Genomic DNA, 68,612 nt, shown 5'->3' with positions numbered 1-68,612 from the left:
AAGGAGAAAGATTGTAATCAAAAGAAGGAGAAAGATTGAAATAGAGAGAGAGAGTGTGAAAGAGGACAAAGATTGGAACAGAGAGAGAGTGCGGTAAGGAGTGATAGAGAGGGAAAAGGTTGTAATAGAGAGAGCAAATGTGATAGAGAGAAAGTGTGTTAGAAAAAAGGAGAAAGATTCGAATACAGAGAGGCAAAGTACGATAGATAGCAGAAAGATTGCATTAGAAAGAAACAGTGTGATAGAAAGAAAGATTGTGATAGAGGAAGAGAAAGTGTGAAAGGGAGAAAGGTTGCAACAGATACAGAGCAATTGTGACAGAGAGAAGGAAAAGAGTTGCAAAAAAAAGGAAATGTGAGAGAGGAGGAAAATCGGGATACAGAAGGAGAAAGAGTGAAAGAGAGAAGGAAAACGATTGCAATAGAAAGTGTGACACAGAAGGAGAAAGATTGCAATAGAGAGAAAGTGTGATACAGAAAGAGAACGATTCTGATAGAGCAGAAAAATTGGATAAAGAAGAAATGAGAGAGAGGAGGAAAATTGGGCAACAGAAGGAGAGCGACAGAGAGAGAACGTGTGTTAAAAGGATTGGAATAGAGAGAGACAAAGTGCAATAGACGGGAGAAAGATTCTGATAGAAAAAGTGATAGAGAGGACAGAGATTAAAATAGAGTGAAAGTGTGATTGAAAAGAGAAAGATTGGAATAGAGGGAAAGTGTGAAAGAGAGAAGAAAGTTTGTGATAGAGAGGAGAAAGATTGCAATAGAGAGAGAGTGTGATCGGGAGAGAAAGTGTGTTAAAGAAGGAGAAAGATTGGAATCCAGAGAGAGAAAGTGTGAGAGAAGAGTAAGATTGCAATAGAGAGGAGAATGATTCTGACAGAAAGAGATAGAGAGGGAAAAGTTTGTAATAGAAAGTGTGACAGAGAGGAGAAATATTCTGATAGAGAGAAAGTGTGACAGAGTCGCAAAAGTTTGTAATAGAGAGGAGAAAGATTCTGATAGAAAGAGTCAGAGAGGAGAGACATTAAAATAGAGAGAAAGTGTGACAGAGACGAGAAAGTTTTGAATAGAGAGGGAAAGTGTGAACGAGAGAAGAAAGATTGTGATAGAGAGAAAGAGAGGAAAAAGATTGCAACAGCGAGTGTGCTAGAAAGGAGAAAGATTGTGATAGAGAGAGAGAAAGAAAGTACAATAGAGAAGCAGAAAAATTGCGATAAAGAAGAAATGTGAAAGAGAGGAGGAAAATTGGGCGACAGAAGGAGAGCGATAGAAAGAGTGTGTTAGAAGGTTTGAATAGAGAGAGACAAAGTGTGATAGAGAGAAGGAGAAAGATTCTGATAGAAAGAGTAATAGAGAGGGAAACGGTCATAACAGAGAGAGAACGTGTGACAGAAAAGAGAAAGTTTGGAATAGAGAGGGAAAGTGTGAAAGAGAAGAAAGACTGTGATAGAGAGAAAGTGTGACAGAGGAGAAAGATTGCAATAGAGAAAGATTGCAATAGAGAGAAATTTGATAAAGAGGAGAAAGATTATAATATGCAAAGGTACAATACGATAGGGTGAGAAAGTGTGAGAGGGAGAGAAAGTGTGTTAGAAAGGAGAAAGATTGGAATAGAGAGAGAGAAAGTGTGAAAGAAAGGGAAAAACTTGTAGTAGAGCAAGTGTGATAGAGAGAAAGTGTGTTAGAAAGAAGGAGAAACATTGCGATAGCGAAAAGGAGAATTATTGTGATACGCAGAAAGTGCGACAGAGATGGAAAAGGTTGTCATAGAGAGAAGGCGAAAGATTCTGATAGGAGTGAGAGAGAGGGCAACGTTTGTAATAGAGAGAGACAAAGTATGATGGAGAGAATGAGAAAGATTGTGATAGGGAGAGAGAGAAAGTGTAACAGAAGCAGAAAAATTGGATAAAGAAGAAATTTGAGAGAGGAGGAAAATTGCGCGAAAGGAGAGCAATAGAGAGAGTGTGTGTTAGAGAGGGAGAACGATTGCAATAGAAAGTGTGATAGAGAGGGAAAAGATTGTAATATACAGAGGTAAAGTACGATAGAGTGAGAAAGTGTGCTAGAAAGGAGAAAGATTGCAATACGGTGAGAGAGAGGAGAAAGATTGCGATAGAGAGAGTATGATACAGAAGAAGAAAGACGGCAATAGAGAGTGATAGAGAGGAGAAAGATTGCAATTGCGATAAAGAGAAAGATTGCGATAGAGAGAAGGTGTGACAGAGAGAAGGAGAAAGATTCTGATAGAAAGAGTGAGAGGGAAATGTTTGTAACAGAGAAAATGTGAGACAGAGACGGTTGTAATAGAGAGGAGAAAGATTCTGATAGAAAGAGTGATAGAGAGGGACAAGTCTGCAACAGAGAGAAAGTGTGACGGAGGAGAAATATTCTGATAGAAAGTGCGACAACAACAACAACAAGATTCCATTTATAAAGCGCCTTTCACGTCAGGAGGCGACAGAGATAGAAAAGGTTGTTACAGACAGAGAAAGATTCTGATAGAAAGAGTGATAGAGAGGGACAAGTCTGTAACAGAGTAAGTGTGACGAAGGAGAAATATTCTGATAGAAAGTGTGACATAGACGGAAAATGTTGTAACAGAGACAGAAAGTGTGAGAGAAAGTGTGATAGAAAGAAGGAGAAAGATTGTGATAGAGAGAGAGAAAGTATAATAGAGAGAAGCAGAAAAATTATGATAAAGAAGAAATGAGAGAGAGGAGGAAAATTGGGTGACAGAAGGAGAGCGATGGAGAGAGGGAGTGTTAGAAGGACTGGAATAGAGAGAGACAAAGTGTGATAGAGAATAATAATAACAATAATCCTTGCATTTGATATAGCGCTTTTCACGTCAGGAGGACGTCCCAAAGCGCTTCACAGAACACACTGTAAAGTGAATTGACTGTATATTTGTGGGCGAACGCGGCAGCCAATTGCGCACAGCAATGTCCCACAAACAGTCATGGATTGAAAATGACCAATTTATTATTGTTTTTGGTTTTGGAGGGATTATTATAAGGAGAAAGATTGCAATAGAGAGAAAGTGTGATAGAAGGAGAAAGTTTCTGATAGAAATAGTGATAGAGAGGAGAGAGATTAAAATAGAGAGAAAGTGCGATAGAGAAGGAGAAAGAATGCAATAGAGAGTGTGAAAGAGAGGAGAAAGATTGCAATAGTGAGAAAGAAAATGTGATAGAGAGGGAAAAGGTTGTAATAGAGAGGTGAAAGATTCTGATAGAAGTGAGAGAGAGGGCAACGTTTGTAATAGAGAGAGACAAAGTATGATGGAGAGAAGGTGAAACATTGCATTAGAGAGTGAAAGTGTGATAGAGAGGAGAAAGAATACGACAGAGAGAAAGTGTGTTAGAAAGATTGGAACAGAGAGAGAGTGGTAAGGAGAGATTCTGATAGAGAGAAGAAAGATTCTGATAGAAAGAGTGATAGAGGAGAGAGATGAAAATAGAGAACGTGTGAAAGAGAAGAAAGATTGTGATAGTGAGGAGAAAGATTGCAACAGAGAGTGTGATAGAGAGGAGAAAGATTGCAACAGTGATAAAGAGAAAGATTGCGATAGAGAGAATGTGTGATAAAGAGGAGAAAGACTGTAATATACAGAGGCAAAGAACGATAGAGTGAGAAAGTGTGAGGGAGAGAAAGTGTGTTAGAAAGAAGGAGGAAGATTGGAATAGAGAGAGAGAAAGTGTGAAAGAAGGAGAAAGATTCTGATAGCGAGAAAGTGTGATTGAGAGGGAAATGTTGTGATAGAGAGGTTCTGATAGAGAGAGAGAGGACAAACTTTGTAATAGAGAGACAAAGTATGATGGAGAGAAGGAGAAAGATTGCATTAGAGAGTAAAAGTGTGACAGAAGGGAGAATGATTGTGATAGAGAAGAGGAGAAATATTGCACAAGAGAGAAAGTGTAATAGAGAGAAGAAAAATTGTAAGAGAAAGTGTCAGAGACGGAAAAGCTTGTCATAGAGAAGAGAAATACTCTGATATAAAGAGTGATAGAGAGGGCAAAGATTGTAATGGAGAGAGAAAGTGTGTTAGAAAGAAGGAGAAATATTTTTATAGAGAGAGAGAGAGAAAGTACAATGGAGAGAAGCAGATAAATTGCGGTAAAGAAGAAATGTGAGGGAGGGGAGGAAATTTGGGCGACAGGAGAACGATAGAGCGAGAAAGTGTGTTAGAAGAATTGGAATAGAGAGGAGAAAGATTCTGATAGAAAGAGATTAAAATAGAGAGAAAGTGATAGAGAGAAAGTGATAAGAGAGGAGAAAGAGTGCGATAGAAAGTGTGTTAGAAAGATTGCAATAGAGAGAGTGTGATAGAGAGTAGAAAGATTGCAATAGAGAGAGACTGTATTAGAGAGAAGGAGAAAGATTGCAATAGAGAGAAAGATTGCAATAGAAAGAAAGTGTGATAGAGAGGGAAAAGGTTGTAATAGAGAGGAGAAAAACTCTGATAGACAGAGTGATAGAGAGGGCAAAGATTTAATAGAGAGAGAAAGTGTGATAGAGAGAAGGAGAAAGATTCTAATGGAGAGAGAAAGTGTATTAGAAAGAAGGATAAAGATTTTAATAGAGGCAACGTACGATGGAGAGGATAAAGATTGCAATAGAGAGAAAGTTTGACAGAGAGATGGAGAGAAATTCCGATAGGAGAAAGTGTGTTAGAAACAAGGAAAAAGATTGTCATAGAAAAAGACAAACTGTGAAAGAGGAGAAAGAATGCGATAAAGTGTGTTAGAAAGATTGGAATAGAGAGAAGGAGAAAGATGGTAATAGAGAGAGAGAGATAGAGAGGCGAAAGATTGCAATAGTGAGAAAGATTGCAATAGAGACAGTGAAAAGCAAAAAGATTCTGATAGAGGAAAAAGATTGCAACAGAGAGAGTGTGTGATAGAGGAGAAAGATTACAATAGTGATAAAGAGAAAGATTGTAATACACAGAGGCAAAGTACGATAGAGTGAGAAAGTGTGAGAGGGAGAGAACGTGTGTTAGAAAGAAGGAGAAAGAATGCGATAGAGAGAATGTGCGGTAGAGAGGGAAAAGATTGTAATAGAGGACAAAGATTCTGATAGAGAGGAGAATGATCACAATAGAGAGGAGAAAGATTGCGATAGAGAGAAAGAAAGATTGTAACAGAAAAAGTGTGGTAGAGGAGAAAGATTCTGATAGAGAGAAAGTGTGTTAGAAAGAAGGAGAAAGACTGGAATGCAGGGAGAGAAAGTGAAAGACAGAAGGAGAAAGATTGCGATAGAGAGCGAAAAGGTTGTAATAGAGAGAGCAAGTGTGATAGAGAGAAAGTGTGTTAGAAAGAAGGAGAAACATTGCGATGGCGAGAAGGAGAAATATTGTGATACACAGAAAGTGCGACAGAGACCGAAAAGGTTGTAATAGAGAGAAGGTGAAAGATTCTGATAGGAGTGAGAGAGAGGGCAACGTTTGTAATAGAGAGAGACGAAGTATGATGGAGAGAAGGAGAAAGAGTACATCAGACAGTGAAAGTGTGATAGAGAGAGAAAGCGAATTAGAAAGAAGGAGAAAGATTCTGATAGAAAGAGTAGAGAAGAAAGATTGCAATAGAGAGAAACTGATTGAGAGGAGAAAAATTGTGTTAGAGAGAAAGTGTGATAGAGAGACGAAGTATGATAGAGAGGAGAAAAATTGTGTTAGAAAGATTACAATAGAGAGAAGGAGAAAGAATGCGATCAAGTGTTAGAAAGATTGGGAGAATCCAATGATCCTTGCATTTGATATAGCGCTTTTCACGTCGGGAGGACATCCCAAAGCGCTTCACAGAACACACTGTAAAGTGAATTGACTGTATATTTGTGGGCGAACGCGGCAGCCAATTGCGCACAGCAATGTCCCACAAACAGTTGTAGATTGAAAATGACCAATTTATTATTGCTTTTAGTTTTGGAGGATTATTATTAGGCTCTGTGTGGAGTAAGGAAACTTGCCCAAGGTTTCGCCCTCTGCCTGGAATTGAACTCAGGTCTCTCACTTGCAAAGTGAATGCTCTAACCACTGAGCTACAGGACTTTCTCCTTTCTATCACACTTTCTCTCTATTGCAATCTTTCTCCTTCTCTCTCACACCTATTAGTGCTTGTGATCTGATTTGATGGTATGTTTGATAGTGTCTCTGAAGCATTCAATAGGAAATTCTAGGAAAGTGAATGCTGTAAAGTAATGAATGTAAACACTAGGGTTAATAATCCCTCCAAAACAATAATAAATTGGTGATTTTCAATCTACAACTGTTTGTGGGACATTGCTGTGCGCAATTGGCTGCCGCGTTTGCCCACAAATATACAGTCAAATTCACTTTATTGTGTATTCTGTGAAGTGCTTTGGGACTCCTCCCGACGTGAAAAGTGCAATATCAAACGCAAGAATTATTACTATTCAGGGGCCTCCGAGCTGCAGGTGTTAATAATCCCTCCAAAACAAACAATAATAAATTGGTCATTTTTAATCTCCGACTGTTTGTGGGACATAGCTGTGCACAATTGGCTGCCGCGTTCGCCCACAAATATACAGTTAATTCACTTTGCAGTGTGTTCTGTGAAGCGCTTTGGGACGTCCTCCCGATGTGAAAAGCGCTATATCAAAATGCAAGGATTATTATATTATGTAAATCAATCTGTATTATCTGCTTCAATTACTACTTACGGGAGTGAGTTCCGCATAGTGCTGCCCTCTGTCTGAAGAAGTTCCTTCTAAATTCTCATTTCATTCCTCCAGTCACTATCTTATACTCGTATTTCTATGTGAAGTCTCAGTGAGAAATAGGAATTACCAATTTGAGCTGTGACACCATGTTGTATTGGTGTCACTTGTGGCAATATAATCAGTCCTGCAGCTCAGGTGGGGAGTCCTGTAGCTCAGTGGTTAGAGCACTCGCTTTGCATGAGGGAGACCTGAGTTCAATTCCTGGCAGAGCGAAACCTTGGGCAAGTTTCCTGACCCCACACGCCTAATAATAATTTTTCCAAAAACAAAAATAAATTGGCCATTTTCAATCCACGACAGTTTGTGGGACATAGCTGTGCGTAATTGGCTGCCGCCTTCGTCCACAAATATACAGTTAATTCACTTTGCAGTGTGTTCTGTGAAGCGCTTTGGGACGTCCTCCCGATGTGAGAAGCGCTATATCAAAATGCAAGGATTATTATTATTATGTAAATCTATCTGTATTATCTGCTTCAATTACTACTTTGGGGAATGAGTTCCAAATAGTGCTGCCTTCTGTCTGAAGAAGTTCCTTCTAAATTCTCATTTCAATCCTCCAGTCACTATCTTATACTCGTATTTCTGTGAAGTCTCAGTCAGAAATAGGAACTACCAATTTGAGCTGTGACACCATGTTGTATTGGTGTCACTTGTGGCATTGTAATTAGTCCTGTAGCTCAGTGGATAGAGCACTCGCTTCGCAATTGGGAGACCTGAGTTCAATTTCAGGTAGAGGGCGAAACCTTGGGCAAGTTTCCTTACCCCACACGCCTAATAATATTTCCTCCAAAACCAAAAACAATAATAAAATGGTCATTTTTAATCTATGACTGTTTGTGGGACATTGCTGTGCGCAATTGGCTGCCGTGTTCGCCCACAAATATACAGTTAATTCACTTTGCAGTGTGTTCTGTGAAGCGCTTTGAGCCGTCCTCCCGATGTGAAAAGCGCTATATCAAAATGCAAGGATTATTATTATGTAAATCTATCTGTATTATCTGCTTCAATTACTACTTACGGGAGTGAGTTCCGCATAGTGCTGCCCTCTGTCTGAAGAAGTTCCTTCTAAATTCTCATTTCAATCCTCCAGTCACTATCTTATACTCGTATTTCTAAGTGAAGTCTCAGTGAGAAATAGGAACTACCAATTTGAGCTGTGACACCATGTTGTACTGGTGTCACTTGTGCCATTGTTATTGGTCCTGCAGCTCAGGTGGGTAGTACTGTAACTCAGTGGTTAGAGCACTCGCTTTCCAATTGGGAGACCTGAGTACAATTTTAGGCACGGCGAAACCTTGGGCAAGTTTCCTTACCCCACACGCCTAATAATAATTCCTCCAAAACCAAAAACAATAATAAATTGGTCATTTTCAATCCACGACTGTTTGTGGGACATTGCTGTGCGCAATTGGCTGCCGCGTTCGCCCACAAATACAGTTAATTCACTTTGCAGTGTGTTCTGTGAAGCGCTTTGGGACGTCCTCCCGATGTGAAAAGCGCTATATCAAAATGCAAGGATTATTATATTATGTAAATCTATCTGTATTATCTGCTTCAATTACTACTTACGGGAGTGAGTTCCGCATAGTGCTGCCCTCTGTCTGAAGAAGTTCCTTCTAAATTCTCATTTCAATCCTCCAGTCACTATCTTATACTCGTATTTCTATGTGAAGTCTCAGTCAGAAATAGGAACTACCTATTTGAGCTGTGACACCATGTTGTATTGGTGTCACTTGTGGCAATATAATCAGTCCTGCAGCTCAGGTGGGGAGTCCTGTAGCTCAGTGGTTAGAGCACTCGCTTTGCAAGAGGGAGACCTGAGTTCAATTCCTGGCAGAGCGAAACCTTGGGCAAGTTTCCTTACCCCACACGCCTAATAATAATTCCTCCAAAACCAAAAATAATAATAAATTGGTCATTTTCAATCCACGACTGTTTGTGGGACATTGCTGTGCGCAATTGGCTGCCGCGTTCGCCCACAAATAAAGTTAATTCACTTTGCAGTGTGTTCTGTGAAGCGCTTTGGGAGGTCCTCCCGATGTGAAAAGCGCTATATCAAAATGCAAGGATTATTATTATGTAAATCTATCTGTATTATCTGCTTCAATTACTACTTACGGGAGTGAGTTCCGCATAGTGCTGCCCTCTGTCTGAAGAAGTTCCTTCTAAATTCTCATTTCAATCCTCCAGTCACTATCTTATACTCGTATTTCTGTGTGAAGTCTCAGTCAGAAATAGGAACTACCAATTTGAGCTGTGACACCATGTTGTATTGGTGTCACTTGTGGCATTGTAATCAGTCCTGTAGCTCAGTGGTTAGAGCACTCGCTTTGCAATTGGGAGACCTGAGTACAATTTCAGGCAGGGCGAAACCTTGGGCAAGTTTCCTTACCCCACACGCCTAATAATAATTCCTCCAAAACCAAAAACAATAATAAATTGGTCATTTTCAATCCACGACTGTTTGTGGGACATTCTGTGCGCAATTGGCTGCCGCATTCGCCCACAAATACACAGTTAATTCACTTTGCAGTGTGTTCTGTGAAGCGCTTTGGGACGTCCTCCCGATGTGAAAAGCGCTATATCAAAATGCAAGGATTATTAATATTATGTAAATCTATCTGTATTATCTGCTTCAATTACTACTTACGGGAGTGAGTTCCGCATAGTGCTGCCCTCTGTCTGAAGAAGTTCCTTCTAAATTCTCATTTCAATCCTCCAGTCACTATCTTATACTCGTATTTCTATGTGAAGTCTCAGTCAGAAATAGGAACTACCAATTTGAGCTGTGACACCATGTTGTATTGGTGTCACTTGTGCCATTGTTATTAGTCCTGTAGCTCAGTGGTTAGAGCACTCGCTTTGCAAGTGGGAGACCTGAGTTCAATTCCTGGTAGGGCGAAATCTTGGGCAAGTTTCCTTACTCCAAATGCCTAATAATAATTCCTCCAAAACCAATAATAAATTGGTCATTTTTAATCTACGACTGTTTGTGGGACATTGCTGTGCGCAATTGGCTGCCGCGTTCGCCCACAAATACAGTTAATTCACTTTGCAGTGTGTTCTGTGAAGCGCTTTGGGACGTCCTCCCGATGTGAAAAGCGCTATATCAAAATGCAAGGATTATTATTATTATGTAAATCTATCTGTATTATCTGCTTCAATTACTACTTACGGGAGTGAGTTCCGCATAGTGCTGCCCTCTGTCTGAAGAAGTTCCTTCTAAATTCTCATTTCAATCCTCCAGTCACTATCTTATACTCGTATTTCTATGTGAAGTCTCAGTCAGAAATAGGAACTACCAATTTGAGCTGTGACACCATGTTGTATTGGTGTCACTTGTGGAAATGTAATCAGTCCTGTAGCTCAGTGGTTAGAGCACTCGCTTTGCATGAGGGAGACCTGAGTTCAATTCCAGGCAGAGGGCGAAACCTTGGGCAAGTTTCCTTACTCCACACTCCTAATAATAATTCCTCCAAAACCAAAAACAATAATAAATTGGTCATTTTTAATCTACGACTGTTTGTGGGACATTGCTGTGCGCAATTGGCTGCCGCGTTCGCCCACAAATATACAGTTAATTCACTTTGCAGTGTGTTCTGTGAAGCGCTTTGAGACGTCCTCCCGATGTGAAAAGCGCTATATCAAAATGCAAGGATTATTATTATGTAAATCTATCTGTATTATCTGCTTCAATTACTACTTACGGGAGTGAGTTCCGCATAGTACTGCCCTCTGTCTGAAGAAGTTCCTTCTAAATTCTCATTTCAATCCTCCAGTCACTATCTTATACTCGTATTTCTGTGTGAAGTCTCAGTCAGAAATAGGAACTACCAATTTGAGCTGTGACACCATGTTGTATTGGTGTCACTTGTGGCAATATAATCAGTCCTGCAGCTCAGGTGGGGAGTCCTGTAGCTCAGTGGTTCGAGCACTCGCTTTGCATGAGGGAGACCTGAGTTCAATTTCAGGCAGAGGGCGAAACCTTGGGCAAGTTTCCTTACCCCACACGCCCAATAATAATTTTTCCAAAACCAAAAACAAAAATAAATTGGCCATTTTCAATCTACGACTGTTTGTGGGACATTGCTGTGCGCAATTGGCTGCCGCGTTCGCCCACAAATATAGAGTTAATTCACTTTGCAATGTGTTCTGTGAAGCGCTTTGGGACGTCCTCCCGATGTGAAAAGCGCTATATCAAAATGCAAGGATTATTATTATTATGTAAATCTATCTGTATTATCTGCTTCAATTACTACTTACGGGAGTGAGTTCCGCATAGTGCTGCCCTCTGTCTGAAGAAGTTCCTTCTAAATTCTCATTTCATTCCTCCAGTCACTATCTTATACTCGTATTTCAATGTGAAGTCTCAGTCAGAAATAGGAACTACCAATTTGAGCTGTGACACCATGTTGTATTGGTGTCACTTGTGGCATTGTAATCAGTCCTGTAGCTCAGTGGTTAGAGCACTCGCTTTCCAATTGGGAGACCTGAGTACAATTTCAGGCAGAGGGCGAAACCTTGGGCAAGTTTCCTTACCCCACACGCCTAATAATAATTCCTCCAAAACCAAAAACAATAATAAATTGGTCATTTTCAATCCACGACTGTTTGTGGGACATTGCTGTGCGCAATTGGCTGCTGCATTCGCCCACAAATATACAGTTAATTCACTTTGCAGTGTGTTCAGTGAAGCGCTTTGGGACGTCCTCCCGATGTGAAAAGCGCTATATCAAAATGCACGGATTATTAAATATTATGTAAATCTATCTGTATTATCTGCTTCAATTACTACTTACGGGAATGAGTTCCGCATAGTGCTGCCCTCTGTCTGAAGAAGTTCCTTCTAAATTCTCATTTCAATCCTCCAGTCACTATCTTATACTCGTATTTCTGAGTGAAGTCTCAGTCAGAAATAGGAACTACCAATTTGAGGTGTGACACCATGTTGTATTGGTGTCACTTGTGGTAATGTAATCAGTCCTGTAGCTCAGTGGTTAGAGCACTCGCTTTGCATGAGGGAGACCTGAGTTCAATTTCAGGAAGGGCGACACCTTGGGCAAGTTTCCTTACTCCACACTCCTAATAATAATTCCTCCAAAACCAAAAACAATAATAAATTGGTCATTTTTAATCTATGACTGTTTGTGGGACATGGCTGCCGTGTTCGCCCACAAATATACAGTTAATTCACTTTGCAGTGTGTTCTGTGAAGCGCTTTGAGCCGTCCTCCCGATGTGAAAAGCGCTATATCAAAATGCAAGGATTATTATTATGTAAATCTATCTGTATTATCTGCTTCAATTACTACTTACGGGAATGAGTTCCGCATAGTACTGCCCTCTGTCTGAAGAAGTTCCTTCTAAATTCTCATTTCAATCCTCCAGTCACTATCTTATACTCGTATTTCTGAGTGAAGTCTCAGTCAGAAATAGGAACTACCAATTTGAGCTGTGACACCATGTTGTATTGGTGTCACTTGTGCCATTGTTATTGGTCCTGCAGCTCAGGTGGGTAGTACTGTAACTCAGTGGTTAGAGCACTCGCTTTGCAACTGGGAGACCCGAGTTCAATTCCTGGTAGGGCGAAGTCTTGGGCAAGTTTCCTTACTCCACATGCCTAATAATAATTCCTCCAAAACCAATAATAAATTGGTCATTTTTAATCTACGACTGTTTGTGGGACATTGCTGTGCGCAATTGGCTGCTGCATTCGCCCACAAATATACAGTCAATTCACTTTGCAGTATGTTGTGTGAAGCACTTTGGGACGTCCTCCCGATGTGAAAAGCGCTATATCAAAATGCAAGGATTATTATGTAAATCTATCTGTATTATCTGCTTCAATTACTACTTACGGGAGTGAGTTCCGCATAGTGCTGCCCTCTGTCTGAAGAAGTTCCTTCTAAATTCTCATTTCAATCCTCCAGTCACTATCTTATACTCGTATTTCTGTGTGAAGTCTCAGTCAGAAATAGGAACTACCTATTTGAGCTGTGACACCATGTTGTATTGGTGTCACTTGTGGCATTGCTCGTCTCTATTATACTTTCTCTCTCTCTCTTTCACAAAATTTCTCCTTCTTTCTCACACAATTTCTCCCCCTATCGGAATCTTTCTCTTTCTCTTTCACACCTTATATTGCAATTTTTCTCCTCTCTTTCGCACTTTCTCTCTCTATTCCAATCTTTCTCCTTCTTTCTAACACACTTCCTCTCCCTCACTTTCTCACTATCGTACTTTGCCTCTGTATATTACAATCTTTCTCCTCTTTGTCACACCCTCTCCCTCTATTCCAATCTTTCTAACACGCTTTCTCTCTATCGTATTCTTTCTCCTCTATTGCAATCTTTCTCCTCTCTATCACTTTCCCTCTCTATTCCAAACTTTCTCTTCCCTATCACACTTTCTCTCTATTTTAATCTCTCCTCTGTCACACTTTCTCTCTATCACACTTTTTATGTATTGCAATCTTTCTCCTCTCTATCACATTCTCTATCATACTTTCTCTCTCTATCATTGTCCTTCTCTCGCTCAATTTTCTCCTCTCACATTACTTCTTTATCACAATATTTCTCATTCTTTCTAACACACTTTCTCTTTCAGAATCGTTCTCTTTCTCTCTATCACACTTTCTCACTATTGCAATCTTTCTCATCTTTATCACACTTTCTATCAGAATCTTTCTCCTCTCTATTACAACCTTTTCCGTCTCTGTCACACTCTCTCAATCAGAATATTTCTCCTCTGTCACACTCTCTATCAGAATCTTTCTCCATCACACTTTGTCTCTGTTGCAATCTTTCTCCTCTCTATTCCAATCCTCCTAACACGCACTCTCGCCCAATTTTCTTCTTTAGCGCAATTTTTCTGCTTCTCTCTATTATACTATCACAATCTTTCTCCTTCTTTCTAACACACTCTTTCTCTATTGTAAACTTTCTCCTCTCTATCATACTTTGTCTCTTAATTCCAATCTTTCTAACACTCTATATCACACTTTCTATCCGAATATTTCTCCTTCTCTCTACCGCAATCTTTCGCCACTCTAACACAGTTTTTCTATCACAACCTTTAATAATAATAATGATCCTTGCATTTGATATAGCGCTTTTCACGTCGGGAGGACGTCCCAAAGCACTTTACAGAACACACTGTAAAGTGAATTGACTGTATATTTGTGGGCGAACGCGGCAGCCAATTGCACACAGCAATGTCCCACAAACAGTTGTAGATTGAAAATTACCAATTTATTATTGTTTTGGGAGGGATTCTTATTAGGCTCTGTGTGGAGTAAGGAAATTTGCCCAAGGTTTCACCCTGCCAGGAATTGAACTCAGGTCTCATTTGCAAAGTAGGTGCTCTAACCACTGAGCTACAGGACTCTAGTAACCAACCCTGACACCAACTGACTCGAACTACACTGAACCTGCCCTGACAAGTTAACTCAATCACCCTCTCAACAACTGGACTGAACTCACCCTGACAAATACAACTCTCAACCAATCATAGCATAAACTGACTCAACAACACTAAACCAGTCTGAACAGAACCTGACTCGTGGCAGCCACACTGACCCAGACCCGGCAGTGACTGACTCTCGGCAGCTACACATTGCCGGTCACTAGTGACCCAGCCGTGCAAACTGCTCCGACCCAGCCCTGGCAGCGAGTGACCCGAGGCAACTGCACTGAGCCAGGCCTGAAAGACTCTAAACCTCAACAACTGCACTTGACCGGCCTCGACACAGTCACTGAATCTACACCTGTCCTGAACCAACTTGCACACAAACTGATGCTCCACAACCAGCCCCGACACAAACCAATTCTCAGCCAGTAAACCCAACCAACCTTGACAGACACTGGCTCAATAAACTAAACTTCACACAAAGACTATATTACCCAAACGACACACAAATTCTCTGATCTCAGATCAAACTCTTGTAATAGAAGTTATCAAATCAAACCTTACACCAACTACAGTGTTGGACTTCAACCTCTGCGATTTATACAATCTGAACCAATTAATTCGACCCTCAACCCAAACTATCACCTCACCATGTTAACTCAGCAACATCTCCCCATCTTGTCCCTCTCAAACCCCAGTCTTTCATACTAACAACTTCTAGTCTCAACCTCCAGTGTGAACCAGAGTTTGGCTCATATGTGGTTGGATGTCAGACATCCTGCATGAAGTCCACATAATGTTACCAAACCTCTGGAGTGTGGAAGAGTGCAAGAGAGAAAGAGATACAATCTTTGCCATCATCACAGGGTTCCCACTAGCACAGACTTGCCTTACTTATTCTCCGAGTCTCAAGAAGCTAGAGAAAGAGAAATAGGGCATGAGCTTCAGTTGTCACCCTAAGCTTTCCAGGAATTTTCACTTTCCATAGAGTCCAATGTAGTGCAACACGTCTAAGTTAGACTCAGCTATAAACTAAAAGGCCCTTTACCTACATTGAACCAATCTCAACACTAACCAATTCATGATCTACACTGAACCTGCCCAGACACAAAACAACTCAACATTGAACCAATCTCAGGATAAAATGCATTAATAAACAATTCTGACATGGATCAACTCCACAACTGCCCTGAACCAACCTCAACAGACACTGACTCCACACCTTGTCACAGTATCTTATCTCGGTGAGAATTACACAATGTTTAAGTGCACTCTGAAAGAGCGATCCTTCTCTTCACAATTTTGCAGGTTGTGAGGCAGTAACCAATAGAGTAACATTATCCCAAACCTCTTACAAGTTCCTGAAATTTAGAGTTTGCATAATTAGTAATGTTAGAGTCAAGTGTCAGTGAAAACTCCAAACCTCAACAATTCTGGTTCATCTCCACCTCCTCCCTTTTATACCTCAAATGTGCCAAAGACACTTTTTTACCCAATCAATCCTGAGCACCTGGGACCCCTCTCTATGATCACAAACATTCACCTTATTTTGATTAGCCCTTTACTACCTCACAACCTGCACTGAACCAACTTGGACACAAACTAATGATCGACAAGTGCTCCAAACCATCTGTCGCATAAACTGATGCTCAACCAGTAAACTGAACCTACCTGGACAGACACTGGCTCTGGGCAAACAAAACCAACCTTCACACAGCTATTCGAGATTACCCAAAACCAAGCAAATTCACTGTCTAATCCGAAGATTAAACAGGTACCATCAAATCTGATTTTACACCATCAAACGAAAGTATGTATCTTCAATCTCTGATATTCCTACAATCTGTGTCGATGAATTAAACCCTCGACCCAAACTGTGAGCTCAACACATTAATCCAGCAAGATCTCCTCCATCCTGTCCCTCTCAAACCCCAGTCTCTTTTATTAACGACTTCTAATCTCAACCTCCAGTGCGAACCAGAGTTAAGACTCATATGTTTGGATGTCAGACATCCTGCATGAAGTCCACACAGTGTTGCCAAACCTCTGGAGTGTAGAATGGTGCAGGAAAGAACAATATACAACCTTTGCTGTCATTACAGGGTTCCCACTAGCACAGACTTAACTTACTTACCCTCCTTGAATCCCAAGGTGCTAGAGAGAGAAACAGGGCGTTGGTTTCAGTCGACAGTTTTTGGTTCTCATTAGTACAGACTTGGCTTCTGGTGACAATAATAATAACCTTGTATTTGATATAGCACTTGTCATGTCTGATGTCTCAAAGCACTTCACAGAACGGACCATAAAGCAAATGGACTATTTATTTGTGGGCGAAACGCAGCAGCCAATTGCACACAGCAGCATCCCACAATCAGTCGTGGATTGAAAATAACCAATTTATTATTGTTTTGTTTTTTGGAGCAATTATTATTAGGCTTGTGGAGTACGGAAACTTATCCAAGATTTCACCCTGCCTAGAATTGAACCCAGGTGTCTCACTTGCAAGGCGAGCGCTCTAACCAGTGAACTAGAGGATTCCACCGAGCAACTGAGCTCAGCCCATTAATCACTTACATCTCCCATGGTTTTCAGCTGCATCTCATCTCCAAACGATTCCTAGTTGGACATCTTTGACCAAAATCTAGATGATGATTTAAAGACTAACACTGCAAAATAATAATTCTACATAACAATTCTGTCATCGCCATCTCTGAGACGAGTTAGACAATAAAAAGAAAAGCCGGACTGTTCAAGAGTTGTTTACATTCTCCATTAAATAGATGGATGGCAACAAGGTCTTTAAAGTTCAAAGGTTAGAAAACAAAAAGTGATAAATAACTGAGTTTCTCCAGAAAGATAAACAGTTTAAGAAAATAAACAAAAATGTGAACAAAAACACCATTGGGCACATTGGCAAGTGAGGAGAGTTACCCCAATAAGTGTCTGTGACAAATACACATAGTATAAAAATAAAACAAGTTAAAAACACAAATTCAGCTTAAAGCATATGATGTAGTAGCCATTATAGAGACCTGGCTACAAGCCAGAAATTACTGGAAGCTAAATATTCCAGGCTGTAAGATCTTCAGAAAGGATAAGGAAATTGGGAAAAGCAATATGGATAATACTGAAGTACACTAGTAGATAGAAAAGACTTTAGTAAAGGTGATCAGGCTGTAGAAACACTATGGGTAGAATTAAAGAACAGCAAAGGAGGGAAGACTCTGATGGGAGTTGTCTACAGACTCTAGAGAGAAACATAACCAATTGTTTTTGAGACAAATTACACAATAAAAGGAGAAGCCAAACTGGCCAAGAGTTGCTTACAATTTATATGAAGAGCAGGTGGACAGTGCAAATGTCTCTGAAGCTCACAGGGCTGACAACGCCCAAGGTTTGGACAACTTCCCTTCACAAACATTACTGACAATTTACAGCCCACCAGAAAGTTCCCACAAATACAGACTTACTTGATATAGTCCATAGAAAGACCAGCCTGAGCCAAGCGCCACCACACAGAAACTGACCATTTCACTGCTCTGAACCACAAACCTCCAGCAACTCATCTGCTCTCTCTGAGTTGATGAGGTGACTCCTTCCTCCAATGGTTTGACTGAGCTCAGCCTTCGAGTTAAATACCCAAAGGTTCAGGTTTGACATGTGGCCAATGAGCGAATCACATTCCTCACGAGGTCCAGTTGAAGGTCCTCCCTTCACAGTTGGAAACAGTCAGTATCATCACATGGGCTATTGGCTATTGGATGGTTCAGAGAATTCACAGGTTTTATGTTCATTACTTTAGAGCATTTACCCTTTTCTAGAATTTCCTATTAAATGCTTCATCAAACACAACATTAAATCAGATTACGAACACTAAAAGGTGTGAGAAAGAAGGAGAACGATTGCAATAGAGAGAAGGTGTAATAGACAGAGGGTGTGATGGACAAAAGGAGAAAGGTTGTGATAGAGAGATAGTGTGTTAGAAAGATTGGAATAGAGAGAGAAAGTGTGAAAGAGAGAAGCAGAAACTTTGCGATAGAGAGAGAAAGTGTGTTAGAAAGATTGGATTAGAGAGAGACAAAGTATCATAGAGAGAAAGTGATAGAGAGAAGAACGATTCTGTTAGGAGAAAGTGTAATAGAGAGTAGAGAGAAAGTCTGATAGAGAAAATGTGATTGAGAAGGAGAAAGTTTGTGACAGAGAGAAAGTGTGATAGAGAGGAGAAAGATTGTAATCAAAAGGAGAAAAATTGAAATAGAGAGAAAGTGCGGTAAGGAGAAAGATTCTGATAGAGAGAAAGAGTGATAGACAGGGAAAAGGTTGTAATAGAGAGAGCAAGTGTGATAGAGAGAAAGCGTGTTAGAAAGAAGGAGAAAGATTCGAATAGAGAGAGACAAAGTACGATAGAGAGCAGAAAGATTGCATTAGACAGTGCGATAGAAAAAAAATAATTGTGATAGAGGGAGAGAAAGTGTGAAAGGGAAAATGAGAAAGGTTGCAACAGATACAGAGTAATTGTGACAGAGAGAAGGAAACAGTTTGCAAAAAAAGGAAATGTGAGAGAGGAGGAAAATCGGGATACAGAAGGAGAAAGATTTTGCGATAGAGAGAAAGTGTGAAAGAGGGAAGGAAAAAGATTGCAATAGAAAGTGTGACACAGAAGGAGAAAGATTGCAATAGAGAGAAAATGTGATAAGTAGAGAAAGTGTGTTACAAAGGAGAAACATTGCAATGCAGAGAGAGAACGTGTGAAAGAGGGGAGAAAGATCGCGATAGAGAGAAAGTGTGATAGAGAGGGAAAAGGTTGTAATAGAGAGGACAAAGATTCTGATAGAGAGGACAGTGATCGCAATAGAGAGGAGAAAGATTGCAATAGACAGGAACAGTGATAGAGGGGAGAAAGATTGTAATAGAGAGTGTGGTAAGGAGAAAGATTCTGATAGAGGGAAAAGGGTGTAATAGAGAGAGCAAGTGTGATAGAGAGAAAGCGTGTTAGAAAGAAGGAGAAATATTGCGATGGTGAGAATGAGAAATATTGTGATAGACAGAAAGTGAGACAGAGACGGAAAAGGTTGTAATAGAGAAGGTGAAAGACTCTGATAGGAGTGAGAGAGAGGACAACGTTTGTGATACAGAGAGACAAAGTATGATGGAGAGAAGGAGAAAGATTGCATTAGAGAGTGAAAGTGTGATAGAGAGGAGAAAGATTGCGATAGAGAGAAAGTGTAAAAGAGAGATTCTGATAGAAAGAGTGACAGAGGGAAAAGTTTGTAATAGAGAGAGAAAGTGTGACAGAGGAGAAATGTTCTAATAGAGAGAAAGTGTGACAGAGACGGAAAAGGTTGTAATAGAGGGGAGAAAGATTCTGATAGAAAGAATGATCGAGAGGAAAGAGATTATAATAGAGAGAAAATGTGATAGAGAAGAGAAAGTCTGGAATGGAGAGGGAAAGTGTGAAAGAGAGGAGAAAGAATACGATAGAGAGAAAGTGTGTTAGAAAGATTGGAATAGAGAGAGAGAAAGTGTGATAGAGAGGAGAAAGATTGCAATAGAGAGAGTGATAGAGAAGGAGAAAGATTGAATAGAGAGAGAGTGTGATAGGGAGAAGGAGAAAGATTGCAATAGATGGAGGGTATGATAGAGAAGGAGAAAGATTGCAATAGTGAAAAAAAGAAAGATTGCGATAGAGAGAAACTGATTGAGAGAAGGAGAAAAATTGCAATAGAGACTAAGTGTAACAAGAGGAGAAAGACTCTGATAGAAAGAGATAGAGAGGGAAAAGTTTGTAATAGAGAGAAAGTGTGACAGTCGCAAAATGTTCTAATAGAGAGGAGAAAGATTCTGATAAAAAGAGTGATAGAGAGGAGAGAGATTAAAATAGAGAGAAAGTGCGGTAGAGAAGAGAAAGTTTGGAATAGAGGGAAGTGCGAAAGAGAGAATGTGATAGAGAAAGTGTGATAGAGAGGAGAAAGATTGTGATAGAGAGAAAGTGTGAAAGAGGGAAGAAAGATTGCGATAGAGAGAAAGATACTGATAGAGAGAAAGTGTAACAGACGGAAAAGGCTGTAATAGAGAGGAGAATGATTAAAATAGAGAGAAAGTGTGACAGAGAAGAGAAGGTTTGGAATAGAGAGGGAAAGTGTGAAGAAAGATTGTGATAGAGAGAAAGTGATAGAGAGGAGAAAGATTGCAATAGAGAGGAGAAAGTGTGATCGAAAGTATTAGAAAGACTGGAATAGAGAGAGAGAAAGTGTGATACAGCGAAGGAGAAAAATTGCAATAGTGAGAAAGATTGCGATAGAGAGAAAGTGTGATAAAGAGGAGAAAGATTGTAATATACAGAGGCAAAGTACGATAAAGTGAGAAAGTGTGAGAGGGAGAGAAAGTGTGTTAGAAAGAAGGAGAAAGATTGCGATAGAGAGAAAGTGTGATAGACGGAAAAGGTTGTAATAGAGGGGAGAAAGATTCTGATAGAGAGAGTGATAGAGAGGGTAAAGATTTAATAGAGAGAGAAAGTGATAGAGAGAAGGAAAAAGATTCTAATGGAGAGAGAAAGTGTATTAGAAAGAAGGATAAAGATTTTAGTAGAGAGACAATGTACGATAGAGAGGATAAAGATTACAATAGAGAGAAAGTTTGATAGAGAGATGGAGAGAAATTCTGATAGAGAACGTGTGTTAGAAAGAAGGAAAAAGATTGTAATAGAAAAAGACAAACTGTGAAAGAGAGGAGAAAGATTGTGTTACAGAGAAAGTGTGATAGAGAGAAAAAGTATGATAGCGAGAAGGAGAAAGATTACAATAGAGAGAAAGTTTGATAGAGGAGGAAGATTGCGATAGAGACAGAGTGAAAAGCAGAAAGATTCTAATAGAGAGAAAGTGTGATAGAGGGAAGAGCTTGTAATAGAGAGAGAAAGTGTGATAGTGAGAAAGTGTGTTAGAAAGAAGGAGAAACATTGCGATGGCGAGAAGGAGAAATATAGTGATACACAGAAAGTGCGACAGAGATGGAAAAGGTTGTAATAGAGAGGTGAAAGATTCTGATAGGAGTGAGAGAGAGAGCAACGTTTGTAATAGAGAGAGACAAAGTATGATGGAGAGAAGGAGAAAGATTGCATTAGACAGTGAAAGTGTGATAGAGAGAAAGTGTGACAGAGACGGAAAAGGTTGTAATGGAGAGGAGAAAGATTCTGATAGAAAGAGTGATAGAGAGGGCAGAAATTGTAATAGAGAGAGAGAAAGTGTGATAGAGAGAAAGAGAACGATTCTGATAGAGAGAGAAAGTGTGTTAGAAAGAAGGAAAAAGATTGTAATAGAAAAAGACAAACTGTGAAAGAGAGAAGGAGAAAGATTGTGTTAGAGAGAGTGTGATAGAGAGAAGGAGAAAGAATGCAATAAAGTGTGAGAAAGATTGGAATAGAGAGAGAGAAAGTGCGATAGAGAGAAGTAGAAAGATTGGAATAGAGAGAAAGTGTGATAGAGAGGAGAAAGATTGCAATAGAGAGAGAGTGTGATGGAGAGAAGGAGAAAGATTGCAATAGTGAGAAAGATTGCGACAGAGAGAAAGTGTGATAAAGCAGAGAAAGATTGTAATACACAGAGGTAAAGTACGATAGAGTGAGAAAGTGTGAGAGAGAAAGAAAGCGTTAGAAAGAAGGAGAAAGATTGGAATGTAGAGAAAGTGTTAAAGAGAAGGAGAAAGATTGCGATAGAGAGAAAGTTTGATAGAGAGGAGAAAGATTGCAGTAGAGAGAGCGTGCGGTAAGGAGAAAAATTCTGATAATGTGATAGAGGGAAAAGCTTGTAATAGAGAGCAAGTGTGATAGAGAGAAAGTGTGTTAGAAAGAAGGAGAAACACTGCAATGGCGAGAAGGAGAAATATTGTGATACACAGAAAGTGCGACAGAGACAGAAAAGGTTGTAATAGAGAGAAGGTGAAAGATTCTGATAGGAGTGAGAGAGAGGACAACATTTGTAATAGAGAGATACAAAGTATGATGGAGAGGAGAAAGATTGCATTAATCAGTGAAAGTGTGATTGAGAACGATTCTGATAGAGAGAGAGAACGTATAAGAGAGAGAAGCAGAAAAATTGCGATAAAGAAGAAATGTGAGAGAGGAGGAAAATTGGGCGACAGGAGAGCGATAGAGAGAGTGTTAGAAGGACTGGAATAGAGAGAAAGTGTGATTGAGAGAAGGAGAAAGATTGCAATAGAGAGAAAGTGGGATTGAGAGGAGAAAGATTGCAATAGAGACAAACTGTAATAGAGAGGAGAAAGATTCTGATAGAAAGAGAGATAGAGAGGAGAGATATTAAAATAGAGAGCAAGTGTGACAGAGAAGAGAAAGTTTGGAATAGAGTGGGAAAAAGAGAAGAAAGATTGTGATGGAGAGAAAGTGTGATAGAGAGAAGAAAGAATGTGATAGAGCCAAAGTGTGTGAGAAAGATTGGAATAGAGAGAGAGAAAGTGAGAGAAAAGGAGAAACATTGCAATATACAGAGAGTGTGATGGAGAGAAGGAGAAATATTGCAATAGAGAGAAAGTGTGATTGAGAGAAGGAGAAACATTCTGATAGAAAGAGTGATAGAGAGGGAAAAGTTTGTAACAGAGAAAGTGCGACAGAGAGAAAGTTTGACAGAGGAGAAATATTCTGACAGAGAAAGTGTGACATAGACGGAAAAGGTTGTAACAGAGAGAGAAAGTGTGAGAGAGAAAGAGAACGATTCTGATAGAGAGAGAAAGTATTAGAAAGAAGGGGAAAGATTGTGATAGAGAGAGAGAATGTATAATAGAGAGAAGCAAAAAAAATTGTGATTAAGAAGAAATGAGAGAGGAGGAAAATTGGGCGACAGAAGGAGAGCGATAGAGAGAGAGTGTGTGTTAGAAGGATTGGAATAGAGAGAAGAAAGATTGCAATAGAGAGAAAGTGTGTGAGAAAGATTGGAATAGAGAGAGAGAAAGTGTGAGAGAGAAGGAGAAACATTGCAATATGCAGAGAGTGTGATGGAGAGAAGGAGAAAGATTGCAATAGAGAGAAAGTGTAATAGAGGAGAAAGATTCTGATAGAAAGATTGATAGAGGGAAAAGTTTGTAATAAATATTACAACATTTGTAATAGAGAGAGACAAAGTATGTTAGAGAGGAGAAAGATTACAATAGAGAATAAGTGTAATAGAGAGCAGAAATATTCTGATAGAAAGAGTCATAGAGAGGAGATAGATTAAAATAGAAAGAAAGTGTGACAGAGAAGAGAAAGAATGTGATAGAGAGAAAGTGTGACAGAGAGGAGAAAGATTCTGATAGAAAGAGATAGAGAGGGAAACGTTTGTAATAGAAAGTGTGACAGAGTCGCAAAAGTTTCTAATAGAGTGGAGAAAGATTCTGATAGAAAGAGTGATAGAGAGGAGAGAGATTAAAATAGAGAGAAAGTGCGGTAGAGAAGAGAAAGTTTGGAATAGAGGGAAGTGCGAAAGAGAGAATGTGATAGAGAGAGAGTGTGATAGAGAGAAGAAAGATTGTGATAGAGAGAAAGTGTGAAAGAGGGGAGAAAGATTGCGATAGAGAGAAAGATACTGATAGAGAGAAAGTGTAACAGAGACGGAAAAGGCTGTAATAGAGAGGAGAATGATTCTGATAGAAAGAGTGATAGAGAGGAGAGATATTAAAATATAGAGAAAGTGTGACAGAGAAGAGAAGGTTTGGAATAGAGAGGGAAAGTGTGAAGAAAGAATGTGATAGAGAGGAGAAAGATTGCAATAGAGGAGAAAGAGTGTGATAGAAAGTGTGTTAGAAAGATTGGAATAGAGAGAAAGTGTGATACAGAGAAGGAGAAAGATTGCAATAGTGAGAAAGATTACGATAGAGAGAAAGTGTGATAAAGAGGAGAAAGATTGTAATATACAGAGGCAAAGTACGATAGAGTGAGAAAGTGTGCGAGGGAGAGAAAGTGTGTTAGAAAGAAGGAGAAAGATTGCGATAGAGAGAAAGTTTGATAGAGAGATGGAGAGAAATTCTGATAGAGAGAACGTGTGTTAGAAAGAAGGAAAAAGATTGTAATAGAAAAAGACAAACTGTGAAAGAGGGAAGGAGAAAGATTGTGTTAGAGAGAAAGTGTGATAGAGAGAAAAAGTATGATAGCGAGAAGGAGAAAGATTACAATAGAGAGAAAGTTTGATAGGAGGAAGGTTGCGATAGAGAGAGAGTGAAAAGCAGAACGATTCTGATAGAAAGTGTGATAGAGGGAAGAGCTTGTAATAGAGAGCAAGTGTGATAGAGAGAAAGTGTGTTAGAAAGAAGGAGAAACATTGCGATGGCGAGAAGTAGAAATATTGTGATAAACAGAAAGTGCGACAGAGATGGAAAAGGTTGTAATAAAGAGAAGGTGAAAGATTCTGATAGGAGTGAGAGAGGACAATGTTTGTAATAGAGAGAGACGCAGTATGATGGAGAGAAGGAGAAAGATTGCATTAGACAGTGAAAGTGTGACAGAGGAGAAAGATTGTGATAGAGAGAAAGTGAATGATTCTGATAGAGAGAAAGTGTGTTAGAAAGAAGGAAACAGATTGTGATAGAGAAAGTATAATAGAGAGAAGCAGAAAAATTGCATTAGAGAGTAAAAGTGTGATAGAGAGGAGAAAGATTGTGATAGAGAAAAGGAGAAAGATTGCGATAGAGGGAAAGAAAGATTTTAACAAAGAATAAGTGTAATAAAAAGGAGAAAGATACCGATAGAGAGAAAGTGTGACAGAGACGGAAAAGGTTGTAATGGAGAGGAGAAAAATTCTGATACAAAGAGTGACAGAGAGGGCAAAGATTGTAATAGAGAGAGAAAGTGTGATAGAGAGAAAGAGAACGATTCTGATAGAGAGAGAAAGTGTGTTAGAAAGAAGGAGAAAGATTGTAATAGAAAAAGACAAACTGTAAAAGAGAGAAGAAATATTGTTAGAGAGAGTGTGATAGAGAGAGACAAAGTATGACAGAGAGAAGGAGAAAGAATGCGATAAAGTGTGTTAGAAAGATTGGAATAGAGAGAGAGAGAAAGGGCGATAGAGAAAAAGTGTGATAGAGAGGAGAAAGATTGCAATAGAGAGAAAGTGTGATAAAGAGGAGAAAGATTGTGATACACAGAGGTAAAGTATGATAGAGTGAGAAAGTGTGAGAGGGAGAGAAAGTGTTAGAAAGAAGGAGAAAGATTGGAATGTAGAAAAAGTGAAAGAGAGAAGGAGAAAGATTGCGATAGAGAGAAAGTTTGATAGGAGAAAGATTGCAACAACAACAACAAGATTCCATTTATTGAGCGCCTTTCACGTCGGGAGGACGTCCCAAGGCGCTGTACAGTTAGGTCAGGACCCGATCATTGGGGGGAAATGGTCAGGATGAGGGGAGGGAAGGGAGGGAGCGAGGAGGGGTTAGAGAGTTGAGCTGAAGGCTGAAGGTCAAAGAGAAAGTGTGAGAGAGAGGAGAAAGATTCTGATAGAGAGAATGATAGAGAGGAGAGAGATTAAAATAGAGAGAAAGTGTGATAGAGAAGAGACAGATTGCAATAGAGAGGAGAAAGAATGCGATAGAGAGAAAGTGTGATTGAGAGGAGAAAAATTGCAAAAGAGAGAAAGTGTGATAGAGAGGAGAAAGATTCCGATAGAAATAGAGAGAAAGTGAGACAGTGAAGAGAAACATTGGAATAGGGAGAGAAAGTGTGATAGAGAACGAATCTGATAGAGAGAGAAAGTGAGTTAAAAAGAAGGAGAAAGATTGTGATAGAGAGAGAGAGAGAAAGTATAATAGAGAAGCAGAAAAATTGCGATACAGAAGAAATGAGAGAGAGAGGAAGAAAATTGGGAACAGAAGGAGAGCGATAGAGAGACAAAGTGTGTCAGAAGGATTGGAATAGAGAGAGACAAAGTACGATAGAGAGGAGAAAGATTGCAATGGAGAGAAAGTGTAATAGAGAGGAGAAAGATTCTGATAGAAAGAGATAGAGAGGGAAAAGTTTGTAATAGAGAGAGAAAGTGTGATGGAGAGAAAGTATGACAGAGGAGAAATAGTCTAATAGAGAGAAAGTGTGACAGAGTCGCAAAAGTTTGTAATAGAGCAAGTGTGAGAGAGAGAGTGTGTTAGAAAGAAGGAGAAACATTGCGATGGCGAGAAGGAGAAATATTGTGATACACAGAAAGTGCGACAGAGACAGAAATGTTTGTAATAGAGAGAAGGTGAAAGATTCTGTTAGGAGTGAGAGGACAACTTTTGTAATACAGAGTGACAAAGTATGATGGAGAGAAGGAGAAAGATTGCATTAGAGTGAAAGTATGATAGAGAGGAGAAAGATTGCGCTAGAGAGAAAGTGATAGAGAGAAGATTGCGATAGAGAGTAAGTGTGTTGGAGAGCAGAAAGATTGCAATAGTGAAAGTGATAGAGAGGAGAAAGATTGCAAAAGAGGGAAAGAAAGACTGTAACAGAGAATAAGTGTAATAGAGAGGAGAAATGTACTGATAGAGAGAAAGTGTGACAGAGACGGAAAAGGTTGTAATAGAGAAAGACGAAAGATGCTGATAGGAGTGAGATAGAGGGCAACGCGATAATAGAGAGAAAAAATATGATGGAGAGAAGGAGAAAGATTGTGATAGAGAAAAGGAGAAAGGTTGCACAAGAGAATAAGTGTGATAGAGAAGATTGTGACAGAGAGAAAGTATCAAAGAGAGGAGAAAGATTGCGATAAAGAGAAATTGTGATGGAGAGGAGAAAGATTGTAAGAGAAAATGTGTGATAGTGACAGAGATGGAAAAGGTTGTAATAGAGAGGAGAAAGATTCTGATCGAAAGAGTGGTAGAGAGGGCAAAGATTATCATGGAGAGAGAACGATTCTGATAGAGAGAAAGTGTATTAGAAAGAAGGAGAAAGATTGCGAGAGAGAAACTGTGAGAGCAGAAAGATTGTAACAGAGACAAAGTGCGACAGAGAGAAGATTGCAATAGAGAGCAAGTGTAACAGAAAGGAGAAAGATTCTGATAGAAAGAGTGATAGAGGGAAAAGAATGTAATAGAGAGAGAAAATTTGAGAGAGACGGAAAAGGTAATAGAGAGGAGAAAGTTCCTGATGGAAACCGTGATAGAGAGAGAGATTAAAATAGAAAGTGTGATATAGAAGAGAGAGTTTGGAATAGAGAGGGAAATTGTGAAAGAGAGAAAGATTGTGATAGAGGAGCAAGATTGTAATAGAGAGGAGAAAGAATGTGATAGAGAGAAAGTGTTATAAAGATTGGAATAGAGAGAGTGTGATGGAGAGGAGAAAGATTGCAATAGTGAGAAAGGTTGCGATAGAGAGAAAGTGTAATAAAGAGAAAGATTGTAATATACAGAGGTAAAGTACGATAGAGTGAGAAAGTGTGATAAGGAGAGAAAGTGTGTTAGAAAGGAGAAAGAATGGAATGCAGAGAGAGAAAGTGTGAAAGAGAGGAGAAAGATTGCGACAGAGAGGACAAAGATTCTGACAGAGAGTGATCGCAATAGAGAGGAAGTGTGATAGAGGAGAAAGATTGCAATAGAGAGAGCAAGTGTGATAGAAAGAAGGAGAAATATTGTGATACACAGAAAGTGTGACAGACGGAAAAGGTTGTAATAGGAGTGAGGGAGAGGGCAATGTATGATGGAGAAAGATTGCATTAGAGAATGAAAGTGTGATAGAGGGGAGAATGATTGTGATAGAGAGAGAAAGTGTGATAGAAAGAGAACGAGTCTGAAAGAGAGAGAATAAGTAGGATTGTGATAGAAAGTATAATAGAGAGAAGCAGAAAAATTGAGATAATGAAGAAATGTGAGAGAGGAGGAAAATTGGGCGAGAGAAGGAGAGCGACAGAGTGAGAAAGTGTGTTAGAAGGATTGGAATAGAAAAAGACAAAGTATGATAGAGTGGAGAATGATTGCAATAGAGAGAAAGTGTGACAGAGGAGAAAGATTGCAATACAGAGAAACTGATTGAGTGGAGAAAGATTGCAATAGAGACAAAGTGTGACAGAGAAGATTGCAATAGAGAGTAAGTGTAACAGAAAGAAGGAGAAAGAGAAAAGTATGTAATAGAGAGAGAAAGTGTGACAGAGACGGAAAAGGTTGTAATAGAGAGGAGAGAGATTAAAATAAAAAGTGTGATAGAAGAGAAAGTTTGGAATAGAGAGGAAGTGTGAAAGAGAGAAGAAAGATTGTGCTAGAGACGAGAAAGATTGCAATAGAGAGAAAGTGTAATAGACAGGAGAAAGATTGCGATAGAGAGAAAGTGTGATAAAGAGGATAAAGATTGTAATATACCGAGGCAAAGTACGATAGTGTGAGAGGGGGAGAAAGTGTTAAAAGGGAAAAGACTATAATAGAGAGGACAAAGATTGCAATAGAGAGAGAGCAAGTGTGTTAGAAAGAAGCAGAAATACTGTGATACACAGAAAGTGCGACAGAGGCGGAAAAGGTTGTAATAGAGAGAAGGCGAACGATTCTGATAAGAGTGAGAGAGAGGACAAAGTATGATGGAGAGGAGAAAGATTGCATTAGAGAGTGAAAGTGTGATAGAGAGAAAGTTGACAGAGACGGTTGTAAGAGAGAGTGATAGAGAGGGCAAAGATTGTAATAGAGTGAAACTGATTGAGAGAAGGAGAAAGATTGCAATAGAGACAAAGTGTGAGAGAGAAGATTGCAATAGAGAGTAAGTGTGACAGAAAGGAGAAAGACTCTGATAGAAAGAGTGATAGAGAGGGAAAAGTATGTAATAGAGAGAGAAAGTGTGAGAGAGACGGAAAAGGTTGTAATAGAGAGGAGAAAGTTCCTGATGGAAACCGTGATAGAGAGGAGAGAGATTAAAATAGAAAGTGTGATATAGAAGAGAGAGTTTGGAATAGAGAGGGAAATTGTGATCGAGAGGAGCAGGATTGCAATAGAGAGAAAGTGCTATAAAGATTGGAATAGAGAGGAGAAAGATTGCAATAGAGAGAGAAAAACTGATAGAAAGAGAGAGAATGTGTGTTAAAAATAAGTAAAAGGATTGTGATAGAATGTATAGAGAAGCAGAAAAATTGCGATAAAGAAGAAATGTGAGAGAGGAGGAAAATTGGGCGAGAGAGTGAGAAAGTGTGTTAGAAGGATTGGAATAGAGACACAAAGTATGATAGAATGGAGAAAGATTGCAACACAGAAGATTGCAACAGAAAGGAGAAAGATTCTGGTAGAAAGGGAAAAGTATGTAATAGAGGGAGAAAGTGTGACAGAAACGGAAAAGGTTGTAATAGAGAGGAGAATGATTCTGATAGAAAGTGTGATAGAGAAGAGAAAGTTTGGAATAGAGGGAAAGTGTGAAAGAGAGAAGAAAGATTGCAATAGTGAGAAAGATTGCGATAGAGAGAAAGTGTGATAAAGAAGAGAAAGATTGTAATATACAGAGGTAAAGTACGAAAGAGTGAGAAAGTGTGATAGGGAGATTGGAATGTAGAGAGAGAAAGTGTGAAAGAGAGATTGTGATAGAGACAGAAAAGGTTGTAATAGAGAGAGAATGTGTGGTAGACAGAAAGAGAACGATTCTGATAGAGAGAGTATAGAGAAAAGCAGAAAAATTGCGATAAAGAAGAAATGTGAGGAGGAAAATTGGGTGACAGAAGGAAAGCGATAGAGAGAGAAAGTGTGTTAGAAGGATTGGAATAGAGAGAGAGTGTGGTAAGGAGAACGATTCTGATAGAGGGAAAAGCTTGTAATAGAGAGAGCAAGTGTGATATAGATGGAAAAGGTTGTAACAGAGAAAGATTCCGATAGAGAAAGATTGTGATGGATAGAGAGAAGCAGAAAAATTGCGATAAAGAAGAAATGTGAGAAGAGGAAAATTGGGCGAGAGACAGATTGGAATAGAGAGGAGGAAGATTGCAACGGAGACAAAGTGTGATAGAGAAAGATTCTGATAAAAAGAGTGATAGAGAGGGAAAATTTTGAAATAGAGAGAGAAAGTGTGACAGAGAGGAGAAACATTCTGATTGAGAGAAAGTATGACAGAGACGGAAAAGGTTGTAATAGAGAGGAGAAAGTTTGGAATAGAGGGAAAGTGTGAAAGAATGCAATAGAGAGAAAGTGTGATAGAGAAGGAGAAAGATTGCAATACAGAAAAAGTGTGATAGAGAAAGTCTGATAAAGAGGAGAAAGATTGTAATATACCGAGGCAAAGTACGATAGTGTGAGAAAGTGTGCTAGAAAGATTACGATAGAGAAGACTGTAATAGAGAGGAGAAAGATTGCAATAGAGAGAGCAAGTATGTTAGAAAGAAGGAAGTATTTGAAAGAAGTATAAAGATTTTAAGAGAGAGACAACGTACGATAGAGAGGACAAAGATTGCAATAGAGAGAAAGTGTATTAGAAAGAAGGAAAAAGATTGTCATAGAAAAAGACAAACTGAAAGAGAGGAGAAAGATTGTGTTAGAGAGTCAAAGTATGATAGAGAGAAGGAGAAAGAATGCAATAAAGTGTGTTAGAAAGATTGGAATAGAGAGAAGAAAGATTGCAATAGAAAGTGTGATAGAGAGAAGCAAAAAGATTGCAATAGAGAGGAGATAGATAGTGACAGAAAAGAGGAGAATGATTGTAATAGAGAGAGAGTGTGATAGGGAGAACCTTGGACCAGAATGGTCACAATCTACACCAAACAGATGGATGGGGACAAGGTCTCCAAAGTTCACTGACGTATGAAAATCCAGCTCTCATGTGGTATGAACGAACATTAGCCCAGCGTTCAAGATCAACACAAACCTGCACTGGTTCCAGGACAACAACAAAATTACATTTATTTTCACGTCGAGAGGACATCCATTCACAACCTCTGACTCAAGTGGAAACAGTAAACTAAAGACAGAAGAGCAAAGATTGGAAAACAAAAGTGACAAATAACTCAATTTCTCCAGAAAGAGAAATGGTGTTTAGGAAATAAACAAATGACAAAACACCATTGGGCCATATGGGCGCAGTTATCTTAGGTGTCTATCCACAAATATAGCATNAAAAATAAAGCCTGTTAGAAACATAAATTCAGCTTAAAGGGTCTGATGTAGTAGCCATTAGAGTCCTGGCTACAAGCCAGAAATTACTGGGAGCTAAATATTCCAGGCTGTAAGATCTTTAGGAAGGACAGGAGCAATATGGATAACACTCAAGTACAGCAGTAGATAGAAATAATAATTGTTGCATTTGATATAGCGCTTTTCATTTCAGGAGGACGTACCAAAGTGCTTCAGAATATACTGTAAAGTGAACTGACTGTATATTTGTGGGCAAACGCAGCAGCCAATTGCACACAGCAATGTCCCACAAACAGTCATAGATTGAAAATGACCAATTTATTATTTTTTGCTTTGGAGGGATTATTATTAGGCTCTGTGTGGAGTAAAAACTTGCCCAAGGTTTCGCCCTCTGCCTGGAATTGAACTCAGGTCTCTCGCTTACAAAGTGAGTGCTCTAACCACTGAGCTACAGCACTCCACGACTTTAGTAAAGGTGATCAGGCTGTGGAAACACTATGGGTAGAATTAAGGAACAGCAAAGGAGGCAAGACTCTGGTGGGAGTTGTCTACAGACTCCAGATAGGAACAACTTAATAGCAATTGTTTTTGAGACAAGTTATACAATAAAAGGAAAAGCCAAACTGGCCAACAGTTACTCACAATTTATATCAAGGACAGTGATAATGTCTCTGAAGTTCACAGGAGACAACACCCCAAGGTTTGGACACTTTCCCTTCACCACTTTTTAAGGAGAATCAACATTATAGGCAGTTTACAGTCCACCTGAAGGTTCTCACAAATACAGACTTACCTTATATAGTCCATAGAGAGACCGGCCCGAGCCACTCCACCACACGCAAACTGACCATTACACTGCTCTGAACCACAAGCCTCCAGCAACTCATCTGCCACCATAGCCCAGATTGTCTGGTGGCCAATCATGTCATTGATATTACCTGCTGAGTGCCTTATTTACAGGTTAACCCTTCCCTACACTAACAGGATGCTATACGGGGGTTGTGTGTATGGGCGGGGTGGGGGTGCTGATTGGCTCAGGTCAGCATCACCATTCAGGGATGCTCAATGAGTCGGTCCAGAACCTTGGCGTCTTGTTTAACCCACAACCGTCCTTTCTACCCCACATCCGTGCGACATGCCTCCAACCATAGCCTCCCCCCTAGACACAGGTCCCACCCAGACAGACATGTTCTGACTCCAAATTAATGAGTTTTATTTTGTTTAAACTGGTCTGGACAGAAGCAGACAGTCGGTTCGTATCCCACATCTCAATATAATTGATGTTTCACACAGTATTGACGAGCCGGGCTCAGCTGCAGCAGCTACAACCTGGAAAATAATAATAAACTTTGAAATGTAATGAGTAACAATAACCTGCATTTATATAGCACCCCTCACACAGGGCAGTCGCAGAGCGCTTGGTGGAACAAAATAAAGTGCAGCACCGCCCGCCATCACTGTGCAGTGGATTATTCACTGAGAAGTTGTTCATAGGATGTGGCGTGAATCAGCTGCTAAAAAACACAAATAACTGCACCCTAAGTTACAAAAAAGTTGTGTGGGGGTGCTCTGCTCTGCGTAACAACCAACTCCTATCTTTCTGCCTCAACCCCAGGACCACCGCTTTCCTGACAGAATGATTGTGCTCTGGGTCTCGCTGATCATTTCCTCATATGTGTGAGCTGCTGTCAGATGTGTTGCTATAGAAGATGACAATGAAGAATCCTTTGTGAGATTTATTAAGCAAAATGAAGAGTTCATGAGAGTAAAGCCACCAGTAGACAATTGGAAGCACGTTTGAGCAATAATTAGTGTGAGCTCTGGACCTGAGGTAAGTCTCACCACTTCAGTCTGATCCCATCACCAATTAAACATTTTCACTTTCATTACCACCAGGATTAAAGAGTCTCGGCAGAATTAGGAAGAGCTCCTAGAGAAAAAGTCCACATGGAGGAAAGAAATTTAATCACCTGGGTTTACTAACTAAAGTAGGCGGTGATGGTATCTGGTTCTGGCTGTTTCAGATGTAGTATGCAGTGTGAGTGATCCAGTTTTGCTCCTTTGAGCATTTTGCTGAGCTGTGGGAGGTGAAAATGGATTTGTAGGCCTCTGATTTCTGCCCGTGGTCGGCTCGTGAGCGTTTGCCATTGCTGGAGCTGAATGTGCTGGGAGTCCCAGAGCCCGAGGACACTGATCGGCCGTTTACTGTAAGAGAGTAAATGAAGATCACTAATAATAATAATCCTTGCATTTGATATAGCGCTTTTCACGTCGGGAGGACGTCCTAATGCGCTTCACAGAACACACTGTAAAGTGAAGTGACTGTATATTTGTGGGCGAACGCGGCAGCCAATTGCGCACAGCAATGTCCCACAAACAGTTGTAGATTGAAAATGACCAATTTATGTGTGGAGTAAGGAAACTTGCCCAAGGTTTCACCCTGTTTGGCTCCCCGGCACACTGATCCAGATAATTATCCCTAATACATTCTATAAACTCTTCCTCTATAATACTTTTCCCAATTTATGTGCAGATTAAAATCGCCCACAATTGATGTTTTTCCTTTACTACAGCTCTGCGAATTTCCTGATTTATACCTTGAGAGATACTGTGACTGCTGTTCGGGGGTCTACAAACTACTCCCACTCAAGGTTTCTGCCCCTTGTTATGTATCTCTACACATACTGACTACTTCCTGCTTTTCTGATTTAAAATCTTTCCTCTCTATTGTTTTTATCTACTGGGTTGGGGCTCTGTTTGTGGGTGGGAGTCTGTGTGTGTGGGGTCTGTCTGTGGAGTGTGGGCTGTGCATGTGAGTGGGGCGGTCTACACCCCACATGCCCCATACACCTTCGCTCCTGCCTTTAAGAGGGCGACGGCCTCGCTTTAATTCCCAAATACGGTCCACAGACTGAAATCCTGCCTCGTCACGAAACCCGCCCCTCACGTGATACCGTCCCCGCCCCTGTTTACCACTGATTGAGTTTAATAAACTATTGCACTTTAAACCCGTTTCACGGGTTTGGGGGCGGTGGCCCCGGAGAGCGGTTATGTTTTTAACACAAAGTCAATGCCAAACTTCATGGATATGACTGGGATTAATGTAGAATTAGGAACATTTTGCACTAGTTTTCAGGATCAATTTACAATGTTTCCTCTAATTTTTTTGACACAAATCAAAATTGTAAAAGAGTAGTAGTTTCCCACTGACACAAGAGGTGTTTATAACATCGAAAAATAATAAACAAAGGTGTTTTATTATGATGTGTTTTTTCTTACCGGAGGATGAGGCGTCACAGGGGAAGGCGCCGGGTCTCAAACCCCAGCCCCGAGTTTGGGTGGGGCCGGGGGGGAGCGTCTGCGCGCACACCTGAGGCTGTCTGTATAAAACCTTAGAACACAACGGGAAAAGTGCGCAAATCTCAAATTGCACAAAATCAGCATCAAACCAACAAATAAAAGCCCAGAATTTACTGTTGTTCGACTATAGAAGTTGTAGTACAATAATAATGAACATTAAACCAATGTCGAACGGAGAAAGTACTGACAGTCACCGGATAGAACACATCGGGTTTTCCTCTGTGTGTGAAAAAGGAACAAAGATGACTTTGGGAAAGGGCGGAGTTTTTCACCCAAAGAGTTGAGGAAATCTGGAACTCTCTCCCCCAAAAGGCGGTGAATGCTGGATCCAATCACATTTTCAAGATGGAGGTAGATATTTGTTAGGTCAGCGTATTAAGGGATATGGAGCAAAGGTGGGTAACTGGACTTAACGTATAGATCGGTCATGATCTTATAAAATGGTGGAACAGGCTCAAGGGGCTGAATAGCCTACTCCTGTTTCTATGTCTATCTGTCTATGTGTCTATGTATTCATGTATCAAAGAAGCAACTTGCTCATCCAATCAATTAGGTGTTCGAGTTGGATGGGATCAAATGGACTGAAGGGCCTTCTTCATCTGAACCTCCCCTGTCAATACGAGGTCTATTAAGTTGATGGTTGCGTTGTTAAAACTTATTTAGTTGTTTGTGCAGGAGCTAAGGTTCCCAAAGCTTTCCACTCTGTTATAGACTGATCCATACAACAAGAACAAATTACATTTGTACAACGTCTTTCACCTCAGGGGGAACATCCCAAGGCTCTGAACAGTCAGAGATCCGCACCTGAGCTAGTGGTTGGGATCAGGAGGGGTGGAGGGCAGGGAGGTGAAGGAACATGACCGAAGGTACCGTTGAAGAAGAGGGTCTTGAGATGGGTCTTGAAGGAGGCAAGGGTAGGAACGAGTCGAAGGGCTGTGGGATGAAGTTCCAGAGGGTGGAGGCCGAGAGGCCGAAGACCCGCCCGCCAATGATGGGGTGGACAAAGTGGGGGATGTGAAGCAGGTTCCCGGAGCCCACTGAGCAGAGAGTTTGGTGGGGGGTTAGGAGATTAGAGGTAGGGAGGCCATGGATGGCTTTGAAGGTGAGGACCAGGATCTTGAACTGTATCCTTTGTGGGATGGGAATGCCAATTACTGACCAGCTGCAACATATAAAATCTTGTACACATTTGCAAATGTGTTACCAAAGGAATGTGTGTTACAGAGAGAGCGAGAAACCAGTATCTATTAGTAAGATTTAGTACCAGTACCCAATTACAACAACAACTTGGATTTATAAGAACATAAAACATAAGAATTAGGAGCAGGAGTAGGCCATTCGGCCCCTCGAGCTGCCCCGCCATTCGATAAGATCATGGCTGATCTTCAGACCTAACTCTAATTACCTGCCCTTTCCCCAAATCCTCTAATCACTCTATTTTTAAAAAAAATTATCAGTCTCAGCCTTGAAGATGTTCAAGGATTGAGCATCTACAGCCTTATGGGGGAGTGAATTCTATAAATTCACTACCCTCTGAGTGAAGAAATGTTTCAACTCTGTTCTAAAAGGCTGACCCTTAATTTTAAGACTGTGACCCCTGGTTATAGATTCTCCTACCGGGGGAAACAGACCCTCAGTGTCTACTTTATCCAGCCCTTTAAGAATCTTATATGTTTCAATAAGTTATATAGCGCCCTCCACGCCGAACAGCATCAGTAAAAGTAAATTAGTAAAAGATTATCATTTTGTTTTGTTTCTTTTTTCTCGAAGGATTATTAACAGAAAGGAAACTGGCCCAAGGTCTCGCCCTGCGGGATTAGAATCCAGGTCACTCGCTTGCGAGGGAAGTGCTCTAATCACTGAGCTGCAGGACTTTACATTACATAGCCAAAATGGATAGTCAAAATGCTCATTCTTTGGTGTCTTCTTGGTACCAGGAACCTTGTGATTAAGGATATGAGATCATTCTGTTTTCAGGGTTCTGTAGTGGACAAAAATAGTAGATAACAAAGGAGCATTTCTAGCAATCGTTGGAAGCAAGAAATCAGAGAATCCTGAAGCTATCCTTTACAATTTGTATAGATTGATCAACTATACCGTTGTAACAAAACTTTGATTCCAATACTCTACATTTTGAAATACATCTGTTGTTTAACATTAAACTTGTAAGCCCTTTGGAGGGAAGCAGACAAGGTTGACATGGAGGCTGACAAGCAGAGAATTTGCGTAGTCGAGCCTGGATGTGATGAATGTGTGGAAGAGGATCCCGGCGGGCTACAGTGAGAGACATTGGCGAAGGCGGGTAAAGTTTGAGGTGGAGAAAATGCTGAGCATGTTATGGCATGGATGTGGGGGTTGAAGGATAGTTGAGGGTCGAACAGGACACTGAGATTCCGTATTGGCTCCATGAGGTGTAGAGTGCATCCATTAAGGGTGATGCTGCCGGTGTCTGAGGTATGGAGGTGCTGACGGGATCCAAGCAGGAGGGCCTCGACCGTGTTGACATTCAACTGCTGACAGTGAGCTTTCATCCAGGAGTTGATGTCTGACAGTCTGTGAGAACAGCAGTGGTCCTGGAGTCAAGGGTGGAGGCACAAAGGTAGAGTTGGGTGTCATCTGCATACAAGTTTATCTCATGTCTACGGTTGATGTCACCAAGAGGGAGCATGTAAATGTTGCAAAGGAGGGGACTGAGGACAGAGCCCAGAGGGACACCACACGTAACGGTGCAGGGGCTGGAGGAGAAGCCATTAGTGGAGACAAAGCGGAAATGGTGGGAGAGGTATGGTTTGAACCAGGCAAGGATGGGTCCATCAAGGTTGAGCTTGGGGGCAGCATGGAAACCCTATTAGAGGGGTTCACAGAGGGAATGGCATACAGTGGAGGAGGATAGAATGGCAGCAGAGAGATTGAGGAGGACAAGGAGGCAAAGAGAGCAGATGGACAGAATATCATTAGTGACTTTGACTTGGGCTATTTCCATGCTGTGGGCAAAACTATCTCTTGGGGCAGTATGGAAACCCTATTAGAGGGGTTCACAGAGGGAATGGCACACATAATTAATTGCTATCGATGTCTTCCATTATACGAGCATCCGACTATCAGCACAGTAGGTGAACTAGATGGACCTTGGTCTTTTTTCCATCTAGCAATTCTTATGTTCTCATGTTCCTCTGGGCATCGTAATTAATAAAATTGGCCAGGAAGTCCAGCTTGCCAGACCGGATCTCCCCTCTATTAATTCGGCTGTATATCAGAGCCAAAGTGCTGCAGATATAATCCGATTATGACCCAAATAATTCAGCTTCACTTCCATGACTCTCATACAAGCTCACACAAATACAATCTGAGACACTGTTTGGTGTCTGGCCACCAGCAACTGCATGGTTTTATGTTGGCAGCAGATGAGGTGTCAGGCTGGCTCAGTTGGTAACACACTATCATCCAGGTCAGAAGGTTGTGGATTCAGGCATCATTCTGGATGACACTTCAACGCAATACTTCATGCTGTCCTTCAGATGAGATGTTGAACCAAAATCATGTTTAGGTGGGTGTCCTGCAATCCTGCAACTGTGTTTTTGGAAAAGAAGGGAGTTTCTCCTGGATGTCACTGAAAATTAGTATGTTATTATTTATTTGACTTATTTGCTCATTTCAAACCATTTTAATTATCAATGCTTCGTGACAACCTTTGGTTTAAACACATCATTCATATTTGATTTTTGTCAACAATCTTTTCCAAATAGAGTTACGCATCATTTCCACAGTGTGGCGCTCTAAGTTTGAAAAATTAATTTGCAGGACACAAATCCTTCATTTACACAGCTGCTAGCCATGAGTCTTTTAGCATTTAACACCCCCCACTAAAGATTACATGGACAGACTAAAAGCTTTTGATGCACCACGCAAAATAAGACCTGTGTGGATTTGCAGTTTATCCAGCAGTGCTCTGTGTTTGCATTGCTTGTTTATCCTGCAATGTACCGGATCTATACAGCAGCGAGTTTCACACCTCCATGCAGGCAATCCTTTCCAATCAAGCTTCAATATATTGTATATAACACTGTATGGTCACTGTATCCACAACTATTTGTGGGGACACTCCTGTGCGCAATTGGCTGCCGTGTTTCGCCCACAAAATAAAGTCAATTAACTTTACAGTAAATCCTTTGAAGCGCTTTAAGAGTCTCGAAGATGTGATGTCACTATATGAAATGTAGGGATTATTATTGTTATTATAACTGTATATAACACAAACAATTGGTCTCTAGCCTCATTAAGGTAGTTAGTTCCAGCTGTTGCTCAATGTAAAGAAACACATCCGGGCATCCATTCTAAACTTGCCCTCCACAATGACTGACTTAGAATGTTTATTCTTCACTTCATCCAAACTCAATTAACATCTGTTAGTTCAAATAAATTGCATTAATTTTATAAAATTACTTTATTGAGTTTCAAACAATTTTTTACGCATGCATCATCACTGAAGCTTAAATTGCCGAAGAATGTTTGAATGACTTTTAAAGTTCACACGTACAAAATACAGTCACACTTCACAGTAAAATCCTGCAAACTGTTTTGAGATGTCCTCCCGATGTAAAAAGTATTATAACAAATGCAAGGATTAGTATTATTTCATAGCATCCACAAATATTTATTGTTCAAAGAAATGTGGCACTTTCCTCCCAGTTATCCTGTTTTAGATTCCCCTCTAAATCCAAAATTATCCCCTTCTTTGTGATGTCAATTTCTATTAAACTTTTGCACCACAATTCCATCTCTTAATTGGATATTTTGCACAGAGTAAAAAAAAATTTTAGAAACACATTTTGTGATGTGCTCTGTCTCACCTCTGCCACTCACCTCTGGTCTTTGCAGTAACAGATACCAGATGACAAAAATGGCACATTGACCTTCTGTAACCTTTCCTCCCATATACTGCGTCTGATTGGTAAGTAAAGCATCTTGTGCTTTGCACTGAACAGCATGTTGTGGTACTCACCAATCAGAAGACTGAATACTAATCCGGCACCAATTCCATTAAAGGAGGATTGGCTGTCATCTTCGGAGAGTTTATATAGCATCTTTTATATAGGGTAACAGGCTTCAAAGTTAATAATAAACAATAATAATAATCCTTGCATTTGATGTAGCAACTTACCATTTCTTCCGAGACGTCTCAAAGCACTTCTGTATACTGCAAAGCGAATTGACTGTATATTTTGTGGGCAAAAGTTAACTGATTTAAACAATTTTGCCAACCAATCTGAAATGCTACATTAATAAAATAAATCTGATAATAATGAATAATAATCCTTGCAGTTCATGCCATGCTGTTTCACATCAAAGGAGTTCAGCCCTTCACAGGTTTATTGTAGACTGTAATGGCTGTGCATTTTACTGGTGATTAATTGAATCATTAATATCTGCCCAAAAGGCAGAGAGAACCTAACGTTAACGTCCCATCCAAAGGACGGCAACTCCATCAATGCAGCGCTGCATCGGAATGTCAGCCGAGGCTTGAGCTCAAGTCTTGATGTGAGGTGGAGCGAGAAACCATAACCTGCTGACTCATAGGCTAAAGTGCTCCTCCTGGGCCAAGCTGACACCAAGCCGGCTGGACCGATTTCCATTGTACTTTAGCTGCTGTTTCCCACGCGGTCTTTTGGGCATCTCCCTGCAGTGTTGGGGATACTATCCATTTGTGATGTCCTATTTACTTGTTTTTTCAAAAAATAACATGAAAAAGTGAATGCTTTTTGTTTTCCCTGGCACTTAGTGAACTTAAACGTACACCCCAGTTTCCTGGCTCTGAGGAAGGCTTTCTCCACTAAGCTCCACATTAATGTTTTATGAATGTCTAACTCACAGCAAGAGATTTCCAAGAATCCAAATTTATCTGAATGCGCCAGCAACAAATGCCACCATGGATTATTTAATTTAATAAGATCTCATTAAATCATTTATGCCAGTGAACTTACAAGAGGAAGATCTATTTTCTGCGTACGTTTCAAGCACGGAGCTGAATGACGAATAACAAACTCAGACTCTCAACTACCACGATTTGGTAGTTGAGCGATCTCTCTCAAGCAATTAATGACTTGTGTGAAATTTAATTAGTACCAGGAATCAGAGAATGGGGAGGAGCACAGTGAGTGTTTTGCACATAAAAACACCTTAAATTGTTTTCCATTAATTAAACTTCTTTATGAATTTAGAAAGATTGTAATGGCAAATGTTAAGTTTTCTTTCCTTGTTTTGATGTCTAAAGCCATCTTGGTACTTGCTGAAATAAAGAACTGTATAATGGATCTGTTTTCTCTGTGTATATTCTATAAGCAGTTTATGGGGACTTTGGTTCAATATCGTTGGATAAATATTTGGTTATAAATAGGATTCAAGGTTATAGTGATAAGTATAGACTAGGATGATCAAATGTTGCATGGTGGACAATATTTTCTGTGGTGATGGATAGATGTTGCACCCATCACTCTTGGAGGCCTGCAAGAGGATGCTGGGAACCTGGAACAGAAGCAGAGCCCAATGAGGAAAAATTAGAAACGTAATTGGACGCTCTACATTTGTTCTAATAGAAAGAGGTGTCGGGTCGAGTTAAACTATAGCTAATCTGTGTAACAAGTGGGCTTCATAGGTCAAATGACCTTTACTTGTTTCCTTATTTTACTATGAAATTGCTATTGTTGCATTTATTGTGTAGGTTTACAATTTAACAGAACTTAGCGAAATGCTATTCAGAATTGCTTTAGAGATTTGAGTGTCTTGGGGGTGGGGGGAGATCGTCACCCAGGAGGCAATAATAATAATAATAAACCTTGCATTTGACATAGCACCTTATCATGTCGTCGCAAAGTCTCAAAGAGTTACACAAAATATTTTGTAAAGTTGAGTGACTGTGTATTTTGAGGGCGAAACTCAGTAGCTAATTGGGCACAGCAGTATCCCACAAACAATCAGTTTTAGTGACAAAATTATAATTTTCTTTGAAGGGATTATAACCCCCAGAAAATGATTCTCCAATCGACTAACAATATCACAAAACATGTAAAATAAAACGGCAGGAAACTTACATTCTTTCAGCAACAAGATGTTTTTATACAGGACCCTTCATGCCGGATAGCAACTCCTACTGCACATTGGTGAGATCAAACACCAAGCCTTATGACGGCTCTCTTCATTGGCTGCTCCCATCCATTGACAGATTGCTGCCGTTATTTCATATTTTCTAACTTGAAGGGAAGTATCCTTTTTACTCTGATTGAATAAGGATTATAGAACTGGAAATAAAAACAGTGTATCTTTAAGAATGCCAAGAGAAAAAAACATTTCCTGTCGTATCAGCGCAATCAGCAACATAGGAATTGCAAAACAAAAAAAAACCAAGGTCCATCTAGACCACCTTCTATCATCCAAATAGTCGCTTGCTACAGTAATGATGTTGTTAATGTTGACAGCAATTAATTCTGTATAGCTTAGTCTACAACACAGTGGAAAGCTTTGGGAACCTTACATACAAAGTTGCCTGGTTCTTCCAAGCCATACTACACTTATATGTCATGTCCCAAATTATTCATATGCTGACTGTAACCCAAAATATTATTTTCTAAAATAAATCTAATTTTAATTAACACTGAATTGTCAAATATCAGAATATTACCAATAAACAGGTTATGAAGTGCTAAGATGTTGCAAGTTTCAACAAAACAAATGAATTAACTTTTATCCGTATGTACACTACAGCCATTGAACAGATGTTATTTGTGTTTGTGGCCTGCAGAAGGCTCTCTTTGCCATTGCTACTGTATTTGTATTCCATCAATGGAACCATTATTTAATCTTTGATGCCAGCTACATTCATGCCTGTTTACTGCTTATTAATAAATTATCCAATTTTTAAAACTATGCTTTTTTTTCCACCATCAGCACAATTAAAGCCATAGCCCAGGCAAAGTTGTCCAGACAAAAGGAAGCACCTTTCAATGTGAGACATTCCTTCTTCCAGTCCTAATTACAACAATAAGATTACATTTGTACAGTGCATTTCACGTTGGGAGGACATCCCAAGGCGCTGCTGTGTTCAGACAGCCACTAGACTTTATAGCAAATCCTGTGAAGCGACTGAGATGGGTGCTATTATCAATTGCGAGGATTATTAGTAGTATTACTTTCCGCAAGAATGTTTTGTCCCCAAGCTTTGCAAATTGTGAAATTGTAAACAATTGTTCTTTTACTGATTTGAAGTAATTTTTTTAAAAAACAAGAGTAAACGGTGTGTGAGACGAGTCCATTGACTGTAACAACAACAACAACAACAAGATTCCATTTATAGAGCGCCTTTCACGTCAGGAGGACGTCCCAAGGCGCTGCACAGTTGGGTCATGACCCGAGCAGGGGGAAATGGTCAGGGTGAGGGGAGGGAAGGGAGGGAGAGAGGAGGGGGGAAATGGTCAGGGTGAGGGGAGGGAATGTAAATAAATTGGTAACAAAGAGGCTGGAAAAGCAAAGTGCCCAGACACCTCTTTCAAAATCCACTCTTTCATTCCCCATTTGAGAGGATAAGCCAGCAGCATTTCTCTAAAGATGGCCTGCAGTGGAGATGTAGAATGACCTTGGCTGATTCATTCACTATTTACTATATTTTATCTCTCGCTTAGTCATCAGATCAAATGTCAGATTGCTGGGCACTGATGTCAACATTAGACCTTTAATGCCTTTTTTTAATGCTACAAAACGGTTACAAAATGTTTAATTGAAAACGGATTAGTAGTTGTTTCATGAAGGTAGTGCACACTCCTGTACTTAGCAAGCCAATGGAAATCAATCTGAGTCACCTGCTCCTTTGCTCAGACCAGGACAGATAGAAGCCACTGTTAATAATAATAATAATCCTTGCATTTGTTATAGCGCTTTTCACGTCGGGAGGACGTCCCAAAGCGCTTCACAGAATATACTGTAAAGTGAATTGACTGTATATTTGTGGGCGAACGCGGCAGCCAATTGCGCACAGCAATGTCCCACAAACAGTCGTGGATTGAAAATGACCAATTTATTATTGTTTTTGGTTTTGGAGGGATTATTATTAGGCTCTGTGTGGAGTAAGGAAACTTGCCCAAGGTTTCGCCCTCTGCCTGGAATTGAACTCAGGTCTCTCGCTTGTAAAGCGAGTGCTCTAACCACTGAGCCTAATCTCTGTCCTCACCATGTACACCTTGCAGTAGAGATCTCCTCACAGCAATCTGGATGGGGAATCCTGTCTTGATTTCCTACCCAAGAAATCAAGGCCAATTAGGACACCACAGCTGAGATCAGCTAACTTCAAGATCCTCACACTTCAAATCCCTTCACTCTCTGGCACCTCCCTACCTCTCCAACCTCCTCACTCCCCAACCCACCACCCAGCGCCTCTGCTTGACTAGCACCAGCCTCCTCCTCGTTCCTCGTACCCTATACCCCACCATCGGAGGTCTCACTTTCTGCCACTATGCCCCAAAACTTTTGAAAACTTTCCCTCAATCCCTCCGCCTTGCCCCCTCTCCTTTCTCAAGTCCTGCCTGAAGAAATTCCTCTTCGACTGTGCTTACAGCCATGACACGGATTTCTACATAAGGTTTTCTGGATAAATTATCGATCATAGTCCATCTTCTTTTATCAGGCACTCAGCAGCAATTCGCATTACCTTTGATTTGCTCTGGTCCTTTGATTAGTCAAATAAACATTCAATAGAAGGAAGCCAGGGCAAAGATTATGACTTGAGATCTTCGTTGTTTCTTTGCATGAGTGAAATATGTGCTCACCACATGTGCTTCATTGTATCCAGGGTGCACTTCATCACACGGTCCCCATGCATCTATGATGATGACCTCTATGCTTCCTTTCTTTCCGCTAGAAAGTATTCATTCCTCTGTTAAAGACTAACAACCTTGACCTGCCACCTTGAGAAGTAAACTGGTCAAGGTTACCAATCTGAGTGTAAATAACTTGACATGAACCTGCATTAAGTCAACCTGTAATCCAGATTTGTGAGTTCAGTTTTTTTTTTAGAAATACAGTTTTATTGTCTTTCTTTGTCTAGGTTCAAGCTAAAAGCAGTTTCCTGTAGAAAATAATTTAAATTTGCCATATCTGTGTTTCCATACTGCTCGCTTCCTGTTATTGAGGAGGAAACCAGTGTTTCACCACCTGCTTAAATTCATGACTCTGCAACTGAAAAAATGCTCAGCTTCACAGATTACAAACTGCACCTGTGTTCAGATTGTTGTGTGGGATGAAACNTTTTTTTGCAACTCTATGTAATGAATGACTTTGATAATTGCAATGAGGAAGGGATTTTCCCATTCTAGGCACAACAAAGTTGCCACAGAATCAGAGACATTCAGCCAGAAAACCTACCTTACCACCTCTGCATTAGAACCCTCCAGCTGTTTTGTTAAAGGAATCAACTGGCACGACCTCTATTAGCTTTTCACCAGCTGACTAATCTCTAGGTAAAGAAGCGCTTTTATGCAAAGTACTTCTGTCCTACAATTGTGGGAAATGAAATATACTGTATGTCTGTTTAATCCCTTCCACTGCAGACAAATTTGTTTGGAGATGGCATTTTTGACTTTGCAAAGGCATTTTAATAAGAAAAGATCCAGGCAGATTGTAACTTCAATTTGAAGTTAGGATAGAGAAGGTGTAATAACCTGTGTGCACACAACAGAGGCAGAGGTAAAAGGTTACAAAAACACATTTTTGCTGCAATGTACCAGAATACAGGACATTGAATTGAGGATGAGCATTTGATAGATTTTTTTTAAAAAATTGATTCAATTACATAGATATTAGAAAAACGTCAATTAGGCATCCTGGCATTCAATGCTGTTTAATAGAGCCTCAGACATATTAGAGACTGTTTAACAGACCTCAGGCATATACCATAATCCCAAATCGACACATTACCAAGGACTGGAAGCATCATCTTTCTCTTCTCCAACCGCGGAACCTACTCTCAAGACTGTAGATTGAAAATATTAAACACACCTTGTCCATCAGTGACGGTATTTCTTTTAATAATCAGAATGCACCTACCTGTTACCAATCAATTTTAGTGAAAATGTAAACAGGACAGAATGTCACAAGACTGCACTAAAGGACGCAACACAAATGTTCTCTAAGCATTCCTACGGTAATGTTACAGTTGAAATGAAACACAAGGTATGTTCCCAAATAGTTGTTAGAGTCTAACATTTAAGCAAGAACTGTAGTGGATGCCAGTTTGAGCCTCTGAGCAAAGGAAATTGAGGATTATATGAAATGTATGCGATGGGTAGGCAGTCATTAACAATCCCATGGCCCTATTTGAAAAGAAAGGGAGTTTTTCTTGGTAGTCGTCCTGGCAAACAGTTTTCCAAATTGAATTGATCGTTCACCTCCTGGCTGTTTATAGGAACTTGCTGTTCCCAAAATAATTGCACCATTTGACAATAGAAGCACCACACTTGATACTGTAAAACTTTGAGACATTGACATGATAAGGTGCTACAAAAATACAAGTCTTTGTGGTGCATTTTTAGACATCAGCTATAGCTACCTGGTGACAATACCCATGGATAACCCAATCCTCCTTGACAAGAGAATTAGGGAGTGTTAGAGCCTGTAGGAGACACAAACTGACTTGAAGCTGTGCAAAGTTACAGCACCTTTAGCTCAAAGATTCAAGGAAGTAAATCACATCCGCAAGTATTGACATCAGTAAATCATTGTGCTGAGAACCAGGCACAGCATTGATAAAAGGCTATAAAAGAGAACCACATTGTTAATCAATTTGAATTTGACAGAAATCAAATCTGAACCAATTTGTGTTTTGTATAATATGTCTTGTACGGGATCATTAAAACGTGATCCAATAGGGCCATCTCCCTGCAAAGGAACGACAGAAGACTTGTCCATAGCGCTTTTAATTTATGGGTCATTTTCTTTTATATATTTGCAATTACAATGTAACCTTTCATAAAATAACAATCATTTGTGTTGCAGCCATATTCTGTGTAAAAATTCCATTGAGCAATTAAGTATGAATTATGCCTACACCCAGAATGTCTTGCTTTGTGCAGTGACTGCTCATTTTATTTTGTAAGCCACCCTTTCTGGTTTTACAGGAATGTGCAGCGAGACACAATTTAACACAAATTGCAGCCAGACAGCAACAGTTTAATGGTCGGATACACATTAATAAGAAAAGTTAAAATATCTTTTACTTCAAAGTTAGCTACACCTTTGCTGCAGGGAGAATCGCTTAATGTTATTACATGATCACATTAGCTACATAAATTAAGCCAACAGTTAATGGTCCACACTGCTCCCAAAACCTTCAAGCTCAATAACATAATGATTCATTTATTGTTTCCACTACCAACACGGGCATTTTATTTCTGATGAAGCTAAAGTTCTAATTGTCACTACACAGAATGGATTAAATGATATCAGGAAATGTATTTGTGAAAGTGATTTTATGAAAAAAAAGTACTGAATGTGTGGTGTGAGTGTGTGGAGACTGAGTGTGACTTTTGTATTGAAAATTTGTTCATATCTATTCATATATATATATTCTTTAATTCAAACAACTGTATAAAGAAGATCTTTTCAGATACCCAGCTTCCCCCCCCACCATTGAATCTCTCCCACCAAAAAGGATCTAGCTTCTTGAACTTGCATTAAGAACTGCTTAAAGTTCATTCACTTTCAACCTACACAAGAAACTTGAAAGAATTAAAAATAAACTTATAATTGAAACTAACACTGAACTTAATTGATGAGGAAGAGGAGTTTTCGATAATTTAATACAATATTCAGAGTCTGCTCTTGACATGCTGAAATTCACGCTTGGGCTATGAACTTATATAGCACTCAGTCATCTAACATGATTTACTGGACCCACTGTCCAGAAGGACTGGTAACATGAAACACATCACAAGTGGGTCGTGTTAAGAAATTTCACAAAAGGCTCTAATATGCTGTTAAAGACAATAATAATAATAATCCTGTGACACTGTGAAGAATGTGACATTTCATCATGTTCTGTGTCACACTCACATTTTTTTGATCTTCAGATCAAAAGTTGCTGAAGGTAAAGTTGCTCTTACCGTCCTATTGTTACAATTATGTAACTATTCTATTGAAGCAAAGTTGTTGAATCAAAATAAGACGATAAAAAATGATATTTTAAATACAGGAAAAGGGTAGGACTACCCTCACCTACAAAATAGTCACTACATTCTACACTATACCCTGAGAAGCACTTCAATATTTCAGTTACATGATATATCAAATGCAAGTGTTAACATCCACTTGAATCAGCCTTGGTTTAAGGTCTCATGTCAAGAGCATCTCAAATATTGCAATACACCCTCCTTACTGCTTCAATGTATTATCCTAGATTATGAACTTAGGTTAGAGCATATGACCATAAGACGTAGGAGCAGGAGTAGGCCATTCAGCCCCTCGTGCCTGTGCTCCGCCATTTAATAAGATCATGGCTGATCTTCTAACCTAATTCCATTTACCCACCCTATCCCCGAATCCCTTAATCCCTCTATCCTTTAGAAATCTATCAACCCCAGTCTTGAATATGTTCAAGGACTAAGCATCCATAGCCTTCTGGGATAGAGAATTCCACAAATTCAGGTTCTGGGGAGGGGTTTGAACTCAAGACCTTCTGACCCGAAGGCGAGATTGCTATCTAAGCCAACCTGACACGAGTAAATCACGTGGAATAATCCACTTTGGGGAAGGTTAATTAGACATTCAGTGTCTATTGCCTATGGGTAAACTCAATTAATTAGTCTATGGAGCCACATTTCCTTTCCATCAAAGAAGCATGACTTTGAATTGGTTCTGGCAATGGTTTCGTCTGATATCAATTATATTTAGACTACTTGTGTAATTTAGACTCTTATTTCACTCTGGATTATGGTAGCTGTGCAACGATTTAAAACCCAGCAGTATTTTTGAAAACCCTAAAATGGCTTTAAAGTATCTAAAAGCAGGGAAAGAAATTAGCAACTGCACATTTGTTCATATGGCACAGACTTTACACCAACCGGGGAAAGCTTAGTGTTTACTCTCACAATCAGGCCTGATAACACTGCAGTTGAAGAGCCGAAATTTCTAACGGAAAGTACAAATATGACATTGTGGCAATATTATAAGCTGGGCAATCACCGAGAAGTGCTGGGAAAGGCAACATTTTTAATGCAACAGGGAACGGGATTCAGACTGTAAAGGTTTGAAGGACCATAAGTGATTGACTGCAAGGTTTCTTTGTGATATTGTAGTGATAAGCTTATGCTGGGTTTTAAAATATCCTTGTAATACTCAACTATCCATGCATTCTGAACGAGTATGGAAAGCTATACATCTAGTTGGATGAAGGCATCACCCAGTGCAGCACTAGTTTGGCCCAGACTGGAAAATTGCAGTTTGTCCAAGCTGAGTTAGGTGAGTGTAGCGCTCTGGGACGCTACCCGGCATGAAGGGCTCTATATAAATGCAAGTTGGTGTTGTAGCAATGGGCCTCAGTGCCCTTGGAGCAGTATTTCGCGTTTCTTTAAGACCAGGGACTGAGGTACAGATTAGAAAGTTGTATCGCTATTTAGTGCAGCCACACAACTGCAGTTTAAAATTATGCAGTGAATCTGAAAGTGCAAATGTAAATTCTTGTTACAGGCTTCCGGATGCCAACCAGTGGTCTGTTTCTCATGGTACATTCTTTAAAAATGAGCAAGCAGTAATATTCCAACTGACTAATTGCACACATATTCTTGGCACGTTTACTAAATAATTTACTTATTATATCAGCACTTGATTTTTTTTTGCAATGTGGTGTTTATTATTAGAGTTGAGTTATGGTTACAAAGTTACCTTACTGCATACATTTCCAAACCTTACCTGCATGTGCACTGCATGAAATCCACTCAATATTACTAACAAACCACAATACACCTTTTTGTAATTTACAGATGATTCTATTCATTGTGCAACACAGATGCTTACAAATTTTGGCAATCATATTCTTCTGATACATCATAAGTATTTTTATTGTGACTAAAAACTGCTGAATATCAATCCTATTCTATCATAAACAGATGTGTGAATGTACACTTGGAAACCTTGACTAGCTCATCTCATACTGAAAATGCTATTTATGGGCTTCATGTAATCAATTCATTGTGTCAAGTCTTATATCAGGGATATATTCATTCTGTTTCAACTACCCACTTCCTATTAAAGGCAATTAAGGAGGGCATCTGACAAACGAGTGGTATTGGAACAAACTTCAAGCCAACTCAATAAGTAAGTGTGGTGCATGGCAGGAATAAAGCACCTTATGGTGCCAATGTTGTGCAGCAATGCAAAGCAGCAAATATATAGAATGTTTATTAAAACAGAGTGGTAATGGTTGACAAATGAGCACGCAGGTAGAAGCTGTGAAATCAAACTTCCAGCAATTGACAATTTCTCTGATCAAAAAGAATCATAATTCAGTCAATTGGTTTTAACAATTAGATGGAAGAACTTATTATATTGGCTTAAAACACAAACTCACTGATGATACTGTTGGCTGCATCGCTCATACCACAAAAGCTCACTTCAGTTTAAAATGAGCTATTACTCGACGTTCAAAGAATGCGCATGGCAATGAAGTATTCCCAGGATTGGAGGACTATGAAGAGAAATGCGCTATACAAATATCAAATCTGGTTGAAAATAGAGTCCATAAAAATCATGAACAGTCTGCGAGTGTAAATCTATCCCCTCCATCCATCTACTTACCATTTTTTTCATTTTCCTATCCAGGTTCATTGAACTTCTTTCTCAACATTAAAATTAACAAACTGGAAAACCAAAATGAGTTTAATATTATTCCCACCTAAATGCCTGTTTTCTCTCCTCCCTCCGACGCCCCCTTTGCAAGGTGTTCCTTAGAAAATGCTTTTTTTTCAAAAAAATAATCTCAAGGAGACGATTCATCAGAAAAACTCAGCAAAATAAAATTCCGGTTTATTGGACAAACTGTTTCACACATACAATAGGCCATAATGGACAGTATTTCATAGACAAAACCTTGATCTTTGGCCTTTCCACCTCATACAAACCAACTACTTATAGTACAGCTAAAGTACATACACAAGGTTATTGGAATGCACAGATTAATTGTTTTTACAGGTTACCTTTAAGATAATGTGGTCATGATGTGGTCAAACCACCAGTAAAAGTCTGTTTTACAGAAGAATATCAAAGCCCTGTTTGGTCGCCGGAGATCATGGTTTAAATTGGCTGACCTCCAACTGTATGTACAAAAATATAAAATGTAAATAAAAATACAAACAAATTCTCCTTTAGGATTTTAAGAAAGTAGGGCCATGAATTCTTAGTAATTTTTATGGTTTATTTTAAAAATCCTGCAGTTTTCTTGTACTGGTGTACACTACTTAATGGTGACCACTTTTTCCAACAGAAAAATGGGGGGGTGGGTGGGGGTAGAATGTGGATGGAAATGCAGTTTAGTCAGCACCATCTGTTTTCTGCTTCTTGGTTTCAACCTTGCCCTGGGGGGAATCGGAAAAAATTGGAGCTGTAAGAATTGGTGTATTTTCTCACTTTTAAAAAAAATAAAACATCACTGAACGACCACATTGTAGCAAAGGACTGACATATTAGGTCTGAAGTTCTTACTTTCCATACTCACTTTATCAAGAGTTATACAAGTGTGAAGGGGATGGGGAAGGGGGAAGGGAGAAATGAGAGAGAAGCAGATTTAGTCACTTTTCATGTGGATTTACTGGTCATGGTACCTATGGCACGATTCCACAAGCTGTGAAGCTGAACAAGTGGGTAAAGAAAGCAGGTTATTTTCTGTGTTTTTTTGTATTGAAAACAATATATTTGGAAACAAGTTACCTCATCATCTTCAGCCGCCCGTTTCGCTGCAGGTGACTCACACTCGTCCTCATCGCCTTCCTCATCTAAAAGAGAAAGAAAGTTGTCTGTTTAATATCCTAAAATAAGTACAGGAAATGTGTCCTTTCGATGGGTAATCATTTGTACAATAACCACATTTCATTTGAAACTTATTTCGGACTCCCTCATACTCTCATTTGAGGGTAAAATCAGCCTTGTTTAGGAACAATGAACCCTGCATATGAGACGTCTGAAAAATTCAAGAATATAATCTTGACTATTGTTCATTGTTTGTGAAAAAAAACAATGTGTGGTCCATTGACTTGCAGCCATTTCATTTCGTCCAAGTCTCAATCTGCTCTGTGCAATACCACTGGTCACAAAGAGCACTCCAATTCCAATCGCACTTTGTAAACTTCTGCTATTCTCCCAATTGGCCACTGGAGTCACTGTAGAGACCACAAGAATGCACATTTTTCAGTTAGACAAATGGAAACAAACAAGAAATGCAATAGGACACACCAACTGGAAACTCCTACAAGATCCCTGCAAGGGAGGGGCTGAAAATCACTGAATCATACCTCCCCACTGCAATTACAGTGCCACAAAGACTCCAGCCAGGAATGTTGCACATCCTACCCTCCCCTCTGGGGATTAAAAGAAAATGTTGATATGTTAGTCTTGCAAATAGAAGGGACACAGTTCTTATCAAGGATTCATGAAGCCCATACTTCAGACCTGTGCAAATGGGACACTCTTTTTGGTAATATCTTTGCCCCAAGTCAATCCAACACGTTCACCACTCACTTCAACATCCGTGTATGCTCCTCACAAAGACACCTGAAGAATCTAGAGGAAGACATAAAGGCTTACCTTCTTCCTCATCTTCCTCCTCATCTTCCTCACCAACATCTTCACTTTCTTCATCTTCTACCTCATCTGTGTTTTCCTCAACTTCCCGTTCTCCATTCTCCTTCTCCTGATCAAAGTGAATTGGGGGGGAAAAAAGCCAAGTCAGATCAGGGCAGCTTATTGGAATATGGGCATCATGTCCAAGGCAGGAAAAAAGCATGACATCACCCATTTGACCAAAAAAAACACTTGTCCAGAAGGTAATACCGAAGGCAAATGGTTCAGCAACTTACAGCTTTTCCATTGGCCGGTTTATCACCCTTGCCATTTTCAGTTTCTGCTGCTTTTCCACCTTTGAGTTCCTGGAAATAGAAGTAGGGGCAAGTGTAAGTGAACACTGTTTGCTTTACGAAATAGTTTTTTTCGTCTAGTTCAATTTTACTGCCTACATGTCAATTCAGATTGAAATAAAAGCCATCAATGACTGCTTCAAATAAATTTATTAGATAAAAATCAGTTTTATATCGAAAAAGGTTCTGCCTCAAAGGTTCTGAAGCCCTTCGAAACTGTCGCATAGAATAATATGTGCCATCTAAAATAAAAACCCTTCCACAAAGTAACCCTAATCTTATTTCAATAAAAAATATCACCATCAATGGCACCTTTAAGCGCTTTCCTTTTCTCCCCCCCCCGTAAAATGGCTTTGATGCGTCCGCCCTTCCTCCCCCCAATGCCATCGCGAGGTGTTGCCCTTCTGTCGCTTTGTCCCGATTAAATGTAGGTCGTTTCCAAGCCACAGGGCATTGTGTGCCCCTATTGTCTCGGTCTAACCTCAGCCCAGCGGGACATGTACACAACTCGGCGCTTTGCATCTCCAGCATTAATTGCAATTGAACAATGTGCAAGTAATTGGACAATTAAATTAAACATTCGTTCCACCGACTCAATGGCTATTTTCTCTCTCGCTCGACTGTAGCGAATCCGAAATGTTTTTTTTCCTTCGGTATATATATATATATACATACAGTATACATATATAAACAAATATATACAGTACATACAAACAGAAACACGCACACAGTTGAAGCGGCTTGAAACCGAAATAAAGGCTTTTAGGAAAAGTTGCCTTTTATATAAAGAAAGAATCCGCCCCAATAACAAAATGGAAAATCTGAAAAAAACAGCTTTGCTTCATCCAATAACATCAACCCACGTTAGGGATTTGCTGCTTCCAAAGTCTTCGATATTTCTCTCTCTCCTCCCCCAAATCTCCCGAGTTCCCTCCTTAATGTGATCCTCTCCGCCCTCCCTTACGCTGCCCGATCTGGACTCACTTTTTTTATTAAATTCTTCCCTAATCTTTATCCGCTTTATCCTTATCCGTTTACAGACAACATCACGCCACAACCACATATTGCCAGGTCCCATCTCTCTCTCTCTCTCCCCCCTCGGCCCCGCGCATCCTTCCCCCCTTTTGCTAAAAGGTCAAAAACATGATCCCCCAATGACATCCTTTGGGGGTTGTTTTTTCCCCAAATCAGTTTGGGAACAAAGCCAGCGATAGATAAAAATATAAAAAGTTTAATCTAAAAACACACAAACACACACGTAACACAAACGATATCAAGTCAAACTCGACTTCCTCTCACTCTCAAACCCCGGCTCTTTCCGAGAAAAAATATCAAGAGAAAGCGAGAGAGTAGGAGACGCGGAGCATCTGAACCTATTGAGGAGGCGACATGATCCCATCAAAGCCTTCCTCTGTATGTCGGCAGCTAATAACCAAAAGGTCTCTTTTATTAGGGTGGGGGTGGGGAGGAGAGAAAGTAGAGGTAAACGATAATGTAATGAAATGAAACGCATCAAACCTCGGTTTAATAACTTTGAACACAAAATTGCCAAACATGTACAACCTCATTAAAATGTTCCTAAAAACAGTGCGTGCGTTAGATGGGCACCAAACAAAGTCATCGATTTATTTGTTCACCATGATCACAAACTACGCGAAATATTTTAAAGTAAATAACTCCCTCTGGTCTCACGTAAACGCTGTGTGAATGAACAGATGATGCAGGTCAGACTGAGGGGAGGGGGTTGTGAGGGGGTGGGGGGGGGGGGGAGAGGAATGAAGGAGGTGATGTTTTAATGCCGATAAAACTGGACGCGCAGTCAACATAGAGGCGAACAAACAAACTCCCAACTTGACCCTCGGCAATGTGTACAGAGAGCCAGAGAGGCCGACACTATCCACGGGCTGACACACGAGTGAAGGTCATCTCTGGCGCCAAATTAAGGGCTTCTCATTTCAATAGAAATCCGGGAGGAAAGGAATAAAAAGAAAAGAAATAAAGAAAAACATACACACACACACAGAGAGGCGACAAAGGTGCGCGGAGAGAGGGAGAGATCGCGGGTTTCTCGATGTTGCTGCAATATTGAGTTACTCGCGGGGAGAGACGCCATCACCTTTAATGTTTTTCTTTAAAGATTCAGAGAGAGACAGATGGAGGGGTGGGAGAAAGAAAGAAAAACACGACCGAGTTCAAGCCATGAGTTCTATAAAAAACAGATACATTTATATAAAGTGTCTCTCTGTTTCACAGTCAGATCAAATGAGAGTGGGAATGGGGGAAGAGGAGAGAGAGGACTGGATCCCCGCAAAGGGAAACAAAGACGCGCTTTCTCTCCTCAAACGCACGGCATTTATATCTAAAAAAAACTCCCAACTTCACTTACCTCCAACACAGCCCGAGATCTTAACTCTCTCCCCCCCTCCCCATCCCGTGGTTTCACGGAGAAACAACCACCTCTCAGGCTCTTTTGACAGCCGATTTCTCTCTCCCCCCCAACCTAAACCCACTTCTTTACTACTTTGTTGGTCCTTCTACCAAAAGAGAACTGCGAGAGAGGTGGAAGAGAAACAACAACTTACATTTATACAGCGCCCTTCACACGGGGTTGCGAGAAAGAAGTTTAGAAAGGAGACTGAAGAGAAAGAGAGAAAAAAAGAAAGGTTTGAAAGAGAGGAGAGAGGTTGAATAGAAAGAGAAGAGTGGAAAAAAAGAGGAACAAACCGTGTCAAAAAGCGTTAACTTTCCACCGGTCATCGTCAGTGGCGATTCCTATTCCTAACAGTTTGCATCAGACTGACAGATACATAGAGACACATAGACACACACACAGACACATAGAGACACACACACAGAGACAGACACATAGGGACACATAGAGACAGACACAGAGACACACACAGACAATCAGTTCGGTCCAATATTCCCGTTTCACCCTTTTTTGCAACACATCCCAGTCCCGCCGCCACAGCACAAAATAAGCGAGAGACCGACTGACCGGTTTCTACAATCATCTCAACTTGAATCCCCGCCGCTGCACTTTGCAAACATTCTTTTTGTTGTTCGCGAACACAAGACAATGTGTGGGTGTGTGTGACTGTGAGTGTGTGTGTGACTGAGTTACCTTAGCGGGGGAGGGAGCCTCGGTGGCAGTCTCTATCTTGGTGTCTGACATTGCTCCGCGTTTGTAAGAACCAAAAGAAAAGGTTGTTTGTTGGTCACTCTTTCTGACTTGCTCCCCTTATTATCCTTCTGGTTTTGCAGCTGAAAAGACGGTTGCTTTAAAAAGGAAAGAATGGAAAATAAGAAAGAGAAAAAAAGCAAAGAGGAACTGGCAAAGTGCGAAGATGGATGGATGGAGGGGGGGGGATTGGGGCAGTAAAACCACAGAGACACAGAGGAGAGACAAACAGAGGAGAGAGCGCTCTGAGCTGCAGAGCAAACAGCGAACAATGAGTTCGAGTCGCTCCTCACTGCCGCTCACTGGGTATTTGATACCAAACCTCGTCACCGCTTCTGAGCTCCGCCTCACGTTACACCTCTCTCCCTCCCCACTCCCTCTCTCCTCCTCTTTCCCTCCCTCTCCCCATCCCTTCCCCCCTCTTTTCTCCCCCCTCCTCCTCTCTCCTCCCCTCTTCCCCCTCTCTCCTACTTCTCTCCCCCCACCCCATCTCTCCCCCCACTCTCTCCCTTTGCAGGAGGGAAAAAAGAGAAGTTTCACCCGTAAATATACAAGTCACTACACTTTACAGTATTTCTTGTGAAGCACTTTGAGACGTCTCGACGATGTGATAAGGCGCTGTGTCAAATGCCACGATTATTATTATTAATAAGGGCCCGCCCCCCCCCCGCAGCTCCCCCCCCCCCGCAGCTCCCCCCCCCCCCCGCAGCTCCCCCCCCCCCCGCAGCTCCCCCCCCCCCCCCCGCAGCTCCCCCCCCCCGCAGCTTCCCTCCCCCCCCCCCCCCCCCAGGCTCCCCCCCCCCCCGCAGCTCCCCCCCCCCCGCAGCTCCCCCCCCCCGCAGCTCCCCCCCCCGCAGCTCCCCCCCCCCCCCCCGCAGCTCCCCCCCCCCCCGCAGCTCCCCCCCCCCCCCCGCAGCTCCCCCCCCGCAGCTCCCCCCCCCCCGCAGTCCCCCCCCCCGCTCCCCCCCCCCCGCAGTCCCCCCCCCCCGCAGCTCCCCCCCCCCCCCCGCAGCTCCCCCCCCCCCCGCAGGTCCCTCCCCCTCACGTACATTCACTAAAGCAGCGAAACCATGAAACTGCCCCTCGGGGGCGGGGCCCGACTTTGGGTGTCGGCGCCGTGTGATTGGTGGGCGGTGATGAGGGGCGGAGCGTCACGCCCTCTCTCTCCGCCGATTGGGTAAGTGACGTCACGATAGTGGGCGGTGACAATTCTGGATTTCCGAGTTCGTGATTGGAGGAGCGGCACGTCAGTCACCGTGAGTGGGCGGGGGGAGGGTCGGACTGTCAATCAAGGGCTCTGACGCGGGAGCGGTGGTTCTCAAAACACGGAAGTGCGGGTTCCCGGGATTGTGCCCATTAGCCACTCACTGTGTACAGTCGTCACTCACTGTATCTAGTAGCCCAGGGGCAGTTGCAGCTGTTCCTCGGGGGGTGTTGCAGTTGTTGTAGGAGGGGAGACGACTTAAAGCAAAAATGCTTTGGAACTTTTTTTGTAACAAGTCTTATTGGTACGAAAAGGACGGAGCTTTGGAAATTAACATTTTAATGCTTTCTTCCCTGTACAATAGTGCAGCAAGGGACAATTTATGCTTTGGTAAGGTTTCCTAAGGGGCATCACAGGTTTATTAATAAGAAGGAACTGGACTCAGGCTAGTGGCAGGGATTCAGATTAATTTAGTTGATCTCCAGAAGAAACACACTGGCTCATCCCACATTGAACTGCTAACGTGTCTGCTAACACAATATGCTATCCACATAACAAAATAATATTGAAACTTATTTTTGGTATTAGCTACTATGTCCCAAATCTCTGGAACTCCCTGACTCATCCTTTTGTCTTGCCCCCTCTTTGTCCGTCTTCAAATCACATATGGATTTTCCTTGAAGACATGTTTTAGGTCACCTCCCCTCTCTTTCCAGCTCAACATCAAACCACATCACTGTTAAGCTCTCCGACACACATCTCGCTATAACAACAACAACAACAACAAGATTCCATTTATTGAGCGCCTTTCACGTCGGGAGGACGTCCCAAGGCGCTGTACAGTTGGGTCAGGACCCGAACGAGGGGGAAATGGTCAGAGTGGGGGGAGGGAAGGGAGGGAGCGAGGAGGGGGTAGAGAGTCGAGAGGGGAGCTGAAGGCACGGTCAAAGAGAAAGGTCTTGAGACCGGCCTTGAAGGAGGAAAGGGAGGAGGCGGCGAAGGCACTGGGGGATAGAGTTCCAGAGCCTTGGGGCTGAGAGGCTGAAGGCCACCGATGGTAGGGCAGTTGGGGTGGGGGATGTGGAGCAGACCGGAGCCGGAGGAACGGAGGGTACGGGCAGGTAGGTAGGGGGATAGTAGGTCGGAGAGGTAGGAGGGAGCAAGGCCGTGAATGGCCTTGTAGGTGAGGGTGAGGATCTTGAATTCGATCCTCTGGGGGATGGGGAGCCAGTGGAGGCGAGCGAGGGTGGGTGTGGTGTGGTCGCGGTGTCTGGTGCGGGACAGTACACGAGCTGCAGAGTTCTGAATGACCTGCAGTGTGGAGGGAGGGTCGGGAAGGCCGGCGAGGAGAGAGTTCCCATAGTCCAGCCTTGAGGTGATAAAGGCGTGGACCAGAGTTTCAGCAGCGTGAGGGGTGAGGTAGTGCCGTAGTCTGGCGAAAGAGCACTACATAAGTGCCAGTGGTTTGATTTGTGATGGTAACTTGTGATGAAAGGGTGAGGGAGGGGGGACTTTGTGGTCAGTCACAACTGTACCAAAAATATCTTTTTGGGGTCCACAGCAACATTACTTAGTGTCAGCAAATTAATACTTGCAATCACAACACATTTATAATAATTTGTGGTAAGCACTATAATCAACAATAAATTATGCTCTTGACCTTTACAGACAATTATGCACTAACGGCCATGTAGACACTGATTAAAAAATAGATAAAAGCACCTGGAAAATAATAATAATCCTTGCATTTGATATAGTACCTTTCATGTCAGGAAGAACATCTTAATGCGCTTCACAGGATTTACACTCAAGTGAACAGACTCTGATTTTACAAGCATACCCACACTCAAATTGCACAAAACAATGTCCCACAAACAGACATTGAAGTGTATGTCTTGTGTAACGTAATTGGGAGGTCATACAGGAGCAGAATGTAGCACTTTGGAAGCAGCGTCAGGTGAAGTTAGAGCTCTTTTGGGAATAACATAAACTTTGTGAAATGGTGAACAGAGGAACCTCCTTTGCGAATGGAACTGTGGGAGTAGTGATGAAATTGTTACTTTGAAACTTTGTACCAGTGCTTCATATCAGTCATCCACTGTATAATAATCCTTGTATTTGATAACAGCCTGTTGTCACGTCGATGAGACTTCTCAAAGCACTTCACAGGATATACTGTAAAGTGAATTAACTGTGTATTTTGTTGGCAAAATGTGGCAGCCAGTTTGCACACAGCTATAAACAGCACGTGACCAATTTTATTTGGAGAATTTGCTGCCCAGAACCCCTTCTCTTTGAACAGCACCATGGGATCATGCCATCTTAGACGATGTGATTCCAAGTCCCGAAGTGGGCCTTGAACCTACAACCTTCTGACTCAGAGACAAGAATGCTACCACTAAGCCAGGCTGACACACGAATATTGCAAGCAATAACCAGAGATAGCTGCAAGTACCTCAAGGCAGATAATATTAAGGCAGTCATGGTCTTGTCAGCCATAGAGATTACAAGCATACAATGGCAACTTTGCTGTAGCAAGCAAACAGAACAACTCCAAGATAACTCCCAAAGCTTGGAGTCCTGTAGCTCGGTAGTTAGAGCATTCGCCTCACAAGTGAGAGAACTGGGTTAAATTCCCAGGCAGGGCGAAACCTTGGACAAGTTTCCTTACTTCACACACCTCTGTTTACCTAGCAATAAGTAGGAATCCAGCTGTTAGTTGATTGGCGAATTGCTTTACTGGGGGATAATAATTCCTTCAAAAAAAATTTGGTTACTCAATCCACGACTGTCTATGGGACACTGCTGTGCACATTTGGCTGCCGTGTTTTACCCACAAAATATACAGTAAATTCACTTTACAGTCTATTCTGTGAAGCGCTTTGAGACATTGAGAAGATGTGAAAAGATGCTATATCAAATGCAAAGATTATTATTATTGTCCCAAACTCAAACTATGATTAGTCATAGCAAGTTTTCTAGTTCTCTATGTTTCCTATCCGATAAAGTAAGAGAAACACATGATGGAAGTAATTGTCAGATAAACCCATGGCAACTTCTATCACGGAGGTATACACAAAGCAGCTAGGCTCACCTCCTTAAGAGCTTCCAAAAGAAAGCAATTTGACAACAACTTCTGTGGTGTCAATGCCTTGATCTCCTGTTATGCAACAGGCCCAGGAATGAACCCTAGATGATTTCTTATATTTCTTGTTTCTACATCAATGTGCTAGTGAAACATTGACCAGCAGCTAAAGGCACTTAATAATAATATTAATACTAATAATAATCCTTGCATTTGATGTAGTGCCTCATCACATCTTCAAGACATCTCAAAGAGCCTCACAGGATATATTGTTAAGTGAATTGACTGTGTATTTTGTGGGTGAAATGCGACCACCAATTGCGTACAGCATTATTTCAATATCCTTAAGAATACATCCCTTGTAATTTTCTCAGCCACAACGGTTAGTTTTCCATCAGCTCACTGGAAAGAAAACAATTTTGTACAGGGAGTAAGAGAAAGGGAGTGTGTGTATATGTGGCGGGTGGGATGGGGGGGGGGGGGCACGCGGGACTTGCCATTACAAGTTAAATGCAGCAGATCTCTGCTAGAAATGTTTATGGCAGTTTATTCAAATCACGATGGATATTTGCATGTACAATAACAGCTCAAATTTGAATGAAGCGATTGATTTTACCTCTTAACTATTCTTGAGGACAATCCAAGCTGTTGGCTTTACACTGGACTGATCGAGTGAACTGATATTGTATTACCTTCTACAAACATCGACAACTTGTATGCATTTGCACCCTTCATGGGGGGCAGAGTCTCAGAGCCTGACACCGAGCTGGGGGGGAGGAGGCAACTAAGTGCGCTCGAAGAGGAAGATTTTCAGTCATGATCTAAAAGAGGGGAAGGAGGGGGCAAGGCGGAGGGCTTGGGTGAGAGAGTTCCAAAACTTTTGGGCATTAGTGGCTGAAGACGTGGCCATCGATATACCTCTGAGAATAACTGCTTGTTTTGTAAATTAAACATGGGCAAGTCACTCTAATCCATCATGAATGAGAACAATTTCTTGTCAAGAGTTGTATTTTCTTTTTAAAAAATCAAATTGGGGACTCTTTGTGATTACCATGTTACCAGAAATGGGTCTTAAATTGTAAATCTAAAACATGAAGCAATCCTTGTGGAATTTATATTGTCATGTTCTTTCTGATGTGGATGGATGTGAGAACATGTAGTTATGACTGTGACCATATCTATTTTCTTTAAGTGCCCTAACAGAACAGTGTGATGGCAAAAAATAAACAAGCAGGACCCAACTGGATCAAAAAAGCATTTGTGTTTATATTGGCACAGAGCCAATACTAAATTTAACATGGCCCGCTGCTTAAACAAACCGTTTTATTTGATGCCACATCCCAATGATTAATAGACTGAATGAATATTGATATTAATTTTAGAGCATGAGCCACTTAATATAATCATGTTGGGACGTCCTCCCAACATGAAAGTGCTCTTTAAATGTAATTTTGTTGTTGTTGGGACATCCTCCTGACATGAAAGGTGCTCTATAAACATAATTTTGTTGTTGATGTTATTGCTCATTTTCAATGGAAATCTATGGAAGTTGTTGCAGTAATATGAATCAGCAGTAGTCACATTTGATAAGACCACAAAATTAGGTCAATTGAAGAAGCCCTTCGGTCCTTTTGATCTCATTCTACTGTCCTGAAATTGCCCTTTGCAACCTACATCCTCTTTTTCTACTGTCTTGGTGTATCCAAAATGTAAGTGATAATTGTTTTTGAGGAAAGGAATGAAATGATTAGTTGGTACCACCTACTATTTAGTGAAAATTCAACTGCAGTGGTCATTTTTCTTGATTTGTTTTCACATAATAATAATCCTTGCATTTGATATACACTTTATCACGTTGTTGAGACATCTCAAAGTGATATACTCTAAAGTGAGGTGACTATATTTGTGGACTGTGTAATTTATATTGGTTAGAGCACTTGCCTTGCAAGTGAGAGGCCCTAGGTGTTTGATTCCCAGGCAGGGCCAAACCTTTGTCAAGTTTCCTTACTCAACACATACGCCTCTGTTTGCCTCACAGGAAGTAGGAATCTGGTTCTTAGTCGATTGGCAGTCGATTGGTTTCCGGGGGTAATAATCTCTTATTATTATTATAATTCTGTCATTGTGGCTGAGAACTGATAAAACTCATCAAGAGAAAGAGCAGTCGAGTCTGAATGTCTGGATATATGATGAACAACATCTCTAACTCCAAACCAGCCAAGCCACTGGAAAGGGTAATACATAGTGTATTATGGTTTCATGTTTCAATTCTGCTCAGCCTTTTATTTCTGTATTCTAACTCAGTGATGAGATTAAATTCTGTTTTGTTGCATATTGTGCAAATCTTCCGTTGATTGAGCGCCACATAATAACCTGAGAAAGGCATCCATTGTAAACTGCCTGCACGTAATTAGCATTTTATTTATGTCTTATTAAAGAAACCGGGCTCTGCAGCACAACATGGTGAGTAACTAAGACAAAGCCATCAGGAGTAGCGGCTCATCAAAATAAAATCGAATCAGAAAGATGAGCCGTAGGAGTATTGATACAAGTTGCCGCTCTATAGATCTGTGAAACCTCTTGCATTGGAACTCCATGGAAACAGGATGTGGCTTCTGTTGTATTGATCTTTAATTTTTTTCCTTTGATTCTAAGAAGCCATTTTGAAATGCATAGCTGTTTGGCAGTAGCAAGATATACACAGGATATATATTATACATTTACACAATTGTTGGATTAAGTGATCTGAAGGTTTGGTCAGAGGATTAGAAATCCTTGCATTAGATCCAACATTATAAAAGAATTTCCATGTGTCGGTGGGATGCATGGAATTCTCAGTTCAGTTTGGATACTCTTAAGCATGGTGATGGGTTTCTGTATGTGTCAGGCTGACCAAAAAAGTCCCGATCTTCTGACTTTTCCCCCACGTTCATTTAAAATTTTCCTTTTCAAATGTTTCTGTAATCCATTTTTAAAAGCTACTGACTTATAATTCAACAAATGATTTGGGATAGCTTAATCCTTTATGTCCTATTAACCCTCTATGTTAAAAAAGTTCTCTAAACATCTTCATTTGTTCACTCCAGCTTTCCGTAATACAGTGATCATCCTCAGACATGGAGTTAACTTCCACATGTATGCGGATGACACCCAACTCTACCTTTCCTCCTCTACTCTCAACTCCACGACCACCGATGTCCTGACAGCTGCCTGTCTGACATCGAGTCTTGGACGAGAGACAACTTTCTTCAGCTCAACGTGCGAAAAACCGAGGCCCTCCTGATTGGCTCACGTCAGCGCCTCCGCACCTCAGGCGCCGACACCATCAGCATCCAAGACTGCACTCTCCACCTCTCAAAGCCAGTCAGGAAGCTCGGCGTTTTGTTCGACCCTGAGCTGTCCTTTCTCCCTCACATCCGCACCACAACTGGCACCGCCTTCCATCACCTCCGGAACATCGCCAGACTACGGCACTACCTCACCCCTCACGCTGCTAAAACCCTGGTCCACGCCTTTGTCACCTCAAGGCTGGACTATGGGAACTCTCTCCTCGCCGGCCTTCCCGCCACCTCCCTCCACAAGCTGCAGGTCATTCAGAACTCTGCAGCTCGTGTACTGTCCCGCACCAGGCTTCGGGACCACATCACTCCCACCCTCGCTCGCCTCCACTGGCTCCCCATCCCACAGAGGATTGATTTCAAGATCCTCATCCTCACCTACAAGACCATCCACGGCCTTGCTCCCTCCTACCTCTCTGACCTACTATCCCCCTACCTACCTGCCCGTACCCTCCGTTCCTCCGGCTCCGGTCTGCTCCACGTCCCCCGCCCCAACCTCCCTACCATCGGTGGTCGGGCCTTCAGCCTCTCAGCCCCGAGGCTCTGGAACTCCGTCCCCCAGTGCCTTCGCCGCTTCCTCCCTCTCCTCCTTCAAGGCCGGTCTCAAAATCTTTCTCTTTGACCGTGCCTTCAGCTCCCCTCTCGACTCTCTTCCCCCTCCTCGCTCCCTCCCTTCCCTCCCCTCACCCTGACCATTTCCCCCCTCCTCGCTCCCTCCCTTCCCTCCCCTCACCCTGACCATTTCCCCCTGCTCGGGTCCTGACCCAACTGTGCAGCGCCTTGGGACGTCCTCCTGACGTGAAAGGCGCTTTATAAATGGATTCTTGTTGTTGTTGTTGTTGTACAGTGACCTCACCCCATTGTGCAAACAACCTTTGAGGTTAGAATACATTTTATGCAAAAGTTCAACTCATGATAGTCTAAGACTGATTCACTGGATTGCTGCAACACCATTTATTTGTGCTGGAATCCATACCCCAATCAGTTTGATCTGTAACTCAATGTAGAGTCAGCTTCATTGGGATCAAGACAGAAATGTTTCTTAAATGCACCTTTTGGAATTAAGGCACATCATATGTAGTAAAACTTGGAAATGATTGTGCCATAGTTGTCTAATTGTAGTTTGAGATCCAATACTGGGATCTTAAGGGATATATTTGAGGATCATAGGAATGCATTATCCTGGTCAACAAGTCCCTCCAAAATAAAAGTGGTCTCACTCCACTTTTACAAAATACCTAATATTCCATATAATATGTAAAAATTACGTTATATTTTCTGTTTGTACACGGCTGTCTCTATCCATCTTAGTTTCCCTTTAATTTTATTGTTCTAATTAAAAACAGTATTGCAAAATGAAGCGAGAAAGTGCACAAATAGACATAAGCTGATATCAAAGTTGTAAAGAGGAAGTTGTGCAAATAATATCAGTAACAAGCTGATAAAGGCAAGGAGAATATCAGACAGGCATCAATAACAAGCAAATTGGATTCTGGGTGTGTGTGGATCAGGAAACACAGGAGTCAGTTTATAAGTCAGGGAATTCACTCCTATATAGATGAAATTAGCATTAAGATTGCATTTCAATGTAAATGAGATCTAACAATTTATAAACATTATGACCTAAAGCATTAAAACGAGGAGTAGATTATATAGGCACATATATAATCTAGTAGGTAGTAGAGGATATAGGCATAGACAGGAATTGGTTTGGCGTATATATAATTGTAGAATTCTCAAACAATGTGATGCTATACTGAGGCTCCCATGCACAATTCCTAATTAAAAGACTGTATAGACTGTTTAACAAAATGCAAAAGTCTAATAGGCCTGGGATCGCAAGGCTGAGAGGGTTATTGAATTACTGTTTAATTTAAACCGTCCTTAAATACTAAGTGTATGTGTGATGTAAAATCTTGTATTGGATTTGTGCTGGACGTTGATCATAACTGAATAGACATCAGTGTCGTCCTTAATCACAGAAACATTCAGTAAATGACCATCGTATATGAAGATTGCCATTACTGTATAAAGCACAGAGGCAGCTTTTGGACCACAAGTTGGATCAACAAGTCCTGATAGCAGCATTGTGTCCATTGAATTGCAAATGGTAGATTAGGATTCAGGCAGGAGACACGTTTCAAAATAAAATGCAGCATATGTAGCCACTGTGGCCCAGGCGGCCTTTCACACTCTGAACAAGCGCTTAGTACTGTTTGTTTAGACGGTAGTGGTGAATCACAATACATTTTGAAGGGGATTTAGCTGCAGATTCTTTGCACACACATTGCCATTGTGGTTCTGAAGCAGAATTCATACATTTCTCTGGCTTTTGATTTCAGATTTAATAAAAAGAAAGCTAATAAAATATATATTTCAATTTGATATTATTTCCAAGTAATTGTTACATTATGGCGGACTGAGTGATGCAGACTGTAAATTCTTAAGGAGGGGAGGTAGGGAAATATACAAAACAGGTAGTTGCTGGACTCAGCGGCCTGGTAGCGATAAGGCAATGAAGACGGCATCTTGATTTGCACTTAAAGAGACAGAACTGAAAACACTGAGTTCACTTATAAGGAAATTTGGCTCCTCCCCTTAAACAGTGCATCACTGTGGAGTGTTTTTTCCACTCTAAGAACTGTGTCCTCTCTCCCACTAAAAGCTTCTACTCTACTCAGATAATTTTCAGATTTTGTCATCAAAGCTATTTTAAATAAAAGTGGTTTGTCATGTTTATAATAATAATAATAATAATAATAATAATAATCCTTGCATTTTTGATATAGCGCTTTTCACGTCGGGAGGACGTCCCAAAGTGCTTCACAGAACACACTGTAAAGTGAATTGACTGTATATTTGTGGGCGAACGCGGCAGCCAATTGCGCACAGCAATGTCCCACAAACAGTCGTAGATTGAAAATGACCAATTTATTATTGTCTTTGGTTTTGGAGGGATTATTATTAGGCTCTGTGTGGAGTAAGGAAACTTGCCCGAGGTTTCGCCCTCTGCCTGGAATTGAACTCAGGTCTCTCACTTGCAAAGCGAGTGCTCTAACCACTGAGCTACAGGACTCCACGTTTAAATCACAAACCTTCTTAAAGAGACAGCCATCCCCAAACATATGAACTATAAATATTATTTACAGAACCTATGAACCGTGACAGCACCAAATCCAGTGCCTATTTATTGCCTATTGCCAGCTTCCCGTGGTACAGATCATACTGTCTTGATCACACGGCACCTGACTTTTAACCAGCAACACTGCTGAAGATCACTTGGCCTCTTACAGTCCCCCACTCTCTATCTGATCAACAATACTTACAGCAGTACACAATCCTAAAGTGTGTTGAAATAATAATAATAATAATCTTGCATTTGATACAGTGCCTTATCAAGTCTTTGAGACGTCTCAAAGTGCTTCATAGGATGCACTGTAAAATAAATTGACTGTATATTCTGTGGGTGAAACACGGCAGCCAATTGTCTAAGTTTCACCCTGCTCTGGAACTGAATCCAGGTCCTCTCGCTTGCAAGGCGAGCGCTCTAACCACTGAGCTACAGGACTCAGGTGTACATGTAGCGGGGGACACAACATTTACACTCTGTTCCTAACAACAACAACAAAATTACATTGTATAGTGTCTTTCACTTCGGGTGGACATCTTAAGGCACTGGACAGACAGAGTTACGGACCCAAGCTGGGGGTAGGGGTTGGGGAGGGTGGAGGGCAGGGGGGAAAGCAGGGAGATCAAAAGCACGGTCAAAGAGGAGGGTCTTGTAATGGGCCTTGAATGTGGCGAGGGAGAGGGTGAGACGGAGGGACTGCGGGATGGAGTTCCAGAGGGTTGGGGCAGAGTGGCAGAAGGCCCACCCGCCGATAGTGGGGCGAGCGAGGCAGGATAAATGAAGCAGGCCAGAGCCCGCTGAGGAAGTGAACAGGTTAGGAGGTCGCAGAGGTAGGGGGAAGCAAGACCATGGAGGGCTTTGAAGGTGAGGACCAGGTTCTTGAACTGTATACTCTGTGTGATGGGAAGCCAGTGGAGTTGGGTGAGGATGGGGGTGATAGGATCACGGGCTGCAGAGTTCTGGATGATCTGTAGCTTGTGGAGGGAGGAGTTTGGGTGGTCAACAAGCAATTAGTTAGCATAGTCAAGCCTGGATGTAATGAATGCGTGTCTGAGGGTTTCGGCGGCCTGTGGTGTGAGACCGTGGCAGAAACGGGTGCTGTTGCAGAGGTGGGGAAGGCAGAGCAGGTCATGGCGCAGATGTGGGGTAGAAAGGATAGTTGAGGGTCAAGTAAGACCCCAAGGTTCTGGACTGGCTTAGCAAGGTGGAGTGTTCAACCATGGATGGTGATGCTGTCAGCGCCTGAGGTGAGGAGGCGCTGACGGGAGCCAATCAGGAGCCTCAGTCTTGTTGACATTCAACTGAAGAAAGTTAGCTCTCATCCAGGACTTGATGTCTGACAGACATTCTTTCAGGACAGCAGTGGTCCTGGAGTCAAGGATGGAGGCAGAGAGTTAGAGTTGGGTGTCATCTGCATACATGTCATCCGCATACATGTGGAACTTGACCCCATGTCTGTGGTTGATATCACCAAGAGGGAGCATATAGATATTGAAGAGGAGGGGACCAAGGACAGAGCCTTGAGGAACACCGCAAGGGACGGTCCGAGGGCTAGAGGAGAAACAGTTTGAGGAGATGAAGTGCAGGAGGTGTGAGAGATACGATCTGAACCAGTCAAGGACAGAGCCGTGGAGGTTGAGGTGAGAGAATAGGCGGTAGATGACGATAGAGTGGTCGACGGTGTCGAAAGCAGCAGAGCGGTTGAGTAGGACGAGGAGGCAGAGGGAGCCCTGGTCGCAGATGGACAGAATGTCATTTGTTACTTTGACCAGGGCTGTTTCTGCGCTGTGGGAAGCACGGAAACCTAATTGGAGGGGCTCGAGAAGGGAGTGGTGGGAGAGGAAGTAACGAAGCTGAGAAGCACAACCCATCCCAAGACCTTGGAGAGGAAGGGGAGGTTGGAGATGGGGCGGTAGTTTGGGAGTAGAGAACAACAACAACAAGATTACATTTGTATAGCGCCTTTCATGTCG

General features: G+C 41.1%; 2 protein-coding genes across 4 annotated transcripts; both read right to left on the bottom strand.

Moving 5' to 3' along the window:
- Nucleotides 1-32,376: 32,376 nt before the first annotated feature.
- On the bottom strand, nt 32,377-39,699 carry LOC103175903 (replication termination factor 2-like). Of its 3 annotated transcripts, XR_487548.2 has the most exons (4): nt 39,404-39,699; nt 34,460-34,571; nt 33,151-33,385; nt 32,377-32,509 (listed from the first exon to the last, which is right to left on the bottom strand). XR_487548.2 is itself a non-coding variant. In XM_007889197.2 (3 exons), the coding sequence occupies exons 1-3, from the start codon at nt 39,473-39,475 to the stop codon at nt 33,201-33,203; spliced, it is 369 nt and encodes a 122-aa protein (XP_007887388.1). In that variant the 5' UTR covers nt 39,476-39,699; the 3' UTR covers nt 32,842-33,200. The 3 variants fall into 3 exon arrangements, 1 of the variants encoding a protein (XP_007887388.1); XM_007889197.2 differs by lacking the exon at nt 32,377-32,509 and having other exon boundaries at nt 32,842-33,385; XR_006085397.1 differs by lacking the exons at nt 32,377-32,509; nt 34,460-34,571 and having other exon boundaries at nt 32,842-33,385.
- Nucleotides 39,700-50,564: 10,865 nt separating this feature from the next.
- Nucleotides 50,565-56,174, bottom strand: ptmaa (prothymosin alpha a). The gene is made up of 5 exons (XM_007889195.2): nt 55,826-56,174; nt 52,645-52,713; nt 52,373-52,478; nt 51,500-51,564; nt 50,565-51,147 (listed from the first exon to the last, which is right to left on the bottom strand). The coding sequence occupies exons 1-5, from the start codon at nt 55,874-55,876 to the stop codon at nt 51,103-51,105; spliced, it is 336 nt and encodes a 111-aa protein (XP_007887386.1). The 5' UTR covers nt 55,877-56,174; the 3' UTR covers nt 50,565-51,102.
- Between the last annotated feature and the right edge of the window lie 12,438 nt (nt 56,175-68,612).

The sequence above is a fragment of the Callorhinchus milii genome, unplaced genomic scaffold (genome assembly GCF_018977255.1).
Source record: "Callorhinchus milii isolate IMCB2004 unplaced genomic scaffold, IMCB_Cmil_1.0 Scaffold11, whole genome shotgun sequence".
Lineage (NCBI taxonomy): Eukaryota > Metazoa > Chordata > Chondrichthyes > Chimaeriformes > Callorhinchidae > Callorhinchus > Callorhinchus milii.
This window is presented reverse-complemented; position numbering and strand designations above follow the sequence as displayed.

What these genes read in the sequence shown, in the direction of transcription:
- LOC103175903 (XM_007889197.2), bottom strand. Translation starts at nt 39,475, where the DNA reads ATGGGAGGAAAGGTTACAGAAGGTCAATGTGCCATTTTTGTCATCTGG. An exon ending in TGTTACTGCAAAGACCAGAG is followed by an intron (nt 34,572 to 39,403) that starts GTGAGTGGCAGA and finishes TTGTGTTCTAAG; the next exon opens with GTTTTATACAGACAGCCTCA. An exon ending in CTGTGACGCCTCATCCTCCG is followed by an intron (nt 33,386 to 34,459) that starts GTAAGAAAAAAC and finishes ACTCTCTTACAG; the next exon opens with TAAACGGCCGATCAGTGTCC.
- ptmaa (XM_007889195.2), bottom strand. Translation starts at nt 55,876, where the DNA reads ATGTCAGACACCAAGATAGAGACTGCCACCGAGGCTCCCTCCCCCGCT. An exon ending in GGAGGAAGATGAGGAAGAAG is followed by an intron (nt 51,565 to 52,372) that starts GTAAGCCTTTAT and finishes TTTCTCTTTTAG; the next exon opens with ATGAGGAAGGCGATGAGGAC. An exon ending in GGGCGGCTGAAGATGATGAG is followed by an intron (nt 51,148 to 51,499) that starts GTAACTTGTTTC and finishes GATTCCCCCCAG; the next exon opens with GGCAAGGTTGAAACCAAGAA.